This window comes from Hibiscus syriacus, unplaced genomic scaffold (genome assembly GCF_006381635.1).
Source record: "Hibiscus syriacus cultivar Baekdansim isolate YM2019G1 unplaced genomic scaffold, ASM638163v2 tig00005582_pilon, whole genome shotgun sequence".
Lineage (NCBI taxonomy): Eukaryota > Viridiplantae > Streptophyta > Magnoliopsida > Malvales > Malvaceae > Hibiscus > Hibiscus syriacus.
The window spans coordinates 21,236-93,324 of NW_024062062.1; the positions used below are offsets into that span (position 1 = coordinate 21,236).

At 33.5% G+C, this 72,089-nt stretch overlaps 2 protein-coding genes across 2 annotated transcripts; one reads left to right on the forward strand and one right to left on the reverse strand.

Moving 5' to 3' along the window:
* The first annotated feature begins 44,604 nt into the window (after positions 1 to 44,604).
* On the forward strand, positions 44,605 to 44,994 carry LOC120199833 (subtilisin inhibitor CLSI-I-like). Its single transcript, XM_039200826.1, has 2 exons — positions 44,605 to 44,668; positions 44,730 to 44,994. The coding sequence occupies exons 1-2, from the start codon at positions 44,605 to 44,607 to the stop codon at positions 44,969 to 44,971; spliced, it is 306 nt and encodes a 101-aa protein (XP_039056757.1). The 3' UTR covers positions 44,972 to 44,994.
* Positions 44,995 to 48,271: 3,277 nt separating this feature from the next.
* Positions 48,272 to 50,412, reverse strand: LOC120199832 (L-type lectin-domain containing receptor kinase S.4-like). The gene has a single exon (XM_039200825.1). The coding sequence runs from the start codon at positions 50,383 to 50,385 to the stop codon at positions 48,352 to 48,354; it is 2,034 nt and encodes a 677-aa protein (XP_039056756.1). The 5' UTR covers positions 50,386 to 50,412; the 3' UTR covers positions 48,272 to 48,351.
* Between the last annotated feature and the right edge of the window lie 21,677 nt (positions 50,413 to 72,089).

Here is a 72,089-nt window from a genome sequence, read left to right on the forward strand (position 1 = left end):
GAATATTTTATCTGATTTTTTATTTGAATTCTGATCTAATACTTGACATGGATTTTGATATGATATCTGACATGGATTCTGATCTGATACTTGACTTGGATTCTGATCTGTTACTTGACCTGATTTCTGATATGATACTTGACCTGATTTATGTTTTGATTTTTGATATATCCATTTACGAACGGAAAATGTTTTAATTGGGGGGTATTGTTGAAGGAAGAAGTTTCGCAGGTTCCTCGGCTTTGTGCTCAGGGCCTTATATGATGTGTTGGGTTGGGTGTATGGTTCTTGGGAACCTACACATTATGATGCGTTGGGATGGGGTATATATATATATATGTTTTAAAAAGATCTAAAAAGTTACATGGTTCTTGGGAACACACTAGATAACCTATTCTGATCTCCTGAACTCAGTCATCCGAAATATTTGTCTGAACTGAAAGCTCATTGTCCGTTACCATCTGAAATATCATTAGGATCTCTGCTCAATATAAAAATCTATAAATGTTCGGAAATAATAAGGATATGTATGTTTATCTGTATCTGCACGTTCTTCAACATCATCAAGTAGTTCTGTATTACTGAGCTTTTCGAAGCTCACTCTATTACTCACCTTTTCAGGTTAAAAGAATTGTACCAGTGCATCTATCGACTTCAATAAGGGAGTTCTTCCGGCGTTGTTGCATAGTATGGTACATGTGATTAGGGGGCATGTAATTGTATTTTATTTTATATACAAGTCCAAAAAAATGTTTTATTTATACATACTGATAAATCATTTTATAAGTTAAATGTTTTGTTAAAAGTTTTAAATTTTCCGCTATTTTTATAGTGGGTCACTCCGGTGGCCCTAATGTGACTTCCCGGATCGGGTTACCCGCATTGGTCTGGGGGTTACATATTTCATGCTGGTAGGCAAATGTAAAGGCCACATCATTGATGATGCTAAATCTTTTATTCCAATTAAGGTTAACCTTAGACTTGTTGCAGAGGAACTTATCAGGACTTCTATTTGGCATAAAATCATACACCAAAAGTAACTCATCCTTACCTCGATAATAGCCAAGAAGTGATATTAAATTGGGATGTCTTAGAGTTCCAATTGTATAAATTTATGTAAGAAATTCAATCATGCCTTGATTATATTTGTGGGAGATTTTCTTCACTGCAATCTAGTCTTTCAATATGGGAAATTCACCTTTGAAAACCTGGCCAAAAGAACTTTGTTCAATGAGCTCATTTTCACTGAAGCCTTTAGTTGTTAAAACAAGATCCTTGTAACAAAACCTATGATGTCTGAATCGAACCTCCAAATATTTTCGTACTTCATCAACAAAGGTACTTTTCTCGCATGCCAAGACTATAGAGAATATCAAGACCATCAAAATTATCCCAGCTAAAGACAACCTCATAGGCACAGCTAATGGTATTTCTTTTTCCCTCGACTCGTCATACTCGGGGTTGGTATCGATAGAAGTTTGGTTAGATCGTGATCTTTGGCTATTCAATCTTTCTGAAAGCTCCAACCTAAAACATAACTAGATGTTGCATATTGAACAGTGGAAGAGAAGAATCCTACATACATTTGATCCAAAATGGTTTGTGATAAATCAATATCCAAAGGCGATAGCGGTTTTGGCTTACTAATGTTAATTGGGGATAGTGTGACATTGAGTTATTGGAATATACATTCTGGAATATGCATTTACATTCTGGAATATGCATTTACATTCTAGAATATGTAGTGTTAACGTGTGCATGCACTGCTAATGTGTGCATCGAGTGTGTATTGAGTGAGTTTTACTTTGTGTGTGTGAGTTGTTATGGTTGTTAAGGATATGGACTTTTGGAATATGTTATGAATATTGTTATAGGTAGTTATAAGATAGAGTAAGATTGAAGTCATAGCTGCTATATAAACTGGTTGTGATGTAGTTGCAAGTTAAGCATAATAAATAAGATGTTATTCATTTCATCTTAATTTATCAACATGGTATCTTTCCCTGATGGTCTTGGGAAACTGTTGCGTTCTTTCGCTGCTTGAGAAGTCATTATGCTGAACAGTGATTGTTCTTCCTTACCGATAGAGGTTCTATCGAGGAGTGCTAAAATCTTATCTAATAAGAAGATAAATGTTGTCTTTGATGAAACTATATTTCTTTTATGGAAACAGCAAATACTACTAATGGTTCACAGTCATCGTTTGGAGTGGTTATTGATAGGATCATTGTATGTTCCACCGGTAAATAGTGTGACATTGAGTTATTGGATTATGCATTCTGGAATATGCATTTGTATTCTAGAATATGTAGTGTTAACGTGTGCATCAAGTATGTATTGAGTGAGTTTTACTCTGTATGTGTGAGTTGTTATAGTTGTTAAGGATAGGGACATTTGGAATCTGTTATGAATGTTGTTATAGGTAGTTATGAGATTGAGTAAGTTTGAAGTCATAGTTGTTATATAAGCTAGTTGTGATGTATTTGCAAGTTAAGCATAATAAATCAGATGTTATTCATTTCATCTTAATTTCTTAACATGGTATCTTTCGCTGATGGTCTTAGGAGATTTTTGTGCTCTTTCACTGCTTGAGAAGTCATTATGATGAATGGTGATGATTTTTCCTCGCCGATGGAGGTTCTATAAAGGAGTACTAAAGTCTTCTCTAATAAGAAGGTAAATGTTATCCTTGATGAAACTAATTTTCTTTTGTGGAAACAACAAATACTGCTAACGGTTCGCAATCATTGTTTGGAGCGATTATTGATGGGATCATTGTTAGTTCCGCCAGTGACAATGCTTGATGGATCAGGTGAGGCAGTACTGAATGAACTGTATGAGGACTTTGTGGCTCAGGATAGTGCACTTGCATCCTGGTTACTTTCGACGATCTTTCTACCGTTTATTCCTCAGTTTGTGGATGCTGAGACGACATATGCAATATGGAATACGGTGCTACAGTTCTTTGCCAATCGATCTACTACTGTTGTTATTAATTTTCATTATAAACTACAATCCTTTAATAATTGTGATTATTCAATGTAAGCTTACCTCACAAGAGTAAAGGAAGTATGTGATGCCTTAGCCTCTAGTGGGAGTATTGTGTCTCAAGCTGTGCATGTAGCTAGTATTCTTAAAGGGTTACCTCGTGAGTATCAGTCGTTTGTGGCTGTGATAACAACTATACGAGAATCAGTGACTCTTGATGCCATATACACTATGTTGATGGATGCTGAAACATAATTAGCAGGATTTGGTGAGTCACTAGAGCATTTTCCAATGAGTACTCATGTTGCTCAAGGGAAAGTGTCAGGAGGATATGATGATCAGTCTGGATCGAGGTCATTTTCTCGTCAGTCATATTCTAGTGGAAGGTCATCTGGTCGAGGACGGGGTCGAACTAGGCTGCAGTGTCAACTGTGTGGAAAAAATGAACATTTGGTAGATCGATGTTGGCATAGATTTGATGAAAACTTTCATGGTATTACTTCCAATAATAAATCATATTCAAATGATGAATCTAGAGTTGCTTATTATTCTGTGAGTGACAACAAGAGTACTGGATGTGAATGTTGTCTTGCTAAGAGAACTGGATCTAAGTCATTAGTCCACTCAAAACTGTCTTCTTCTCGTGAACAATGGGTCATGGATTCAGGTGCTACGCATCATGTTACTTCTAATGGTGTGAATATTAATTAATCGGTGGACCTTGATAATCCAGGTAAACTTATTGTTGGTAATGGAGTTGCTTTAGAAGTTGAATATGTTGGTTATGCATATTTGAATTCATCCTCTAGTCTTTTACAGCTAACTGATTTGTTGCATGTGCCACAGATAACCAAGAATCTGCTTTCGATGTCAAAGCTTGTTAGGGAAAATAATGTTTTTATCGAGTTTCATACTCATGAGTGATATGTTCGTGATGAGAAGTCTGGTGCAGTCTTACTTCGAGGAAGAGAAGATGGTGGTCTATTTTTTTGGTGTGAACTCTTCAGTTGGTAATTGTTCTAGGGAAGAAATTAATTCAACACAGTTATCTAAGAATGTGTATGATCTGTGGCATCAGCGGTTGGGTCATCCATCGTATGATAGCCTAGTTACAGTGTGTAAAGTGCTGAATGTAAACCTTTTTTCAAGAAATAATAATACAACCTGTGTTGCATTCCATATGGGAAAAAGTAATAAGTTACCTTTTTCCTGAATCTACATATGTGTATGACACTCCTTTTCAACTAATTTTTACAGATCTGTGGGGTCCCTCTCATGTTGTCTCGAATGGATATAAGTATTATGCAACGTTTGTTGATGCCTGCACAAGGCATTCTTGGTTATACTTGCTACATGATAAATCTCAAGCCATTGTTACATTTAAGATGTTTCAACAAATGATCAAGGTGCAATTCTATTTACCTATAAAATATCATAGTTTGTCGAGATATTTGCTTAATTTTGGCATTTCTCATCGTCTAACATGTCCACACACCTCCGAGAAAAATGGAGTAGTTGAACGCAAACATCATCATGTGATTGAACTTACTCTTGTGTTGCTTTCCCAAGCTTCTATGTCAATCAAGTTATGGGCTTATGCTGTTGTTACAGCTATGCATTTAATCAACATGCTTCCTACACGAGGTTTGAAAGGAGTGTCTCCCTTCGAAAAGTTGTTTTAGAAGAAACCTGATTATGGACAGTTGAGGGTATTGGGTGTTTGTGTTTCCCTCATTTGAGACCCTACCTGAAGCACAAGTTAGAGTTTTGATCAAAACCCTGTACTTTTTAGGGTAGAGTCCACAATATAAAGGCTTTCAATGCCTTGATGCTACTGGTCGAGTTTATATAACTAGACATGTGGTCTTTGATGAACTGCAATTTCCTTTTGCAAAATTGCATGAGAAGGTTTCTAATGATTCTAATGTGTATAGTTCACCTGACTCTTTACAGATAGTGGTTGGTGTTAGTAAATTTCAACATGAGTCTGTTGTGGAATCTGCACATGGTTCAATGGCTAGTAGCAGTCATACAATGTTACCTAGTGATGGTTCAAGTTCTAGTTTTTCAGGAGCAAGAAATAATAATCGGAATGTAGAACAAGAAGATATAGTTGTTATTTCAAGTAGTGCACATGATGATGTTGTAAATGAAGAAACCAATGTACCACAACCTGCTACTAGTTATGTTCTAAGTACAAGTGATGGTTCTGGTGTATCGATGAACACACATTCAATGATGACTAGGAGTAAATGTTGTGTGTTTAAACCAAAGGTTTATGTCAGTTCTCTTGTTGATGAAGTGTCACATGATGTTTATAGTGCTTTTAAGTCACCAAGGTGGAAAGAAGCTGTTCAAGCAGAATTTAATACACTACAGTCAAATAACACTTGGACTCTTGTTAAGTTGCCTGTATATCGTGAGTTTGTTGGCTGTAAGTGGCTGTTTCGAGTCAAAAAAATCCTGATAGTTTAATTCAAAGGTATAAACCCTGACTTGTTGCCAAAGGTTATTCCCAAGTTCCAAGCCAGTTCTCTATTGTTGTTGAAGGAATTGGTCTTTAGATGTGAATAATGCTTTTTTAAATGGTGATTTAGCTGAGGATGCCTTTATGCAACAACCACCTGGATTTGAGGAATATGATGTTGATGGAATTCCTTTTGTGTGTAAACTTAACAAGGCATTGTATGGCCTTAGACAAGCACCAAGAAATTGGCATGAGAAACTTAAAGCAAGTCTGATTCGACTGGGTTTTAATGAGTCCAGAGCTGATGTCTCATTGTTTGTTAAGAATGATGTAGGTTACCATATATATATATATATACTTGTGTGGATGATATCATTACTGACTCTCTTCATAATATTGATAGTGTTGTTCATGATTTGAGTCATGATTTTTCTTTGAAGGATCTAGGAGAATTGGCTTATTTTTAGGAATTGAGGTTAAACGTAGAGAGAATTCATTTATACTGTCTCAGCGTAAATACATACTTGAGCTTTTGGAGAAAACAAGTATGTTGAATGCTAAACCTACAGTTACCCCGATGGTTAGAGCTTCAAAAATATCTCAGAAGCTGGTGAGATGTTTCCTAATGCTCGAGAATATCACAATATTATTGGTGTCATTCTGTATGTATATCATACAAGACCGATTATAGCATTTAGTGTAAATAAAGCAACACGGTTCATGTATACTCACATGAATTACATTTGGTTGCTGTTAAGAGGATACTCTGATATTTGGCTGGTACACTAAACTATTGATTGACATTCTTCTGTAATGTTGTATAACAAGATGTTGTAGCTTTTGCTGATGCTGGCTGGGGTGGCAGTTTGGATGATATTAGGTCAGTTTTTGGTCATGCAGTGTTTCTTGGTCCATGCCTGTGATTTGGTGCTCTAGGAAGTAGAAAACAGTTTCAAGGTATACAATGGAGGCTGAGTACAAGAGTGTAGTTGATGCTGCTGCAGAAGTCACATAGATAAGTTCACTGCTACGTGATCTTAGTGTTGAATATCGAAGCATGCCTGTTGTGTGGTGTGACAACACAAGTACTGTTGCCTTAAGCACAAATCTGATTTATCATGTATAGTCTAAAAATGTTGATATGGATGTTCATTTTGTGCGTGAAAAAGTAGCAGCTAAGCATATTCAAGTCAATTATGTTCCTGCAATTCATCAAGTGGTAAATAGTCATACAAAACCATTGACAAAAGGAGAATTTGAGATGTTTCGAGAAAAGTTGTGTGTCCTACCTTGTTAGTGTGAAAGGAAAAAGATAACGAAGAGGGGAGAATATTAGAATATGCATTTGCATTCTAGAATATGTAGTGTTAACGTGTGCATGCACTGCTAATGTGTGCATCGAGTGTGTATTGAGTGAGATTTACTCTATGTATGTGAGTTGTTATGGTTATTAAGGATATGGACTTTTGGAATCTGTTATGAATGTTGTTATATGTAGTTATGAGATTGAGTAAGCTTGAAGTCATAGTTTTTATATAAGCTGGTTGTGATATAGTTGCAAGTTAATCATAATAAATCAGATGTTATTCATTTCATCTTAATTTCTCAACATGAGTTGATGCTTTGTACTATCATATTCCACCCAGAGTTGTCCACATTCTTCTCTAATAAAATCAATGCTAGAAAATTGATTGATTCCAGTGACATAATGTGTAGAAGAAGAACTTAATGACCTTAAGCCGTTGATATCAATACCAATATGGTTATCGTTAAGATCTCCTAACTCTAGGTCTTTGAATGTATCAAGCTCGATGGATACAATATGATTGAATGGATTTCCATTATTTGTGTTGTTGAACAGACCCATACAATATTATTTGTGCAGATGAAACTTCTTGGCCTGGTATAAAATCCTTGGAATGAGCAAGCAAAAAGGCCATATTGAGGCCTCGAGAATTCTCAGACCATAGTAAACTCGAAAGTTTTAAAATTGAGGAAGCCTTAGCACGTATCGAGCTCTTGAACTTATTTGAATGAGGATAGAAAGTGTGGCCAATCTCAAAAGACTCTCTATTTATAAGCAAAGACCATCGGTATTCACTTCTACAACACCACCCAATTCTAAGCTTTTATTCAACCCTAAATTGAAACCATTGAATATAAAGACTTCTTTGGTTGAAGCTACCATTTTGGTTATGAAAAACAACACCAAGTAATGCTTATAATGCATGATTGGAACTATGATTGGAATTTTCTGGTTTCTGACGACAAGTTTAAAGCTTTTCTCAGTATGTCAACTACTGGATAGAATAATGATCAATGTGTTGATAAAGTTGAACAAAAGTCAAGGAAAAAACCTTCCACTACATCTAATGCCTAATATTAATTGGGGCATCAAGTCCAAGTATAATATTCTCCTTTTAGGCTATCTTTTTTCTTTCATAGGAGTCACACTTGAACATTTGGCTCAATAGAGTGGTTAGCGTATTCTAGAAAGGGGTCATAATAAACTACTTGGAGTTTATTCCCCAACTAATATTAAGACTTTTTCTTTGATTTTCTATCCAAGTATGACTCAACTCTTGAATCACTCACATCGTGCATGATCTCAAAGAGATAATCCCAATTAGGTGGATGTGTTATAGGTGTCGAAATGAGTTCTTCATTTAGGATACTGAAAGCAATTTTACACTCATCATCAAAGTTAAAGGCTTTATCCTTTTGTAATAGATCGTAGAGCGGTTGTGTCACCTTAGAAAAATTCTTAATAAACCTATAGTAAAAACCTGGATGACCAAGAAAAAGTTGAATTTCCCTCACAGTCGAGGTTGTTAGACCTTCTAATGAGTCAAGCTCTAATACCAATTGTTAGGATATATGAAGCTCAATCGATTAACCGAAATATGCCAAGAAAGTATGAATTGGCTTTTTTAAATTTAGGGTGTAAGAAGTATAAAGATAGGAAAAATTTTCACAATTATTTATAGTTGTACTACTTTCTCAAAGAAGTCTAAATCCAATACCTAAGCTCTTCACTTAGGATTTTCCAACAATTCCACTAATTTGTTCTTTCTTTTTTAAGGATCAAGAGTAACATTTACAACTCCCTAGTTTTTCACTAGGCTAAACTAGAACCAAAACCCCTTTACAGAGGATAAGAAATGTGTAAACAAGAATACCTCTCTAAGTTGGTGTTTACAAAGATTTAGCTCACAAAAACAAAACCTAAGGATATACAATTAAGCTCAAAACACAAATATTTACAAGAGAAAGAAAATAAGGATTGAAAAACTTTTCTCTTGTGTGTGAATGCTTGGATAGGCTTTTGTAACCTTCTTCAAGTTTCCTCAACTTGTTTTTATATGTTGAAATGAGTTACTAGTCGTTTTCTACCTTTTGAGGATGATTTGGAGCCGTTGGGAGCTGAAAAATCTGTAATTCTGTGTAGGGGTTTCAAAACCTTTATTTAAAATTTTAACTATTGAATAGGGGTTTCAAAACCTTTGAGGGGGTTTTGAAACATGTAGGTCAGATTTGCATTCTGCCTTAGGGGTTTTGAAATCTCTTGAAAAAATTACTTGTTTCACTTTTTAAAAACTTAAAAACTTAGAATTATTTTTGCAATGTTTGAACAAATTAAATTTGGTCCAAAAACATTTTTGCCCCTATTTGTTATATCAAAATATTAGTTCTACACATTAGAAACAGAGTCATGCACATAAGAAACAACGTCGCCACCACTATTATTTAGATATACACTTTGATTGGGATTGGTTTCAGAATGAGTTTGAACAAATCGTTGTGAACTAGTCGACTTAACTTCGCTTTGCTGATGGATAATAACATGAGCTACAGAGTTCAGCTAATCAAAACTACTAGTGTGGAATGCTTCAGCATCAAGCAATATAATATGGACAGTCTTAACATCAGCAAATGAAGGGCTAGCAGTTATAACAATAATTATTGATTTATACTCATAAGATAATTCAAAATTGCAATAACATGTTCATGACAAGATATCACTTCCCACAACAAGCTTAACAATCACATATAGATTTAATTTTCATTAAGAACTCTCTCATATTTAAATCTCCCTTTTTCTAAGAGTATAAGAGTCTTCTGCAAGACATCAATCTCGATGTGGTTTTATTACTATAAAGTCTAATAAGAGTATTCCAAATTTCTACAGAAGTGTTATGCACAATTAAACGAGGCAGCACCTCCTCACTAATATTGGACAAGAGCCAGGATACTAGAGCGCCACCTTGCTCCTCATACAACTCAAATTCAAGGTTAATCCTAGTTTCACCATTCTAAGTAATGTATTGAACATGACAAATAACTATGTCATCAATAAAGCGATGCAACCTATTTGTCTTAATAATCAACAACACTTGTTGTTGCCATAACATAAAATTATAATAATTTAGAATGATGTTTATTTTTTTAGAAGAAAATGAAACTCTCTTAGTTATACTACTAAGAGAATTGTTACCGTTGTTACCACTCACATCCTCTTCACTTGAGTTAACCATGACGAACAACAGAAATTAACACCCGCAACAGAAGTAAAGAAACTAGAAACACAACTTTCACAAAGTCAGATCAAATATCACATTTGACAGATGAAGAGAGAAATAAACACGAAGGAGAATACAATCATAGAATATAATCACATAAACTTATCGCAAATATCACAATTAACTGAGTGATAAACCATAATTGAAGTATCGCAGGAAGAAGAGCAAAGAGGAAAACCAAAAACCTAATTGGATTCGATGAGGATAATAGCATAAACCGATGAACCAAATTATCAAATCGAAAGAGATGATTACCGTTGAACCTCCAACGACAAGTCGTTCGTGGCTCTGATACCATGTCAAAAGTTGAGCTATGATGAAAGAAATTACTACAATCGATCAAAGAAATGCACATGAGATAAAGACATTAAAATAATAAAGGCTCGTGGGAGAGATGAAAAGAGAAATGAATAAGATTTCATTTTCAGACTACATGTCAGAAAAACGCTCCTAGGCCCAAATATAACAAGCTTGACTATATATAGCCCAACATAGGCTTAACAAATCTGTAACAGACTTCTAACAACCCAAACAGTTGATTATAAGCAATACAAACTAGAATATTCTAATATTTCACATTAATAAAAATAATTTTTTGACCAATGAGGGAAGTATAACAAGAATAGTATAATAATAATAAATTAATAATATAAAACTCATAACATAATATTTTTTGTTATAAATTTTAAATCTATTTCTAATCTTATCTAGATGAGAAGGGGAGAAGACTCTAAGAGAAGAAAAGAAAGTACTCTTAGTGGTAAGCAGTTTGATCAACCGATCAAATATAGTTCATTTAATTTTTTAGAATAATTGTTGTCTTGTATTCCACGTTAAAATGCTAGGACATGTACCAAAGGATTGTTTTAAGTAGTAAGCAGCTTGATATTACTAAGTAAGATCTCGGGTTCGAGTATTTGTATATAAAAAAATCTTATTAGGAGATTCACCTACTAAAATTAGGTATGACTCAAGTCGATTCAGATTAATTAGGACAAATATTTTATACCAGGAGGGCAACAAAAAAAAGCGAGGACATGTAAGACCGGTATTCAATGCCAGTTTCATCACGAAAATCAGAAAGACATAAAATTAAGTCACTGACATGGACGACACCATGAAGACGAAGGGCTTTGGTCAATCCATGAGAGAAGGCTGTAGACTAGGTTTTCCCTTTTTTTTTCTTTTGGTTCTGTTTTCTGCGTTTAAAATGCTTCTTTTTCAACCAAAAAAAAAACAACATTTAAGAATAGTGGCAGTGTAAACTGTTTTTCTGTTAATTTAACTTTGTTTATTTATTTTTATTTTTTTTATAACTCAACTTTTAAATTTTACTCTTTTTATCATCAGACTGTTAAGTCTTAGACGTTGTTTAATTTTCTTTCTCTTAATACTAAAATAACTTTCTAAATTATACAAAAAATCTTGAATATGTATCTAAACTATTTTTTGACTCATTGAGGTGTCTGACGTTACAAACGTTACCACTTTAGGTACATTCATTGTAACGGCTGTTAAAAAACTCGTTAATTGACACATGTCACAATCTCGTAGTTTTTAAAATTTATTTTTAAAAAACTTAAAAATATTTTATTTTCAAAAAATCCCCATTTTTCTAAAATATCAAAAAAAATCTCAAACTCTTAAAATATTTTATTCTAGTCCCATTTACTCTAACCGTTGGTCATCTTCGGCCACCCATTCACCGACGACCTACCACCTATACGTCTCCAACAAATCAATGACCGATCACAACTCTTACTGTCATCTCAAAATTCTCAAATCCCTAAATTTAAATTTATAATCCCTAAAATCCCAAATACTCAATTATTTAAACTAAATCGTGATACTTGGTCGTTTCGCCAACCGTGACAGTCGGCCATTTGATCGGCCGTTTATCCTTTGATCGTTTGGCCATAGAAGTATGGAGCAAGGAGAGGGGAATAAGGGAGGAAAAAGGGGGGCTCGCGTGTGTTTTGCCGTTTTTTTAATAATATTTTTATTTTTGCTTAATACCAAAATAAGTGTTCAAACCATATCAAAATTTTTGGATAGTTGCCTAAACTATTTTTTGACCCATCCAGGTGCCTAACGTTAAGAAAAATAAAAATTCCAAAATTCTAATATTGTGGCATGTGTCACTTAACGGGGTTTTATAACAATCGTTATGGTCGAGGCACCTAAAGTGGTAAGGTTTGTAACGTTAGACGCCTAAAATGATAACATTTGTATTGTTAGGCACCTGAATGTGTCGAAAAATAATTTAGGCACATATTCGATATTTTTTTTATATAATTTTATCACTTATTTTAGTATTAAGCCATTTTCTTTAGATAAATTTATATAAAACACCTTTAAAATTTTCTTCTCATACATTTTCAAACTCTCTTTGATTTCATCAAGATTTATTTATTTTTCTTACAAATTCGAACGATGCAGAGATCGAAAAGAATGAGAAAAACAATATATCTCGATTACATGCTAATCAAACAATGAATGCTGCATATCAGATCAAAATAAGATTGAAAGTTGATTTGAGTTTTATTGATTTTAATAGAATTTGAGAGATATCAAACTAAGAGAAGAAAGAGGAAAGATGAAAATAAAATGATGTCAATATGTCCGTTTAAAAAATAAAAGGCCCCAAAATGCAACATTTTGGTACTAACATTAAACAGTTAACGACAAAAAAAACAACATTTAAAAGTTAATTGATGGAATTATAATTTTTAAAAATTTAATGATCTATCAAGAATACGAACAAAAGTAGAGGACTAAATAGTAGTTTACCTTTATAGCATGCAACGTAGGGAAAGTCATTTTCACATGTGAGAATGAAGCATCAGTTACGTCTCTTTATCACCATTCAATGTTGTAGAAGAAAAATGGTGGGACTTTTCATTTTTATTGACATTTCTCTTCAAATCGACTCTGATCTGATTGGTAAACGAATGATATGTTTTCTTCCCCTTTTGAGTTCAACTCAACGTGGGAAAAGATCCTTATTTTCTTTGGGTTGTTGTTCAATCAATAGAAACGTACCATCCAAGCAACTCCTACAATGAACGCTTGTATGATTCATAATTGTCTGATTTAGGATATCTTTGATAGACTGTAATTGATTTTTTAAAAAATAATTTACTTAAAATATATTACCTGAAAATTATTTTACATAAAATAAATTACAAAAAATTGTTTTACGTAAAATGAATTATCTAAAACTGTATTACACTTTCTAAAAAATAGTTTTCGAAAAATATTTTACGATGTTTTGATGATTTTATGTAAATCATTTTCACTAATTATTTTATACACTATAATTAATTTTATAGAAAATGATTTACACAAAATATTTAAAAAAATCGATTTGATTAACTACTAAAGAAAAAAGTTCAATTAATTTGGTTGATAATTCAATTAAATATTTGACCGAATTAAGCGTATGAACACTCTTAATTATAGTTATTAGTATTTTATTAATATAATACTAAATTATTAAACATTATATATTATTATAATATATTTTAGTAATATTAATATAATATTAAAAATATAATATTATTAAAATTATATTATAATAATATTAAATATTTAATAATTAATATTTTTATTAAAATGATACTAAAATATTAAATAAATAAAATAATAATTTTATGAGTGATTCTACTCTGAAGTGAAAAGTCAGGAAAATGTTTTACGAAAATCAAATGGGAAAACATTTTACAGAAAATACAAAGGAACTAAGAAAATAAATTACATTAGAAAAATCAATTACAACTATCAAACACTGGAAAATGTTTTATGTAAAATAAAGTACATCTATCAAACATCGGAAAATGTTTTTCACCTATCAAACACAACCATAATTTATTTTCGAATTCAAAAAAAACTTTAATCTTAATTTGCAGCTAGACCAAGTTGAGTGGTCAAATAAAAACAAAATTAATTCTAAATCTTTTTCATTGTCCTTGAGGACAATTAGGTGATCTTCCAAACTCAAACCATTTTCCAAATAACGAGAATATAGTCATTGTCTCGTAAGTAATTTGTTAGTTATACTTTTCATTAGGCATAGTTATTCTAATTTCAACCCTAAAAAATATTATTCTTCGACATATTTTATAATACTTGATTCTATTGATATAAAGAAATTTGAGATATGACTTTTCGATCCAAATGATATTTTTCTTTGAACGTTGAATGTCCAAGACAACGACATTTAACCAAACCTAAAAGAGTATATTCAAATCCATCCAGACGAGAATTACATATGTATTCAATTGTCATGACCAAAATTTGGTATTATAATCCAACAATGAAATAATAACTTCATAATGATTATTATTGTGATCCAATCAAATCATAATCTGATACTAATTTGTTCGAAATTTATAAGAAAAAAAATTAAAGCAAAATCAATAAGAAATAAATCACACATAATATAAAAATTTAAGGGTAAACGTGTATTTAGTACATAAACTATCAATTTGAGTCCGTCTTAATGCTTAAACTTTCAATTTTTTCAAAAACACGTTTAATATTTAGTTTTTATTTCATTTTAATACCTCACTATTAAAAAACTTCACACGTTTAATACTTAAACTATCAGTTTTTTCCGTTTTAATACCTAAACTTTCAATTTTTTTTTAAAAAAATTAATGTTAAATTTTGAAGAAAGGCCTAAAATGAAAAAAAAATATAAACTTTAGGTATGGTTTTGAAAAAATTTAAAATTTAGATACTGAAACGGACTAAAACTGATAGTTTAGATATTAAACACGTAATTTATCCAAAATTTAATGTGGTCAAACTCTACTGACCTAACAACTCTTCTTTCATTCTTACAAATCCCTCAAGCAAAGATCTCAAAAAAAAATTAAATCTCTCTGATAATTTTCTCTTTCATAATTTTAAAGGTTAAGACTATTCTATTTATATTCAAATAATCAGTTAACAAAAAAACCTTATTCTTAAATTCTTTTATCGAGGTAAATTAATCACCAAATAATTTTCGATCAATAGAATTATCTCGAATCTAACTCAATTATCAATTAAAATATAAATCGATACATAACAAATAATGGTTTTGAAAAGGTCGATAGGAAAGTTTGGTTGGTTGCTTTTTATACTTGACAACAACACGACCATATATTATGTTTTCAGTGAGTTTATTGTCCATGTTCATGCATTGCTGTTGTGTTGAAATGCATGCCTATGTATCGATGCATGTATGCATTTCTTAATTTATTGAATTATAGAAGTTATCTCTATCTGTGTGGGAAAAAAAACATGGGCAGTAACCTGTAACTCATCACTTTACAGATAAAAATTAGTGAATTCAGACGGTCACTGTCAGTCTGAACTACAAAATTATATCAACTTTAGAATGCATGAACTCAATCAGAAACTACTGAACTGAGACATACATTACAGTAACTTACATATAACATGTTTTTACTTGACAGACATGTCAGATTCAATGAAATCATCGACTTCCAGAAAGTACAAACTCTGCAACAGAAGATGAATGGGAGAATCCCTTGTGACTGGAAGACGTATCCCATATGGAAACCCATCGAAGCCTTCATGATGGGAAAATGTTAGGCCACATGAAGAGAGCCTAAATAATGTCATTTCCGGGAAATGCATATCTACTCCTACAATCTGAACAACATGGCGCATGGTTGGCCTTGCTTTAGGCTCCGAGTGGGAGCATATCAACCCAAGTTTTAAGACCAACTCAACTTCCTCAGCTACATAATCCGAACCCATGTTTCGATCCTTCGCCTCAAGTATATCACCTTTGCTCCAACAGGAATACACCCAGTCAACCAAAATGTCAGCTTCTGTTGGAGACTGTGATATTGGCCTTCTTCCACAGGCAACTTCAAGCAGAAATGCCCCGAAATCAAACACAAATAATTACTTTATTTAAATTAGAACGAATAAACCATCAAAAACTACTGCATCCATAATTTTCCTATTAATAATTACTTTATTTTTTTTATTTTGCGTTTGAAAATGGTGAATATTTGAGTGTGACAGCTCTTCCTCTTTTTGGGATATAATTCAACTTGATTAATCAAAGTAATCAATACAAATAAATCACCACAGAGGAGGAAACTGGCACACTTCACACCCACCAAATTCAACTTGCCAGTGACACCTTTGAAGACAAATCAACATAAAATAAAATGCACGAAACAGACCTAATGCCCACCACCAAACACCGTGCACGGTGACAGTTCAGACACGTTGAAGACGGTTCCCATGTATTAGAAGCAAAACAATTGTGAACTATACTTCTTTATTATTAATGGATCAAGAAAACTTAATCAGCCCAATACATTTGCGTTACTTTTATAGCCCAAGTTTTAACTATTTTAATTGTAAAGCCCAATTGATCTGACTAACTATCTAACAGTCAATTAAGCAACTAACAAATTGACTATCTCTTAACTAAACCAAGCATTATTGTTGACATTCACCCTGCTTAATTGTTCTTGAATGAAGAGGTTTCTTCTTCTAGTTTTACCACACAGCTTATGCCGAAAAACTTCAACCTTACACGAGGAAGGCACAGTGAAAATGGCTGCCCCTTTAGCGCCGGCTGCAACATAATTGACCTGAAGATCTTGTAACAAAATGCAAGTCTATGTTCATATGCTTAGTCTTGGCATGAAGACTGGATTTGCAGCCATAGCTTTAGTGCTTGTGCTATCACACCATACTATGGGAGCTTCTTTGTTAGTCCCATTTCAATCACAAGTGCCTTAATCCATATAACTTCACAAGTAGCATCAGCAAGACTTTGAGAAGCTACTTCTGTTGTAGACCTACTAAACACTACTTTTTAGAACTCCATGATAACAAGTGAGGGAGGTATACATCTGATTTGTCTAATGTCAAGTGTGGTATGTGATATGTCACAGGATCACAAAATTTAGGGGCTCCACATATGAATGTCATTTAATCCCGTCCATATACAACCCTTCTCCTTAATAACATTTTGGTTCGAAGGAAAACCAAACTTTTTTCTTTTGGTTCTCATGAAAATGATAGAAAAAGTTGTAAAAGATTTTGACAGTATTTTTAATTGATTTTCATGATGAATTTTAGTAAGAAAACCTCATAAATCTCTCATAGTTTTAAACTTAACAAATTAATTTTTATTATAAAATATTTTAGAGGTCTCATTCTAAAAAGTATGACAGAACCTACGCATCATTTGAGACAAGGTTTAATACGAAACTAACTCTGAACTGAAAGTATTATTTTATGAATCAAAACTCTGTGTATTACAAGCCTGAGCTAGGGTTATTTATACAACCTAAAGTACAAGAAAGAAAGACTTAGGTTGCAGAAGGAAGCAGTTACAACAGCTCCTAACTAACGTAACTGCACAACTAACACCAGCTAGATAAGCTAGGTTTACATACTATACTTAATATGCTTACTGCTTCATCCACTCTTAAACTCTTCAAACGACATTACCCCTAGCTTCTGTCGAAACATATGGAAGTAATCTTTAGAAAAAGCTTTGGTTAAACCATCTGTCACGGTTAGATGAAGGAACAAAGTTTATCCTTAGACAAAGTTTATCCTGTATTCTGCTTCAGTGGTAGACTTGAAGACTGTTTTCTGTTTCTTGGAGCTACACATCACCAAGCTACTTCCCAAGTAAATGCAATTGCTCGATATAGATCTTCTGTCATCCAAGCTTCCTCCCCAATCAGCATAAACTGATTGGTTCATGCATAAACTGAGCCAACTTATTCACACTAAATGCTATATCAGGTCTCGTATGGAAAACATAAAAGAGAGAGCCAACGTAACTACGATATTCCTTTGGATTGATCAGCACACTACCTATATTTTTTGACAGTTTGGGCGTTGAACTGGCATTGCTCATATGCACCTTCTCCAGCAGATCCATCACATATTTTTTCTGACTCAGGAAAATTGAGTCTTCCACACACTTAACTTCGATACCCAAGAAAAAGTTGATATGTCCCAGATCTTTAAGTACTAACTTTCTTCCAAGCAACTTGACCACTTCTTTTAAGTTCTACCTCGTCACTTGTACTCCCAGTAACTATTATATCATCTATGTTAGAGTTTGACTCAAATTCAAAGCGACAAATTAATTAATATATAAATATTGGGAAAGTAAGAAACATAGTTTAATTAAAAGTAGAAAATTTTATTAAATTAGATTTCTACTTTATTTAGTTTTCGTTTGTAATTAAGTATTTATCCATATAAATAGATACTAAGGTTCAGAGTTAGATATTAAGTTTATCTTTCACCAAAATCCTCTTGTATTTTCTTCCTTCATATTAGTGATTTTTTTCTCCTATTCCCTTGGTTTTTTTCCTTTTTATAGTTTTCCACATAAATTTTGATGTTCTTTGTTTTTCTTTTTTGATCGTGTTTATTTGTTTACTGATAATCATCGTTATGATATTATAACAAATTAGTATCAGAGCTTTGGGTTCAAGACTATGGCAACAAAGAAGTATGATATTCTATAGTTGGATCGAAACACTAGGTTCTTGCTATGACAGGTAAAGATTCGGGATGTTCTTGTACAGTTAGATCTTGACGATGCAATTGAAGGATTTGATGAGAAGCTAGTAACACAATGGACGAATGAAGAAAAGCGTAAGGATCGTAAAGCTCTTTCTCAGGTTCGTTTACACTTATCAAATCAAAATTTCCAGGATGTGTTAAAAGAAAAAACAGATGCTTCTATATTCTCTTAAGTTACACGTAAAGCAACGTCTTTATTCACTTAAGTTGGTGGAAGGTTCATCTTTTGAAGAGCAGCTGACCGTATTCAAAGAAATAGTCTCTAATATAGAGACTTTAGAAGTGAAGTATGATCAAGAAGACTTAGAACTGATCCTTCTATGTTCGCTGCCTCCTTCCTACTTATCTTTCAGAGATACAATCTTTTTCATTCACGAAACAGTCACTCTTGAAGAAGTTTACAATGGCTTGCACTCGTTTGACAAGATGAAACATCTTGTATCTGTTCCAAGCCCCAGACAGATGGTCTCGTGATGCATGAATCGACTAGCTCAAATAGTGGGAGATAAGGCAAACATTTTTCTGATAATATTGGAAGGGGTAGATTAAAATCTTCCAACCAAGGTAAAACTTGTCGCTATTGTAAAAAGAAAGGTCATGTTAAATCATAGTGTTACAAGTTGCAAAATAAAATAAAAAAAGAAGTTGAAGAGCAGAACTCTAGAAATCTGGTGAGGTCGGTATAGTAGAGGAGTACGATGATGGAGAACTCCTAGTTGCGACTGACGATGACTTAATAACAAGTGATGAGTGGATACTTGACTCTGGTAGTAGTTTTCATAAGATCCTAATCGTGACTGGTTTGTAACGTATGAAGTTGTATCTACAGTGATGTATTTTTGGGAAATAATGTCCATTGTAAAGTCGCAGGTATTGGCATATTCAAGATTAAGATGTTAGATGGGATTGTTCGAACACTTGGTAATGTGAGATTGTTCCAGATTTGAGTAGAAATCTAATTTTGTTAGGTACTCTAGATTCAAAATGGTAAAAATTCTCCAGTGAAGGTGGAGCTATGAAAATTTGCAAGGACTCTCTTGTTGTGTTGAAAGGGCAAAGAAAGAATACCAAGTTTTATGTTCTACAGGGTTCAACAGTTTTAGAAAATGCAGTTGGTGTTTCATCCACCATGTCAAATAACGTTGTTAAACAAAATAACCGTGGACAGAATGGTTATGTGAAGCAGAAAAGAGATCAACTTCGTGAACATAATGAATTTGAAGATAGAATTATCATTGATGATCGAGATTGTGATGTGCATGATATTGCTTGTGGTGAAAAATTTGTGAGCAAAGTTAGTACTTATGATAACCATGTCGATGTGAAAAGTAAATTCAAGCCTAGAAAAAGCTTGGATTTGACTAGTGTAATATTGAAGATTACCCCTTTGAGGGGAGTTATGGAAGAGGTGAAGAACTTGTTCGTTGAAGTGAAGAATTGTTTTTTATTGAGTTTGAGTGTCACATCGAATTTGGGTATTTTCTCTCGAAACATTTGCCCTTTCATAATTTGAGTCAAGGTGGAGATTTGTTAGAGTTTGACTCGAAATTAAAGTGGCACAAATTAATTAATATATAAATATTGGGAAAGTAAGAAACTCAGTTTGATTAAGAGTAAAAACTTTATTAAATTAGATTTCTATTTTATTTAGTTTTCCTTTATAATCAAGTATCTATCCCTAAAAAATAGTTACTAAGGGTCAGAGTTAGATATTAAGTTTTTTTTCACCAAAATCCCCTTGTATTTTATTCCTTCATATTAGTGAAATTCTTCTCATTTTCCCGTGGTTTTTCCCTTTTTTGGGTTTTCCACGTAAATCCTGATGTTCTTTGTTTTTTTTTTCGATAGTGTTTATTTATTTACGGATAATCATTGTTCTGATATTATAACAATCTAAATATACCAAAACATACAAAACACAACTTTCTGCATGCTTGATGAACAACAAATTGTTTGCCAATGAACTCTCAAATCCAAACTCCAGTAAATACTATTTCAGGTTTGCAAACCAATTGCGTGGAGCTTGTTTTAATTCGTACAATGTCTTGTTGAGTTGCACACCTGCATTCAGCTATCTGAAGCGGTCTTCTCAAAGCCATACAGTTGTTGCATGTAAACATCCTCATACAAGTCTCCATTCAAGAATGCATTGTTTACATCTACCTGTCTCATACACCACTTGTTATGCATAGCAACAACAAGTATTACATAGACACTGTTGACTTTACTACTGGACTAAATGTGTTTTGAAAATCTAGATCAAGCACTTGTTAAAAACCTTTTGCAACCAACCTTGCTTTATACCTTTGTAAGGAGCCATCAACATTTTTTCATTACTCTAAACAACCATTTGCATCCTACTGTAGTTCTATCATTTGGCAGCTTGGCCAGAGTCCATGTATTGTTTCTCTCAAGAGCATCAAACTCTTCTTGAACAGCCTCATTCCATTTGTCAGATTGCAACGACTCACATATAGACCTAGGCTCTTCTTCTATGTCTTCTTGTGAGACTAAGTACAGTTTAGGTTTAAATATACCCCATTGACTCCTAGTGACCATACGATGTTTGACTGTTGTACTCTCAGGAACACCAGTTGAAGTAGATTGAAGCCTCGTACTAGCTTTCTCAATACTGATCGTACCACCTTGTTCATCATTAATTGCATCCTCCACAACCTCAGGATGACTCAAATCTTGATTACCACTATTGTTATTTCCCTGGGAAGAAGTACATGCAACCTTCTACTCACATTCAACATTTGCGTTTAACTATTGACTGCTGTTGTGAACACTATCCTGAATATGTTCCATTACCTCCACATGATCCTGAACCTGTGCCAATACCGCCATGATTACCACATACCCTTTAAGAACCATCCATGAATGAAAGTTCATATGTCTCCCTTGTAAAATAGAAAACAAATTAACCCAAACTACTATACTATTTCCAAGTGATTTTGTATTTCTTTGAGTTGTATATAAAAGAAATCAACAAGGTCCTTTATATAGGCACTAGGTACTACTATACCAAAAACAAAAAATAAATCCTATTAAAAACTCATAAAAGATAATTAACTCCTATATCACCCTTTGGCCTTTCACTTACTAAAACTCATAGACCTTTTATTTTTCTATTAACTTCTAAATTTAAAGAAAAACATTAAAAATCACATTTAAGTTTATTCAACATCCCTGACTTTTAGTTGACCAGTATCATGAACCTCATTCTTGTTTCCTGTAAACAAAAAATAAATTTCATCAAAAAGCACATGCCTGGAAATATAAATTTTTCCATTCGGAGCTAGACATTGAAAGCCTATATGCTGGGCACTATAGCCAAGGAAAGTACACGGGTGAGAACGAAAATCAAGCTTATGATTTTGATAATCTCGAAGATGTGGAAAACATCTACAACCAAACACACGCATGAAATTATAATCTAGTGTCTTGTTGAATAAATCCTCAAATGATGACTTCTCACGTAATACCTGAGTAGGTAATCTATTAATGAGAAAAATTGTTGAACTCATAGCATATGCCCAGAAGTAAAAAGGAAGAGAAGCTTGTGCCAGCAATACAAGCGCCATTTCGATGATATGTCAATGTTTTCCCTCTACCATACTGTTCTTCTCAGAGGTGTGAGGACAGGACAATCGATAATGAACACCTAAACTAGTTAGCAGAGTACTCACCAGTCTATATTCTCCTCCCCAATCTGTTTGTAATTCTTTTTTTCAGTATTGAACTGTGTTTTGACCATGGCATGAAACATTTGAAAATCAAGCAATGACTGATATTTTGCCTTGAGAAAATAAATCCAACATTGTCTTATGCATGCATCAACAAACGAGATATAGTATCTATAACCATTTGATACTAGATGCGCAAGAACCCATAAGTCAGAGAACACTAACTGAAATGGTTTCTCATAAATAGTAGTAGATGCTTTAAAAGGAATTTTATGACTTTTTCCCATCCTACAGGCTATACAAACTTCGTTTTCATTTTTATTGACTTTGGAAAGAAATTCAATTCCAATCTGTTTACATGCTTGTGTTAGAGTATGCCCAAATACCAATCATATAATGATTGTAATAATACTTTTATTTACAGATTTTATTGAATAAAGGCATTGTCGCTATTATTTTCATATATATATATGTGTTTAACATAAACTGGAAGATAATAAAGTCCATATAATGACATAATTGTTATTGTTAAAAGATAGTCATTATGGGCATGGACAATAATAATACGCTTAAGACTAACATGCTATTGATTGATGAAAATGAGTTGTCATTGACATAGAGATATCAGAATTGATACATGATTATATTGTTAGAGAACAATGTATTGGATTGACCGACCATGAGCATATGTCTTGGATTATTATATGAAAGTCATAACATTGCTCATGGTGATGACTATATATATGATCCTCAGACTTGAGATCAATACTATTCAACATATATTGTTGTATGTTTTGATGCAACTAAACAAGCTCCGTAACTGGTTGCTCTATAAAGACTGTTATTGAATATATCTCAATATATGTAGTGGGTATGTATGATTAAGATATAATTTGTCCTTCCTACATAATAAGAAATATATCACAGGCCACTTGATTGAGTAAGACTAGAAACGCATGGCCATGCTCGAATAAGTTGTTATGAGATATCATAAACTATTCGTTAATTACAGTCTATTCTAGATATCAAGAAACAATAGATGGGCTATACAAGTGTGACTATTCCAAGACTTGTGCCTATTCTAGATATAAAGGACATAAGGATGTAATACATAAAAGAGTTAATCACCAAGATGATATGTCGAATCATATTTTCTTGTAACTTAGGTGACAATAATATATTGCTAGATGTCACTCATTGTATGTAATATTAGAATTGTTCTAATAATTACTGCTAACGTTACAAGAACCTACAAGGTCACACCCTAGGATTTAAACGAGCAAAGATATACAATTTGTTGTACGTTACTAAAATATATATATCTAGAGTTAATTAAATATATGTTTTAATAATCCCAAATATTTAATTTTAATTAATTAAATATAGATTTAATTAATTTGAAATAATAAAATCCCTAATATGATTAGGGTAACTTTGATATAAAAGGATTATTAAATTCCAATTAATTAAATATAGATTTAATTAATTTGAAATAATAAAACCCTAATATGATTAGGGTAACTTCACTATAAAAGGGTGTGTTAGGTCTAGCAACTGTTTTAGAACACACACACAAAACCTTCAACCGTTTTTCTCTCAAAATTGTTTTGGGGAAAAAATATTGCTCTCAATCGGGTGAACTGAGTAGAGGCCGAGATGTGATTTCGTGGAGGCTTACGATTCGAACCGATCTACACCATCAGTATTCACTGTTGTCCTTGCTATTTTTCAAGGAACTCGCTGTAAGTATTCGCATCCCTTCTTCCCGATTTCAGTTTTTCATACTTGGATTACTGGTGAGACCGTCAAGTTTTGTTTCCGCTGCGCCATGGGGTGCGTCGACGGTCCTAACAGTGGCATCAGAGCCACTTGTACGATCTGAATTTGGGTTAAATTTTTTATTGATGCGATATGTATGAGATGCATGTTTTAGTTTTATTGATTTCGGTAAATATGCTGATATTATTGTTCGAATCGATAACCGCAAAGATTTATATGTTAATTTGTTAATATGTTTTTCAATCGATTTGTTGCTGGATGATCTGTGGGAGTGCGATAGCAGATCACGTTTGGAAGTGGAACAATGGTTGTTCCGATGCAGAAAAACTTCGGGATTGAAAATCCCAAAAGCACGATTCTGTTGATAATTGTTATCAAAGCATGATAACATATCACCCCTTGACCCCTCATCAGCAGTACAAATTGAAGGTCCATATTAATATTTTTAACAAAGGCGTAACACCGTGTATATATATGATATGTTTGTTTTTCACGGTGTTTGATATGCATGGTTATAGCCCTTGTTCAATTTACAATGGTTTATTTTGAAATACGGTCTGCGAGCCGTGTCTTTCTATATCTCTGTTGTATTTCTCTTCTCATCTTACTCCCTCGTATGTAAAACGAGTTTCTTTTAAAATTGTAAACCTATGAAGATTCACAAGGAGCAGAAGAATGGCGAGAAAATGCCTAGAGAATAGTCTTAGGCTTTAGGGTTCTTGGTTCTCCCATTGGCTTGGGATGAGACACCTTAGTCATTGTTTTGGGCTATAACCATTGCATCTTATTTATTGCTATATTTGTTATGTATGCAATGCATCAAATGATAAAATAAGAATAAATATTGATGAGATCAATAAGGGCCTAATATTAAAACGAGCAATGATGAGATAATTATGCAAATCCCTCTTTATAATCTAAGTTAACATAACCGTCCAATATTTACCCTCGTTAAGGCTTTGATCGATATTGTGTGGGCTTTGCTAAAGTATTGGCACATAAATCTATCTTGGTTAAACGCGAAGAATAAGCAAGTGATATTCACCGATTGAAATATTAGTAATAACTTAGCTAGGTTATTCTAATAGGATTAGAAACCTAGAGGTTAAATATTTGGATAAGTCATGAGATGACTTGAACAAAAGTTGTTCACCAAAATGAGGAGTTACATGAGATGTAACTAGTAAAGTGTTACTTACATAAATAATCACTATCCTAAAAGAAAAGCCAAAGCTAATTTAGGAAATTGATGTATTATGGATCCTCACCCACTAGAAAAATTTTCTCTGATTTTTTCTGAAATTAAAAGAAAGAGGGTTTTTACTTTTGAATAAAATAGTGGGAGTAATTTGTAAATAAAGTCCTATTTATAAATTTTAATTCGGTAAATTTATTTACTTTAATATTTCCATTGTTGTAGATTTAATGGCAAACAACACTTTATCACTGCGATCACTCCTTGAGAAGGATAAACTTAATGGCATAAACTTCCTTGACTGTTTCGTAATTTGAGAATTGTTCTTAAACAGGAAAGGAAGGAATATGTCATTGAGGAACTCGTTCCTGATGAACCGGCAACTAATTCTTCAAAAATTGACAAAGATAAATCAAGAAACATATGGATGAAATGTTAGATGTTGGATGTCTAATGCTTGCCACCATGACTCCCGAGCTTCAGAAGCAACATGAGGACATGGTTACATATGAGATGATTCAAAATCTCAAAGAAATATATGAAGGGCAAGTATGTCAAGAGAGATATGAGACCTCTAAGTCTCTATTTCAATGCAAAATGGCAGAGGGAACTCCTGTAGGAGCTCATGTCATCAAGATGATGGGCTACATCCAAGCGTTGGAAAAGCTGGGATTTCCTCTCAAAGATGAATTAGCTACCGATGTTATCCTGCAATAGTTTCCAGATAGCTTTAGCTAATTTGTCCTTAATTTCAACATGAATGAAATTAATAAGACTTTTCCACAGTTACTTGGCATGTTACGAACTGCTGAAAGTAACATGAAAAAGGTTGGACCTAAGCCCATTCTGATGGTCCACAAGGATAAATGAAAGGGAAAGAAAAATGTAGTGACAAAGTCTAAGAGCAATGGTAAGACCAAACCAAAAGGGAAAAATGCATTGAAACCCAAATGGGGGGTTAGCAAAGAAGGAAAATGTTTCCATTGCAATAAGACCAGACACTGGAAGAGAAACTGCCCCTGTTTACCTTGAAGAGGTCAAGAAGGCAAAAGCAAACGAAACTTTTGTTTCAGGTATTTATGTTATTGATGTTAATTTGTCAACATCTACTTCTTGGGTATTAGATACCGGTTATGGTTCTCATATTTGTACTTATGTACAGGGACTGCAAAAGAGAAGGAATCTGGCTAAAGGAGACGTGGACCTACAAGTGTGAAATGGAGCAAGAGTTGCTGCATTATCTACAGGGACATATGTTTTATCTTTGCCTAGTGGAGACTTGATTTAAATTTAGAGGATTGTTATTATGTGCCTAGTTTGACTAAGAACATTATTTCTATTTCTTGTTTGGACAAGATTGGCTTTGAGATTATTATTAAGAATAATTGTTGTTCTTTAATATCTCGATAGTGTTTTTTATGGTTTGGCACAATTGGTTAATGGTCTCTATATTTTGGATCAAGATAACACTATTTATAACATAAATACTACGAGATCAAAAACAAATGACTCGAATCAAACTTATCTTTGGCATTGTCGTTTAGGCCATATAAGTGAGAAACACATATCAAAACTCCATAAAGATGGATTCTTAGATTCATTTGTTTTCGAACAATATGATGTATGCGAATCTTGCTTGTTGGGAAAAATGACTGAAGCTCCTTTTAATAGTAAAGGTGAGCGAGCAAGTGATTTATTGGGGTTAATACATAGTGATGTATGTGGACCAATGAATACACAAGCCAGAGGTGGATTCCGTTACTTCATTACTTTTACCGATGACTTCAATCGGTATGGGTATATTTATCTTATGCGCCATAAATCTGAAGCCCTTGAAAATTTTAAGGAATTTAAAAATGAAGTACAAAATCAACTAGGAAAGAGTATTAAGACACTTTGATCAGATCGAGGTAGAGAATACTTAAGCATAGAGTTTGATGAACTCATAAAAGAATGTGGGATTGTCTCATAGCTTACACCACCTGGTATACCACAGTGGAATGGAGTTTCTGAAAGAAGGAATCGAACACTGTTAGACATGGTTCGATCGATAATGAGTCATAGTGATCTTTCGACTTTTTTTTGGGGACATGCACTTGAAACAACCGCTTTCACACTAAATCGTGTTCCATCTAAATCAATTCAAAAGACACCATACGAGATATAGACTGGGAAACGTCCCAGTATGTCTTTTATAAAGATTTAGGGTTGTGAAGCTTATATAAAACATCAGATGTCTATAAAGCTCGAACCTAAATCTCATAAGTGTATATTTGTTGGATATCCTAAAGAAACTAAGAGATATTATTTCTTCAACCCTAACGAGAACAAAGTGTTTGTTGCTCGAACATGAGTTTTTCTCGAAAGAGAATTTCTCTCAAAGAAAGGGAATGGTAGAAATATTGAACTTGGAGAAGTTCAAGAGCAACAAATAAATAAACCTAAAGTTGAGCATGTTTCACAAGTTATTGAGGAGAATTTAACAGATTTAGAAACACAATCAGTGCGTAGATCCACAATAGAACATCGGGCACTTGAGAGATTTGGATTTCTCGTTACGACACATGGAGGTGTTCTTATTATGGATCAAAATAAACCCATGACTTATCAAGAGGCAATGTCTATCCCACACTCTGAGAAATGTCTTAAAGCCGTGAGATCTGAGATGGATTCCATGTCAGTAAACCAAGTATGGACTTAGGTTGAACAACCTGAAGTGGTCAAACCTATAGGGTATAAATGGGTTTTCAAGAAGAAAATCGACATAGATGGTAATGTACAAACATACAAGGGGTGATTAGTCGCTAAAGGTTTTCGACAAGTTCATGGTGTAGACTATGACGAAACATTCTCCCCTGTAGCTATGTTTAAGTCCATCCGGATCCTGCTCGTAATTGTTGCATTCCATGATTATGAAATCTGGCAAATGGATGTCAAAACCGCCTTCCTTAATGGAAAACTTGAAGAGGATGTGTATATGACACAACCAGAAGGTTTTGTTTTTCCAAGAAATATTAGAAAGGTTTGTAAGCTACAGAGGTATATTTATGGACTAAAGCAAGCTTCTCGAAGCTGGAATCTTCGTTTCAATGATGCAATCAAAGAGTTTGGTTTTATCAGAAATGAAGATGAGCCTTGTGTTTATAAGAAGGCTAGTGGGAGCATTGTTTCTTTCCTAATCTTCTATGTAGACGACATACTCATCATAGGAAATGATATACCTACTTTACAGTTTATTAAGACTTGGTGAAGTAGTTGTTTTTCTATGAAAGATTTGGGTGAGGCAGCGTATATCTTAGGAGTTAAGATCTATAGAGATAGATCAAGACGACTTCTAGGTCTGAGTCAAAGTACATATATAGACAAAGTGCTGAAAAGGTTTAGTATAGAAGAATCCAAGAAAGGATTTTTGCCTATGAGACATGACATTTCTCTTTCTAAGGAAATGTGTCCTTCAACTCCACTAGAAAGAGAACAGATGAATAAGATTCCATATGCTTCGGCTATTAGTTCTATAATGTATTCCATGATATGTACTCGACCAGATGTATCGTATGCTCTAAGCATGACGAGTCGGTATCAAGCAAACCCTGGTGAAAATCACTGGGTTGTGGTTAAAAATATCCTTAAGTACTTAAGAAGAACTAAGGATAAATTTCTTTTTGTTGAAAACATTTTGATATTTCGATATAAAAAATTAAGTTAAATGAATTTTAAGATTTTATAAATGATTTTCTAAGTATATTCGATTGAATCAATCGAATATCAAAATTATTACTCCAAGCCTTTCAAGATCAATTTTAATCCTTACTAAAAGTGTAAAATTGTGATTTGTACTTAAACTATTTTTGAAATAATTTTCACAAAATATTTTGAACCAAAATCAAGCCTTAAATCAATTTTTAGTGTGATGCACCAATCCATGCATCGATGCACCATGAATTAAATTGAACATCGAATGCATTTCATGCATCGATGCACATACCATGCACCGATGCATTGAGGATTTTATGAAAACATCGAATGCATTTGATGCATCGATACACCAACCATGCATCGATGCACTCTGACTATTTTGAAACATCGAATGCACTTGATGCATCGATGCACTCTTAGTGCACTGATGTACTAAGGGTCCAACTGTCAAAATATTTGAATTTTACACTGATGCACCGATGCACCATGGGTATGCATCGATGCACTGATGCTCCCAACTAATTTTATTAATTGTTTTCACACTTAAACGGCTCTATTGACTCCACTAGTCATCCCCAACGTTCAAAAATGATTCAAGGTGTATTTAAACAAGCTTAGAAGCCATTGATCAAAAACAAGACATCAAGCAACTAGAATCAAGAGAGAATCAAAGAGAAATCATCAAACCTCAAGTTTGAGCATTTCAAGCCTATCTTTCATTCAATATTCATTTTGCTTTTAAGAACACTTATTGTGCTCAATTGTATTCATTCTTGAGTGTTCTTTTCTTTGTTCTAGAATTGTGCAAACAATCTACCTTGTGAGGATTTCCTTGTAAGTTTGCAAATTTGTATTGTTCTCTTTGGGAGAGAGTGTTCTCAAGAATTTGGGGTATAATTCTTGAGGGTTTGTAAGGTTCCTCTTTGTCCTCAAAAGAAAGACAAATTAGTGAATTTGTGGAAAATCCTTAGTGTGTATAGCTAAGGTAGTGGACGTAGACTTTGGTTGAGAAAGTCGAACCACTCTAAATCGCTGTGCAAATTTCTTTCAATTTTCTGCAAAAGCTTCCACCAAAATTTTAATTGCCAATTCACCCCCCCTCTTGGCCATATTCGCCAATCGATTAACTCAACAATTGGTATCAGAGCCTAACTCATTTGAAGGTTTAATCGCCTCTTGAGTCGATTTGGGAAGAGTTACATCGATAATCAAAGTCATCAATGGCCTCTACTTCAAACTTCGACTCCGATCTTGATTCGATGCCCGTCAACAAGCCTCTTTTCTTCAATGGGGCTAACTATGCCTATTGAAAAAATAGAATGATGTACTTCATTCAAGCAAGTGACATGGGAGCATGGAATGTCGTAGAAGAATGATACTTCAAGCCTCTCACTCATCCAAGATTATGGAGTGAATGAGAGACAAAAATGTTCCAGCTCAACTCCAAAGCCATCCATATTATATTTTGTGCTCTTGGACCAGATGAATACGTAAGAGTTTCATCTTGTACAACCGCCAAAGAATTATGGGAAAAACTTCAAGTCACTCATGAAGGTACCGATGAGGTAAAGAAATCTAAAATTAGTATTCTAACGCATAGCTATGAAAATTTTAGGATGAAACCAAATGAAGATATCAAAGCTATGACGGATAGATTCTCAACGATTGTCAATGGTCTCAAATCATATGGAGAGATCATTTCAAATGAAAAGCTTCTGAGCAAGTTAGTTTACTCCCTTCCAAAATCGTGGCAATCAAAGAAGACGACAATCATCGAGTCTAAGGATCTAACGTCTTTAACTCTTGAAGAGCTAATCGATTCACTCCTCACTCATGAAATGATGCTTGAAGATGAGGTGGACCTCGATAAGATTGAAGAGACACCAAAGGAGAAGGAGAAGAAAAAAAATATTGGAGTTGCTCTCAAATCCACAAAAGATGAGAGTGATTCGGATAAAGATGATGATGATGAGGAAATGGCATTGTTTGCCAAACGGTTCAGAAAAATGATGAGACCTTACCGAGGGAGAAAATTCAAACGAAATGAAGGCCTCAAAAATGAACCAAAAGAGAAGGACCCGATCATTTTCTATGAATGCAAAAAGCCGGGGCATGTCAAATATGATTTCCCACAATTGAAGAGAAATGGTTAATCAAAGAATAAGCACAAGGCTCATGTGGCTACATGGAGCGATGAAGAAGAACAAGAAGTAGCAAACTTGTGCTTGATGGCATTCGGGGAAGATTCTAAGGTAACCTCTAACTCATCTGATTTTGATGATATATCCTATGATGAGCTATTAGAGGAATATAATGGGTTGGCTTCGGATTATGAGAAATTGTTTTTAAAATATAAAAATGATGTTTCAAAATTGAAAAATGAAAATAAACTCATATCCAAAACCAACAACGATCTTGAAAGTAAAATCAAAGATTTGCAAATCAAACTAGAAGAGTTTGAAAAGAAAAATTTGGATTTGCAAAAATTACTTTCAAAGGTCAATGATGATCATCAAAAGAAAATTGATGATCTTAAAGCTTCTTTTGATAAAGTTGGAACAAAACGTTTTGAAAATGGAGAAAATTAAAAAACCAACTTTGTTAGAAAAAGTTTTAAAAACTACAATCATAGAGGTCCCCAAAGAACCTCTAATGGAAAAATTGTTAGAAGTATATGGGTTCCTAAAGAGCTCATTACTACTAAAGATAAGGATATCCTACACAAATGGATACCTAAGGGGAATAGGATTTGGAAACTAATGAATATGGACCCAAAAGAATTTGGGTACCAAAAATTAGAAATTAATCTATGTTTGTAGGAAAAGGAGCATTGTTACAAGGCACGAGAAACAAATCCAAATTCATGGTACCTTGATAGTGGATGCTCAAGACACATGACTAGAGACAAAAGCCGTTTCTTTGAGCTTAACACCAAAAATGGAGGAGACGTGACTTTTGGTGATGATTCAAAAGGTCACATTGAAGGTATTGGTATTATTAGTAATACCTCTTCCATACAAATTAAGAATGTTTTATATGTGAATGGATTAAAGCATAATCTATTGAGTATTAGTCAATTTTATGATAAGGGATTCAATGTCATGTTTGATATTAATGGTTGTAAAGTCATTGACATTGCATCTAATCAGATTATGCTTGTTGGTCATAGAATAGGAAACATATACATAGTGCATTTAGATTCTATTGATATAACTAATTTGTTCCTAGTTGCTAAGGATGAACATGATAGTTGGTTATGGCATAGGAGACTAGGACATGCTAGTATGAGTGTTTTACAACGGCTAATTCAAGGTGATTTAGTTCGACGGTTGCCTAAGCTTAAATTTGATAATCATAAAATCTGTGATGCTTATGCTAAAGGAAAACAAAAGCGAGTTTCTTTTAAATCCATTAATGATGTGTCAACTAGTAGAGTATTACAATTGATCCATATGGATCTTTTTGAGCCAACTAGGACTACTAGCTTGGGTGGAAAACAATATGCATTTGTCTTGGTAGATGACTATTCTAGATATACTTGGGTTCTATTTTTAAGTACTAAAGATGAAGAATTAGAACATTTCATAACATTTTCAAAAATAATCCAAAATGAAAAAGGTTACTCTATAACTAGTGTTAGGAGTGATCATGGAACTGAATTTGAAAATCTTGGATTTATTGAGTTTTGTAATTCTAATGGTATTAGCCATAATTTTTCAGCACCTAGAACCCCTCAACAAAATGGAGTTATTGAGAGGAAAAATCAAACTTTAGAAGAAATGGTTAGAATCATGCTTTGTGAAAATAATTTGCCAAACCATTTTTGGGCGGAAGCCACAAATACCGCTTGTTATGTTATAAATCGAGTAATGATTAGGCCAATTTTAAAGAAAACTCCATATGAAATTTTCAAAAATAAAAAGCCTAACATTAGCTATTTTCATCCTTTTGGATGTAAATGTTTTGTTTTGAACAACGGTAAAGAAAACCTTGGCAAATTTGATGCTAAAAGTGATGAAGGAATTTTTCTGGGTTATTCCTTAAATTCTAAAGCTTATCGAGTATTTAATAAAAGAACTTTAGTTGTAGAAGAGTCTATACATGTTTTCGATGATAATCCCCTTCCGATGAAGGATTCTTGTGTGAATGATGAAGTAGGTGTTATAAATACAAATGACGTTAGACATGACGTTGGATAACCATCATCAAAGGAAGAAATGAAAAATGAGGAAACTCATGATCCTCTTGAGAATCCAACCATTGAAGAAAGGGAAGTATCTTATCCAAGAGAGTACAACTATGTCAAGGATGGTGAGATTATTGGTGATCCATCCAAAGGGGTAACAACTCGATATTCTCTTAGAAATATTTGTAATTATGTTGCATTTATCTCATGCATAGAGCCTAAGAATATTAAAGAAGCATTAAATGATGAACATTGGATTATGACTATGCAAGAAGAGTTAAATCAATTTGAGAGAAGTAAAGTATGGACATTAGTTGAAAGGCCTAGTAATAAATCTATTGTAGGTACTAGATGGGTATTTAGGAATAAGCTTGATGAGAGTGGTAATATAGTGAGAAATAAGGCTAGACTTGTTGCTCAAGGGTATACTCAAGAAGAGGACATAGACTATGATGAAACATATGCTCCCGTAGCTAGGATGGAAGCAATTAGAATGTTATTAGCATTTGCATGTTTTCATGAATTTAAATTATAACAAATGGATATTAAAAGTGCATTTTTAAATGGTTTTATAAAAGAAGTGTATGTGGAACAACCTCCAGGTTTTGAAGATTCAAAATTTCCAATCATGTTCTTAAATTGAGAAAAGCGCTTTATGGTTTAAAACAAGCTCCTAGAGCTTGGTATGAAAGATTGTCAAACTTTTTAATTGAAAAAGGTTTTTCAAAAGGGAAGGTTGACACTAAATTGTTTTTAAAGTATAAAGGTAAAGATTTTTAGTAGTTCAAATTTATGTTGATGATATAATATTTGGTTCTACTAATGATGTTCTTTGCCAAGAATTTTCTAAGCTAATGCAAAGCGAATTCGAAATGAGCATGATGGGGGAGCTCTCATTTTTCTTGGGACTCCAAATCAAGCAAAGAAAAGACGGCATCTTCATCAATCAAGCTAAGTACGTCAAAGATATGCTCAAGAAGTTTGGATTGGAAAATGGGAAACCTCATGACACTCCAATGAGCTCTTCTACAAAGCTTGACTTGCATGAAGGAGGTAAATGTATGGATGTTAAATTATATAGGTCAATGATTGGTTCTTTGCTCTATCTAACTGCAAGTAGACCAGACATTATGTTTAGTGTTTGCTTATGTGCTAGATTTTAATCATGTCCTAAGGAATCACATTTACTAGCTGTTAAGAGAATCTTTAGATACCTTAAAGACACTCATAGTTTAGGACTTTGGTATCCTAGAGACTCTAGCTTTAGCTTGCATGCTTTTTCTGATGCGGATTATGGAGGATGCAAATTAGATAGGAAAAGCACCTCCGGTACTTGCCAATTCCTTGGAAATATGTTGATTTCTTGGTTTTCAAAAAACAAAATTGTGTTACATTATCTACCACTGAAGCGGAATACATTTCAGCCGGTAGTTGTTGTGCACAAGTTTTATGGATGAAACAACAACTTTTTGATTATGGAATTGAAGTAGGTACTATTCCTATCAAGTGTGACAATACTAGTGCTATTTGTCTCACTAAAAATCCCATCCAACACTCTAGAACTAAGCACATTGAAATAAGACATCACTTCATTAGAGATCATGTCACTAAGGAGGATGTAGTTCTAGAATTTGTTGATACTTTGCACCAATTAGCGGATATCTTTACAAAACCTTAAACTAGGAAAGATTTTGGACACTTAGGAGAGAATTAGGTTTGACCAACCTATCTTCACTTAGTGTTTAAAATAATTTTAGCACTTTTAAGACTAAATGAAAAATGCTTAGAATAGTAATTTTTGATTGCATTCAATGCTATTAGTTAGGGGGAGTTTATGATTCTTGATGAAAATTAACTTTATGTTAAGATATAGTTTAAAGATTAATTTGATTGAACATGATTAATTTTCAATATATGAGTTGTCAATTCCACTAGAGCTAATTAATTTAGCATTTTGAGTTTTTAAACTAGATTTTTGGATATTTTTGTGCTTCATGCACCGATGCACTTAACAATGCATCGATGCATCCCTTTGAATGTGCATCGATTCATCATGTTGATGCATCGATGCACGCCTTGAATGTGCATCAATGCACGAGGTCTTGCATCGATGCATCCGTCGGGTTTTGGGTTAAAATGCCTCATTTTCTTCATTTTCTCAAAACCTAAAATCTATTCTCTCCAAGTCGTTCATCCCTCTCACTCTAAAATCTACATTCTTTCTCAAAATCAACGATTTTTTGTCGGAATCTTCAAGCTTTTAAACTTGCAAACCTGCTTCAATCATTAAATCGTGCAAAACAACTCCTCATCCCTCTCAATCCGAATTTTCAAGGTATTTTTCTAAAAACCTCTATTTTACAAATTTTTATTTTAGAACTAGTTTTAATTAGTTCTAGAATGTACATTATATCGGGCATTGATCAATTGTTGGTTCTAAACTAGATTTTACTAACAATTTCGTCAAAAACAAACAATTTTTCAAGATTCTTCTTTGAATTTTTAAAAAACAAATTATGACTTCGAAAATTAGTAATATTTCTGACTTAATTGTTTTGTTTTCATGAAAACTATATTATGATTATCATATATTAGTTTTAAATAGTTTTCAAAACATGCCCATTAGGATATGGTTTAGAGAACCTTGAATTATTGAGGACTCATTTGAGTTTTGGGATTGATTGTGCATACATGTGTTTCAAATTGCAGGTGATATTCCTTATTCCGATTTCCTTTAATCATGTCTAATCCCAAACACCCTAGAACTTCGTCTAGTCGTTCTCGTTCAAACCAACCTCCTAATCCTGTTCCTCCTCCACTTTCATCTCTATTAGGATCTTGTTTTAACATGCCTGAGCGTCGTAGAGACGAATTTACTCTAGGTGCAAAAATTCTTTCCAAACTTATAGAATTCGTGAAGAGCGTATTCCTTCGCTTCAAACCATGTTTGACATTGACTTCGAATACCTTCCGACTCTTAAAGCTTGGAAGTTTGATAAATTGTTTCAGCTTAAACCTATCTTCTATCAATAATTGGTTCGCATTTTCTATTCCAATGCGGTGTGTATTCAAAATAAAACTCAATATGGAACTATAGCCATTAGATCCTATCTTTTAGGCCAATATATTAATATTGACCCCGAGACTATAGCTTTCCGATTTGGGTTAGATGATAGTGGTGTATATAATGAGAATGAAAATGTGGAATATCCCTATGTTCCAAACTCCAATGTTAGTACTCTACGATCTCATCAAGATCGTTTTCTCCATTTGATTATCTCTTTGTGGTTTAGACCATCCGGAGGTATGTACTCCACACTTCGTGCTAGGGATTTATGGTGGATGTATTGTCTTAAAAATAAAATCAAAATAAATCTGCCCCACATTATATTCAGTCAACTAGTGGACATCATAAACATTGTTCCTTCAAAACATGTTGAAACATTGATTTATGGATGTATTCTTAGCAACCTCTTTATCAAACTTGGTCTAGACGTCTCTCTTGAAAATCCTATCCCACTTCAAAATCAAATCAATCTCACATCCTTGAAGAAAGTAGATTTTAAGCAAGACGAGGTAACCGATCAATGGGTTTTTAGACCAGGCAAGCAAACTCCGAGAGCTAGTTCCTCACGAACTGCTCCTAGCTCCTCTCGTGCTCCTCCTCCTTCGGCTCCGGCTGATGACAATGATCCTGAATTCCAACAGCTTATGCAAGATATAGATGATCACGTACCCGATGACGAGCCTGCACCGGAACCAGCTTCACAAGAGGATCAAATGCCTCCATATTTTCGATCGTTCTTGGAGACATTTGATCTACGGTATGCTTCCATCGAATCACACTTGACTGCTACTCATGAAGCAGTAAATCAACGTTTAGACACTTTAGAAGCTCGACAGATGGAGTTTCAAAGGGAGATGCTTGCACGCATAGATAATATCTCGCTTGAGATGCAAGCCAGTTTTCCTACGCCTCCTCCCAATCCTTCTATGGACGAGTAGATTTTATTTTGATTTTGGATCGTCTTGAACGTTTATTGTTAAAACATTTTGAATATTTTGGGGATTTTTGTTTGACTTGCTTGACTTTGTTTTGATATATGATTTGGATGTTTTATGGATTTTCACTCAATATATATTGGTTTGGTTTGAATTTTCATTTTGAGCTTAATGATTATTAATTTTTGCATCATCATCATATTAGTTGCATTATGACCAATTATCCATTTATGATTATGAATATTGATTATGAAAATAATGGCTAATCTCTCTTTTGATTGTGATCTTAGCAGCTTAAGATATATATATATAATATCAATTGGCTATGTTTTTCAATTACTTGTTTAAAACGTTTTAAAGCTTTTTTATTTAACAAAAAGGGGGAGAAATGTTAAGTAAATGTTAAGTGTTGAATGTTTTTAAAGGGGAGAAGTGTTATAGTAAGGGGGAGTAATTTTTCAAAATTGTTTTCAAATTTTAAATCTTAAAATAACACAAATGTTTTGTTATATCAAAAAGGGGAGATTGTTGAAAACATTTTGATATTTCGATATAACAAATTAAGTTAAATGAATTTTAATATTTTATAAATGATTTTCTAAGTATATTCGATTGAATCAATCGAATATAAAAATTATTACTCCAAGGCTTTCAAGATCAATTTTAATCCTTACTAAAAGTGTAAAATTGTGATTTGTACTTAAACTATTTTTGAAACAATTTTCACAAAATATTTTGAACCAAAATCAAGCCTTAAATCAATTTTTAGTGTGATGCACCAATGCACCAATCCATGTATCGATGCACCATGAATTAAATTGAACATCGAATGCATTTCATGCATCGATGCACATACCATGCACCGATGCATTGAGGATTTTATGAAAACATCAAATGCATTTGATGCATCGATGCACCAGCCATGCATCGATGCACTCTGACTATTTTGAAACATCAAATGCACTTGATGCATCGATGCACTCTTAGTGCACCGATGCACTAAGGGTCCAACGGTCAAAATATTTGAATTTTACACTGATGCACCGATGCACCATGGGTATGCATCGATGCACTGACGCTCCCAACTAATTTTATTAATTGTTTTCACACTTAAACGGCTCTATTGACTCCACTAGTCATCCCCAATGTTCAGAAATGATTCAAGGTGTATTTAAACAAGCTTAGAAGCCATTGATCAAAAACAAGAAAATATCAAGCAACTAGAATCAAGAGATAATCAAAGAGAAAGCATCAAACCTCAAGTTTGAGCATTTCAAGCCTATATTTCATTCAATATTCATTTTGCTTTCAAGAACACTTATTGTGCTCAATTGTATTCATTCTTGAGTGTTCTTTTCTTTGTTCTAGAATTGTACAAACAATCTACCTTGTGAGGATTTCCTTGTAAGTTTGCAAATTTGTATTGTTCTCTTTGGGAGAGAGTGTTCTCAAGAATTTGGGGTATAATTCTTGAGGGTTTGTAAGGTTACTCTTTGTCCTCAAAAGAAAGACAAATTAGTTAATTTGTGGAAAATCCTTAGTGTGGATAGCTAAGGTAGTGGACGTAGACTTTGGTTGAGAAAGTCGAACCACTCTAAATCGCTGTGCAAATTTCTTTCAATTTTCTGCAAAAGCTTCTACCAAAATTTTAATTGCCAATTCACCCCCCTCTTGGCCATATTCGTCAATCGATTTACTCAACACTTTTCTATAGAGGGGAGGAAGAGCTTAGTATAAAAGGTTATACTGATGCCAGCTTCCAAACTGACAAGGATGACTCACGATCACAATCGGGTTTTGTGTTTTGTCTTAATGGAGGTGCTGTGAGCTGGAAAAGTTCGAAGCAAGACATAGTAGTTGATTCTACAACAGAGGCTGAATACATTGCAGCCAGTGAAGCAGCAAAAGAGGTTGTTTGGATCAAGAAGTTCATATTGGAATTAGGGGTTGTTCCCAATATATCAGATGTTGTAGAACTCCGTTGTGACAATAATGGAGCCATTGCACAAGCAAAGGAACCCAGATCTCATCAACGATCCAAACATATTCTTAGGTGCTTTCATCTCATTCGAGAGATCATTGATCGAGGAGATGTGGAAATATGTAGAGTACACACGGATGACAACATTGTTGATCCCTAGATGAAACCTCTTACACAGCAGAGGCATGATCGTCACACTGAGTCACTCGGTATTAGATACATGAGTGATTGGACTTAGTGCTAGTGGGAGATTGTTAGAGTATGCCCAAAGACCAATCATATGATGTTTGTAATAATACTTTTATTTACCGATTTTATTGAATAAAGTCATTGCCGCTATTATTTTCATTTATATATATGTGTTTAATATAAACTGGAAGATAATAAAGTCCATATAATGACATAATTGTTATTATTAAAAGATCCCCAATTAAGTATTATTATGGGCATAGACAATAATAATACGCTTAAGACTAACACGTTATTGATTGATGACAACGAGTTGTCATTGACATAGAGATGTCAGAATTGATACATGATTATATTGTTAGAGAACAATGTATTGGATTGACCAGACCATGAGCATATGTCTTGGATTATTATGTGACAGTCATAATATTGCTCATGGTGATGACTATATGTATGATCCTCAGACTTGAGATCAATATTATCCCAACATATATTGTTGTATATTTTGATGCAGCTAAACAAGCTTCGTAACTGGTTGCTCTATAAAGACTGTTATTGAATATATCTCAATATATGTAGTGGGTGTGTATGATTAAGATAGAATTTGTCATTCCTACATAATATGAAATATATCACAGGCCACTTGATTGAGTAAGACTAGAAACGCATGGTCATGCTCGAATAAGTTGATATGAGATATCATAAACTATTCGTTAATTACAGTCTACTCTAGATATCAAGAAACAATATATGGGCTATACAAGTGTGACTATTCTAAGACTTGTTCCTATTCTAGATATAAAGGACATAAGGATGTAATACATAAAAGAGTTAATCACCAAGATGATATGTCGAATCATATTTTCTTGTAACTTAGGTGACAATGATATATTGCTAGATGTCACTCATTGTATGTAATATTAGAATTGTTCTAATAATTACTGCTAACGTTACAAGAACCTACAATGTCACACCCTAGGATTGAAACGAGCAAAGATGTACAATTTGTTGTACGTCACTAAAATATATATCTAGAGTTAATTAAATATATATTTTAATAATCCCGAATATTTAATTTCAATTAATTAAATATAGATTTAATTAATTTGAAATAATAAAATCCCTAATATGATTAGGGTAACTTGGATATAAAAGGATTATTAAATTTCAATTAATTAAATATAGATTTAATTAATTTGAAATAATAAAACTCTAATATGATTAGGGTAACTTGGCTATAAAAGGGTGTGTTAGGTCTAGCAGCCGTTTTAGAACACACACAAAACCTTTAGCTGTTTTTCTCTTAAAACTATTTTGGGGAAGAAAAATATTGCTCTCAATCGAGTGAACTGAGTAGAGGCCGAGACGTGATTTCGTGGAGGCTTACGATTCTAACCGATCTACACCACCAGTATTCACTATTGTCCTTGCTGTTTTTCAAGGAACCCGTTGTAAGTATTCGCATCCCTTCTCCCCGATTTCAGTTTTCGTACATGGATCGCTGGTGAGACCGTCGAGTTTTGTTTCCGTTACGCCATGGGATGCGCCGACAGTCCAAACAGCTTGCACCAAAGTGGCATGGGAAGGATGCCCAAGTCTTTCGTGCCACAAGTCATATAATTCACTACAAGTGATTATTGTTGACTGCTACTCTCCCGTTTTGCAGCAAACTGATATAACCCTCCGTTTTCTTGCCCTTGCAACAGCACACGAGCAGTCCCTTCATCTTTCACCAATCAATGCTTCGCATGAAACTTGAAAAACACAACATTTTCTCTAGAAAACTTCGAGACAGACAATAGATTTTTAGTAACAGAAGGTACAAGAAGTAAATCATTAAGAAACAATACCTGTGAATCAGTTGCAAGTTTAGAGCTACCAGTTGTACAAATGCTTAAACAACTTCCATTGCCCACAACTAACTTACCGGGTCCTGAATAGTCTGACCCATTTACCAGTTTAGTTGCATCTGGGGTAACATGATAAGTTGCCCCAGAATCTACAACCCAATTATCTGAGGTTGATGCAACAACATGAGCCTGAGAATGACCGCCACTACTGCAAGCATAGCATTCACCATCAAGAACAGCAGCTTGAGCACTAAGAACCTCATGCTTATTAGCCAACACCCCAGAAAACGTTTGGTAGAAGCGATACCAACAGCGATCCACTGAGTACCCAGTTTTCCCACAGAGCTGACATTGTAGCCTGGCACGCCCACGTCCTCGAGCACCGCCCGATCTTCCTCCATTGTACTACTGTTGATTATGATATTGAGTACCACGCCCAGTTCCTTGATTGTTATGCTGTATATGAGCCACATTAGCACTCATAGGAAGAGACAAGTGATTATTAAACCCTTTCAGCTGAGCTTCTGCATCTATCAACACAGACCGCACCCGATCCAGAGAAAAATTATTTGCTCGTACTAATAACTACCATTCACAAATTTCAAGATTGTTGTTTTTTGATCAATATCAGATATGGCACTCCCACATGCTTCCAAAGCATCACAAATTTCTTTAATCGAAGTAAGATATGACCTCAAGCTTTCTTCACTTTTTTTGATAGATCTTAACTTTCAGTAAAGCCCCAAAACACTCATTGTTGAGCGATTGGAAAAGAACTTCAAAACAGTGGCCCAGACCTCTTCTGCAGACTTGGCACCAACAATCTGAGGCAAGAGATGGTCACTCATGGTGGACAGTAATCAGGAAGCCAAAACTCTGTCTTGGGCGACAAAAATCTCAAAATCCTCGTTGAGAATGAGGTTGCCTTCATTATCAAGAACTCTTTCCGGTGGGATTGGAAGCTCTCCATTGAGTAACCACTCCAAAGGATGGCTTCCAACAGTGAGAAGCACATGTTGCTTCCACAGGAGGAAATTAGCTTCATCAAGCACAAGATTAATTCTCTTATTGGTAAACATCCTGTTTCTTGGATGCCTCAGAAAAATCAAGACTCTAACCAGCCATTAAAAAGCCAAACCATAAGAACAAAAGAAGAAAAAAGGTTCCAAGATCAACCAGCGATTGATACCATAATAAGAAACTAACTCTGAACTGAAAGTATTATTTTATGAATCAAAACTTTGTGTATTACAAGCCTGAGCTAGGGTTATTTATACAACCTAAATTACAAGAAATCAAGCCTTAGGTTGCAGAAGGAAGCGTTACAACAACTCCTAACTAACGTAACTGCACAACTAACACCAGCTAGATAAGCTAGGTTTCCATATTATACTTAATAAGGTTGACATACACTACCATGAGATTGACCTTATGTCATCAAGATCACTACCCTACTCTGCATTAGAGAATCCAATGACAGTCATCTTTGCAGTCTGTTGAGGAGAAAATCGAAGAACCTAATCCAAAGTGTTTGTCAAATATCGAATATTCTTTTAAAGACAAGTCAATGGCATGTTGAGGCTGTTGCATGTACTGGGCAACTTTATTGACTAAGAAAGCAATATATGGATGAGTATAACAAATATATTGTAGAGTACCTACAATGCTTCTATACTGATAAAAATCCTTTAAATCCTCCTCTTGACCATGACAAAGTTTAGGAACCACAACAATTGGAGTGTACACAGCCTTACAGTCAGCAATGTGAGCTTTATGAAGTAATTCTTTTAAATAGGTTTTTTGAGACAAGATGGCATCACGTGGTCTATTTGCATACAATACAGTCCTGAAGAAGTGAAAAGCAAATGCAAACGTGGCGGATATAGAGGTCAAATGGTTGGGCCAAGACCATGTGATGATTAAATAAGCATATGGTAAATTAAACAAGTTTGTCACCTTGAAATCTTTTCCTCCCACAAAATTAAATAATAAAATTATTTTCTTACTAATTGTATAATATTTTTATTATCCTGAAATCTCTTTGTTTGTTAAATTAAATGATTTTGTCATCCTAAAATCTTTCTCCGGATATCTTTCATCCATAAATCTCTCCATTTAATTAAAATCTCTATCCTGAGATCTATATATAGTAAAATCAGTCTGAGGAGATTACATTCAAATTGAGTTCCATTTCTTAAGTGGGCAAAAGTATCATCAAAGAAGATGTCTCCCCAAAAATATTACTTTGTGATTGCTTAGTAGCCAATAGACGACCATGTTGAATTCGTAGATTCAACATCAGTTTTACCTGGTAAGTTGTTTGCTTCCATCTATTTATCACCCGTTATCAAAATAATTGTTTTCTTAACATTGGGGTGTAGGATTTGAATAAATTTCAAAATTAAACAATTTTTCATACTATAATTTGATGGTTAATGGTAGATGAATTCATGGGTGTTAGATGCAGGAACTTACATGAATTTATCCATTTTAAACAAATTTCCAATCATGGAATGGCCTGAGTTAGTAGGTTTCACCTCAGCTGAAGCAGAGAGAAAGATTAAGAAAGTTATGTATGGAGTCCAGATTCAAATGATCCCACCTCGTACCTATCTTTTCAATGATTTTAATCAAAGAAGGGTTCGATTATTTATTAACCAGTTAGGGGTTGATTCCAAGAACCGGCTGAAACCAACTTTTTGGGTTCTAAAATAAATGTTACAAGCAGGTCCTAGATGCTCTTACTCAAGTACATGAAAATTGTTCTTCGGCTGTCAAGTTTCTTCGATTATTGTTTTTTCTTTGTGTAGTTATATCAATGGACTTTCATGATGGAGCTTGACAGTTTTGATTAAAAAAAATTGGTTGCATTATATTTGAGTTTGGGCGTGTGTTTATCGTTTTTTTTTTCTTCTATTAGTTACTTATTTTAATGATAATCTATATTGAAATTTTATTTGTGTCTATCATATTCAAGAAATTTATGTTACTAATACATGTATACTCGTCATCAGATATTTTTGGATCAACCATGTTATGGTATCATTTTCATCACTAAAATCATTCAATGAATTTACGGACATGATTATTAAGTAAGACTTGGTAGAATGAACATCATAACATTCTTGTTAAAGTTCATATTTTTGGGCCATTAACCAGTAATCTCAGCACTTGAGGCCTAATGAACTATCGATCTCTTAAGAGAATCAACATTTACAAGCAGACCTAACACGAAAGGGACGTTCTTGTTGTGCATTGCATAGTAATTATCAAATCCCATGCCACGAGTTATTGGAAAACTCTCCATTTGGCAGAACCAAAGATTGAAACTTTAATAAAGTCAATAAAAGAAAGATGAGATTCAAACTAAGTTCCACTTTATAAGGCACCAAAACCACCATTGTTTTACCATGGCTGACAACCAGCAAACCGAATCCTCTGATAAACAGCCTGTTGATGCACCAATTTTACCAAGTAAGTTGTTTGCTCCTCATAAAATTATATACATGATCACCGTTAGTCAACTAAATTACAGGGTTAAATGCAGGAACTTACGGGATTTTGCCTGGATCAAGCACTGCACCAAAAATGGAATGGCCGGAATTAATAGGCCACACTCCTGAAGAAGCAGAGAAAAAGATCAAGGAAGACATGCCGAGGGTTCAAATTCAGGTGGTCCAAGCTAATTCTTTTGTTACCATGGATTTTAACCGGGGAAGGGTTCGATTATATCTTGACCCTTCAGGAAAAGTTGAGAGGCCTCCAAGAATTGGCTAAAATCCAGCTTGATCTGCCTTCTAGAATAATATTGCTGGCAGGTCATTGATGTTTTTGTTTATGTACTTGTAAACAAGTTCTCAATTATCTTTTCCGTCTTTGTACTGTTATATAAATGAACTTTCATGATGGAGCTCATTTGTTTAAACTAATACAACTGGTTTGCATTATCTTGTCCCAATTTTGGATGGATGAAACCGTTTTGTAAAATTTAGATTTTTTTACATGAGTTGATAACAAATTCCAAGATTTGAGTCTTGTTCCCATTTTTGTATAATTTCGTTTACATGAATATTAGTAGTTAGTGATTTTATGAGCCTATGGAGATGAGAGATACGAAAAAATTCGGAGACAATTCGAGAGACATCTCATGTTAAATCTTATATAATAATTTATATACATCATTTTTATTGTTGGGGTCGGGTCTAAGATGATAATTGATATTTATAGGTTGACATACTTTAATAAATGTCAAGATTTGAGTCTTATACACCTTTTCGTTTGGGTGGAGAGTCACAACCGATGATTTTACAGGGTAATCGAGATTAGAGATATGAGAGAAAATCTCATAGAGAGTTCAAAAGAGATCTCATGTTGAGCTTTGCATGGTGATTTATATACAACCTTTAGTATTGGTATTAAGTTGGTGTGGGCTTAGAGTAATAATTGATTTATGAACGATTTTTGGAATATGAACGATTCTATTAATACTACTTGGAGCTTTCGACGCTTACTTAGAATGAGACTCCAAGCTGTCCATGTGCTAACATCTGGTGTGCAGAAAATTAAGGATATTTGGCTACTGATTCGAAACAAAGGGGTAAAAGTGGCGTGGCACAAACCGATCTGGTTCCCTCTCCATATTCCTAAGTTTAGTATTATTGCATGGATGGCCTTATTAGACAGACTCCCAACTAAAGACAGACTGAAACGTTTTGGGTTTGATATCGATGACAAATGTGTGCTTTGTAATGACTCGATGGAAACTAGAGATCATTTATTCATTCAATGTCCTCTGGCTATTTCTCTATGGGATGCGGTTATCATTCTCAATGGCATGCGAAGGACATCACGTACATGGGGAAATCACTTAGCTTGGGCTTGTGATGCTTGGAAAGGTAGATCCTTGCTCACGACAATTTTGAAATTAGCTTGGACAACATTTATTTACACTGTTTGGGAGGAGAGGAACAAGAGGCTATTCCAGGGATGCTCAAGGAATTTTGAAGCATTACTCTATGCTGTAAAACACATTGTTGCTATCCAACTAAGGGGTAGAAGTATTAATAGGAATGATAGTGTTAATACTATGCTTTGCAATCATTGGGGTATTGAATAGCTGAATTCTGTTCTGCTGTAAGTAGATACTGTTTGTATTCTTGAACAAGCTGTTTTTATACAGATATTTGGGTAATAAAATCGAATTATCCAAAAAATAATAATAATTAATTTATGTAAGTCAACAAGTTAAATAGATTTGATTGTTAGGTATCAGATTATATATCATGTGAGTCCGCAAGAAATTACATAAAAAAATATGTAATTATGTATAGGACATGAAATTTTAAAAATTTAAAAGAACTTCGAAGAATATGGAACTTTAGAGGCTTTGATTTTCGAGACCTTGACATTCGACAGACAGAGGAAAGAAAGTAGAAGTGTAGCCTCCAAACAAGATTTGAAAGAGATACAAGTCTTGCTTATAGTGGTAGTCTTTTCTATGGTTTGTGATATGCATGACCCTAGACCGGTAGCCTTTCCTGACCTAAATTTTAAAATGGATTGTCTTGTTGTAGGTGACATGGAAAAATGAAAGTTTATATGGGGGAGGAAAGTCAGAAATTTCTGCAGAATGGTCTTAGAAGACAAGATGCGAGTGGTCCCTTGAGATATTGTTTTAGTATCCCACATCAATGCAGCCAAGTACTGAAAGAATGGTCAAAAAGCCTAGATGATGTTTCTGGGCAGCAGTCTTCTTTCTCTTTTCTGCATATTTTAGCCATAATTCTAGCGTCGGTTCATTTGGTTAGTCTTAGTTTTGGACTGATATTTGTGGTGAACTCTGAGTCTTTGTTCTTTGCCTACTTATTTGCCTTTTAAAATGTCAAGAACTCCCACAGTGCCACTAGGCCACTACCAAAGGATTCCATTCCTGCTTTGGATCATATCTAGAGATGGTAATGAATCGGATTGAATTTGGTTTTTTAATTAATTCGATTAAACTTGAGGAGTATATATATTTGATTCGAATATGATTTGATCTGAAAAACATATACTCCCTTCATTCAACTCGAGAAGCATATTCTCTCTACCTATCCGGTCAAACTTAAGTTCTAAGATAAAAATTTATATCCAATTCCAACCAACAAATATATAAAATATTATTTTAATTGGTAAAATATAAATTTAATTAAAAAAATAGAGAGAATCAATATTATAATAATTATCCCTAAATTTATATATATATATATATATATATATATATATATTGTTACCTCATATAAGATTAGAGATCTTTCATCCTAAACTTGAACCCGATTCAACGTAATTTTTTATAAACTTTGACTCATAACTAATTTCTTTAAAAAAATATATTATCATACTAAATTGAATCAAATCTATTGGATTATATTATCACCCTTAACCATATGAAGACCACCAAACTATACTCAAATTATAAAAATCTAAAATACAACTTGTTAATATAAGATTAAAACACATAAATAAGTTGTAAACTAAATTTTATCTAGAATGTAACTTTTTAAGTTGAGCAAAGATAATATTTTAATTTGAAATAAAAAAATATTACATTATTCGTAATATTTTATGTTGCAACTGAAATTATTATAAATTATATAACCTTGTCGATTGTAGACTCTCGCCGTAATATAATATTTTTTTATTACAACTAAAAATATTATACATTATATAATTTTATAGATTAAATAGAATAATATTTTAGACCTTAAATTAAATTTAAATTATTGTACATCAAAACTACCCTACTAAAATTACCTATAAATTTTGGTTGTTTGGGTCAATATGCAGCCCAATTTCCAACTATGAATCCCAACATTCTTTCTAAAAACAAGAGAAGGAATAGAGATCTGTATTAATGGTGATTACGACATTAAGTCGACTAATTTGGAATTAAGGACAATAATGTCTGTAAAGTATACGAGGACATAAGAGCTAGAAGGGGAAAAAATCATTAACGCCATCACATTTTCCCAATCATTATCAGAAGGAGAATGTTTTTTGCAACAAACATGTGAAACAACAGTGTCCATGTCCCTTTGGTTGAATGTTCCCATAGTTTACAAGCTCAGCCCTTGGAAAATATATATAAAAAAAGAAGAAAAAGGATTAATAAACACTATCTAGTCTCTAAGAAGGGGATGTGGCGAGGTGGAAAGCGAGGCAAAACTAGTAGCAGCATTACCAGTTTCCATGAATGAATTTGAACTCATTTTATCACACGATGAGGACGCAAATGAATTCACAAAAGCATCGAACCCGTCTCCGAAACCTTTGCCGCCATCAAAGGCCATCGGTGGCCGCAAATTTTCCGGTAATTCGGCCTCTCCGTCGAGATACTTCACTACATAACTCATGGTAGGCCGTGCCACGAGCATGTCATTTGAACAAATTAGGCCTAATTTAAGAACCATCAGCATTTCCCCTTCATCATATTTGCCATTCAGCCTAGAGTCTGCCACATCAAGTAGTCTCCCTTGTATGAACTTCTCCCACACCCAATCAACCAACACTAATTCCTCAGGCAATGCCTTGGGCTCAATTGGCCTTCTCCCACATGCAACTTCAAGCAACAATGCACCAAAGGCATAGACATCGGAGCTCGCTGTCGCCTTTCCGGTTTTGGGTAGCTCCGGTGCTAGATATCCCAATGTGCCAACTACCCGAGTTGTCCCCGGATTCGAACCGTGTTCGTACAATCTTGCAAGGCCGAAGTCTCCTAATCTCCCATTCAATTCATCATCTAATAACACATTACTCGCCTTAACATCTCTATGAATCACAATTTGTTCATAGCCTTCATGTAAATAAAGAAGACCCGAAGCAACACCTTTTATAATCCTAAATCTCTGCTCCCAATTCAATATTGTTTTAGGCTCATCAAACAAAAACCGATCCAAGCTGCCATTAGCCATGAAATCATAAACAAGAAGAAGATCACCTCTTCTCCTGCACCATCCTAGTAACTGAACCAAATTCCGATGTCGAAGCCTTCCGATACTCGCGATTTCGGATACGAATTCGCGCAAACCCTGCTTCGATTCATGAGAAACTCGCTTCACAGCAACATCAGTCTTTGAATGTCGAAATTTTCCTTTGTAAACCTTACCAAAACCGCCTTGTCCAAGCAAGTTCTTGTCACTGAAACCATTCGTTGCTTTCTTGAGTTTTTCATAAGGGTATCTTTGTGGTCCAATCTCAAGCTCCCAATCCTCAATCACATCAGCGTTTTTAATCTTGAAGATGCTATAAACGATGACGGATGCAGCAATAATTACGAGAACGACAGATGAAACCGAGACACCGACAGTTAAAGCTGTATGTTTCTTTGGTGGTCCGGGGAGTTTAGGCAGAGAAGACAGATCAAGAGCTTGGGGTTGTCCATTGATTTTAAAGCTCCAACCCAGAACATAATGCGAACTAGCAAGTAGACCAGTAGAAGCTGAGAAACCAACATACATAAACTCCTCAACAAAAGGTGAAAGATCTACATGAAAAGACAAGATCGGCAATCTGGGTCTACTGGAATTCGGTGCCACGGTCACATTGATGACTTTTTCAACCGAATCGTAATCAATCCAAGCTTGGATTGGCTTCCCACTTTTGAGAGTGAGATTCTGCTTTGTGCTACCGTCGGTGAAATAAGCTGCAGGAGCCGAAGCATTCGAGACCAAGCTGTTGAGGTCGATGCCGATGTGGTTGTCGTTGATGTCCTGGAACTCAAAATCCTGAACTGTGTCGAACTCAACCGCAACCAGATGGTTACCGAAGTTCCCATTATCAGTCGCGTTGAGGATCCCAAGATACTGACTCGGGAGCGCTTCGAGATATTTAGAAACACCGATTGTGAAAGCAAGCCCGTGCCCACCGAGCTTTAAATACTCAGGAACCGAAACGAAAACGAAAGAAGTTGAAAAGGAAAAAGCTTGGCCATTAGGGGAGTTCTTGAATCTAAACGGGGAGCTGTAAAAAGCATGACCCTGTAAACGACTGGTGTCATTCGTCAATCGAAGAATGCTATGTTTATCAACCTCTGCAACTCCAGTAAGTGTTAAGTTGTTGGGATTTAAGTCTTTGAATCCAGGGAAGAAGAGCTCAGTGGGTTGTGAAGAAGAAACTGAGATCAAGAGAAAGAAAAGTGGGAGCAAACAAGCCATGTGAGAAGGGAGCTTAAGCTCTGTTGAAGAAACTATAAAATTGAGATCTCATGGTAGTGATGAATGATGATAAGAGATTAAAAGGAACAGTGATGGGTTTACAAGCAGAAAGGATGAAACTTTAGGCATCAACTTGGCTAAATAAGACATGAATTGGCCAAACCAAAGAGACAGAGATGTGGAGGGGAGGAGAAAGAGAGGGTGACGCGTGGGTGTGGTAGTGGTTTTAGGTCAGGTTTTGGCGCAGACCACGCGAGCCAGAGTCTGAAATGTTGACGCTAAAATTAGAAGAAAAAGGGGTTAGCCACGTCAGTTGAAAGGAATTCGTTTGACTCGGATGTTGATTTGAAAGAAACTCCGAGATTTGGAGGTTCGATTTTAGTGCTAATCTTCCATTTTTGAATTGATTTTCCTGCTGAAAATTAGAAATAAAATATTCTTCTTGATATTTGCTTGATGCATCCAACACTGGATGAAAGCTTTATTATTATTATTATTCAAATTCAAGTCTTTAAGGAAGATGACAATGTTTCCGATTAATTTTATATTTTATTTTTATAATATTAATTTTTGTGAGTATACTTTATCTTATAAATATCAAATGTTTGTTAATTTTTGTTCAATTTTATATTTATTTTCCATCTAACAACTATAAAATAAAATAGTACTTCAATTTTTTATATTTATATATATAAATATTTCTTTTTTAAGAAAATTTTAAAAAATTATAAATGTAGATAAGTACATAATTATAGTATTTTATTAATTATATTTTTATTTTAGAATTTTAATAAATTAATTAATAAAAATTATGCATGTAAAAAACTATTTTACTTTTTTACATAACTGTTAGGTAAATAATTATAAAAATAGTAAGAAATATAATAATATTTTAAATTTAAAATTATGCATGCTCTAAATAGGGTGTATAAAAATCTGATCCAAAATTTGAATATTTAATTTATATTTTTTATTTTTACTTAATTTAAATTATATTTTAAAAAAATAAATAACTACATCAGATACATATCATCTACATTTTAATTTTAGATTATCTAAAAATCTAATAAAAATTAGATCTGTAGAGTTTAGACAATCTTTAATCCAGTAATTGAATAACTCATCGACTTACTAAAATTCTAGCCTAACAAAAATTAGAAGTCAATCTCAGTTATCTATTTTCACTCATTCAACAATCCTAAATCCGTACAAAACTAAAGAATTTATATTGTATAATTGAACTTAACTCATATATATATATATATAGAAGATGTTATATTAATATAATTACTAATCATATTTTGTCATAACGATGTTACTATTAATATAATTATATTTATTATTAAAACATAGAATATGCAATACTAATATTTCTTGTTTTTTAAAATAAATAAATAAATAAAAACACTTATATTTCTTTTTTATATGTATATGTTTTACTCTTTTATATTTACCAAAATATTTAAAATATTTAAAAATGAGTGAATTTCTTTTTAAAATATTTAATTTAATAAAAGTAATTTAATTCACTCTGTTTTATTTAAGAAGGATGTTCTTTTACTACGAGAAATAACAGAAATTGAAATACAGTTATGTTGGACATAATTTCGTTAACCCACGACGCAAGACGATATTACCTTTGAATATTTAAAAACACGAAAATAAGTGCATGGTTTATGACTGTCACAAATATTAAATGAAATATATGGGATGAATGAAATATCCACATGAAATAAAACTAAACAAAGATAAATGATGATTTATCCTGGAGATCAACGTTACAAACGTTATCATTTTATGTGCTCAAACTGTCAACGATGCTAATTTCATCAATTAAGCGACGTGTTACAATATGAAAATTTTGAAAATTTTATTTTAAAAAAACTTTAAAATATATTAGTTTATAAAAAAACCCAAAATTTCTATAATCTTAAAAACCTCCCCAAACTTTAAAACGTTAAATCTTGTCCCTATAACCGTGGCCGCCACTGTCGGCTGCCGCCCTCATCGTCGACCACCGTTTCCGTCATCGGCCATCCACCCTTAGCCAACCTCCTTTGATATCTGCCATCTCACTTTTATTTGAATTGCAATAATCCATCCCAAAAAGCCAAAAATCATGGGGCCACTCAACCCCTCACCCTCGTTCACGCCGTTCTTCAATGGCTATTTTGTACATTATTGGTGCAAGTTGACACACCATTTAAAAAGAAGAAAATTATTGAAGCAAACTCCCAACCTTCCCTTGAGATTACTTAAACATTTAAAAACAAGGAAATTGGTAAAGGAGACTCTTCTGCAACTTTCTTCTGCAACATTTAAAATAGGGGGCTGGAGAGGACAGTAAGGGGAAGGTCGACAGTAAGGTCCAATGACAGAGGGTGAGTATTCGACAGTGGCAGGAATAACGGCAAGCAGTGACCGCGGCAACGGCAGTAATCGACCTTGAGATAGGGATTTTAGGGACTTTATTGAGATTTTAGATAAATTTTAGGGGTTTAAAATAATAATAATAATTTAAGTGGATTAGGGGCTGGAATTAGGATTTTCAGAGTTTTGGGTATTTTAAAAAAATTCAAAATTTTTGGGTTTTCTTCATTTTAAGTATAATATTAATTTTTAATTTTTAAATATTTTTTTTTAAAATTATCAAATTGTGACATATGTCACTTAACGGAAGAAATTAATGTCGTTGACGGTACTCGGACACCTAAAATAATAATATTTGTAACGTTCGGTACCGTGATGAGTCAAAAAATACTTTAATCATCCATTTATGACAATTGGTATAGTTTAGGTACTTATTTTGGTATTAAGCCTTAAAATTATTTTTTGGAGTTATAGTCTCGGAATAGTATCCGAGCAACAGAGCAGGCTGCCACCGTCATCGACCGTGGCTATTATGCCACTGTTTGTTCCTCGTCGATCGGTCTGAATCCTGTATGTACGCGACTGGTGTTTCCTATCTCGATTTATTGTTGGAACAGGCATGAACTTATGGGAAAACCACTTGCAATACCCTTGGAATGCTCTTGTGTACATCCGAACCTTAAAGCTCCTAAGCAATTCCACGAGAGAATTGGCTATTCAGAAGTTAAGTGAAAAAGCAATATTATACTGTTATTGTTGGAAATAATCATGGTATTTACAGTGGCGAATGTATATATATGCTTGAGGGTGGGCATTGACCCACCCTGAAAATTGTATAAATATTTTAAAAAAAAAAACTAACATATAATTAGAGTGTATCATAAAAAAATTGTATAAAAGGGGTGCCTTTTTTATTTTCCGACGTCTCTACCTGATGTCGGTGACATTGGACGGTGTTAGTGATTAGTGAACAACGGACTTCATGGTTGATGATTTGATCTCTGGTTGCATGTATAGCCAGTCACGATCAAAATTTTAAGAGCTTTTAGGAATTAGGAGTAAAAGACTGACTGAAAACTTGAAATGTTAAAAATACAAATTACATCGAAGGTTAAACGATTGTGTTTCTGTTCCATTCCCTATTTACTGCTTTATTGTTTTTTATGGCCTTATGGGACATTATTTTTCTCTATGGCTCATGGGACTTTATTACTTATTGTTTCCTATGGAAACTTATTGCTTTGTTTGTCTCAATGAATTGCTTTGTTGTTTTCCAAGTGTTATTATTCCTTTATTTTGTATCTGGAAACCTACCAAATGTCAACTTAGTTTATTTGTTATTTTTATTTCTTTAAAGTTTAATAATAACACTATTGTATTTTTTTGTTAAAAATTTCAACATGATAATTCAAGAACTTTTTATGAATTTGAAGACATTGCACACAAGACATTTTTTTCTTTTTATATTCTACGTGCTTTTTTATTGTCACAATTGAATTAGTTCTATTTCTTTTTTATTTAGGTACGGAAAAATATTTTAAAAGGAAGACAACAACAGATGATTCATGTTCGAAAAAAAAGGATTTTTGCAAGTTGATTTAAAAAATCTTCAAGGAGATACAGGAAAAAGACCAAAGATTATAGAATATCATCCTAATGATCACGAAAAAATTCGAAGGGCTTATTTGTTGAAAGGTCCTTGCCAACTAAAAGAACACAAGTTCCCTAAGAAGTATAATGATAAGTTACGAAGTTTCAATCCTAAGTCGTTCAAAGAACATAAAAGTTGGTTAGAATATAGTGTGTCCAAATATGCAATATTTTGTTTACATTGTTATCTCATGAGACCTTAATCTAAAGGAGAGCAAGGGGGAGGTGATACATTTGTTGTTGATGGATTTAAAAATTGGAAAGAAAATAGCAAATTGCAACTTCATGTTGGAGGTCCTAATAGTGTTCATAATGTAGCTTGGAGAAAATGTGAAGCTCTAATGAATCAAAAGCAATATGTTGAAATTGTTATCACGAAGCAATCTATCTAGCCAAACAAGAATATCGAACTCATCTTACGGCTATGGTTGATCGTGTTCGATTCCTTTTGCGACAAGGGTTGGCTTTTGGTGGACATGATGAATCTTATGATTCTTGTAATCAAGGCACCTTTCTAGAGCTTTTACAATTTCTTGCTACTCATAATGAAACTATTAACAAAGTTTTAAAAAAATGCTCGTGGCAATCTTAGACTTGTAGAACCGACCATATAAAAAGATAATGTTAACGCAACTACTAATGAGACTACTTGTGCAATTATTGATAATCTTGGAAATGATTTTTTTGCTATTTTAGTTAATGAATCTCGTGACATATTTGTTAAAGAGCAAATGTCTATCGTTCTATGCTATGTAGATGATAAAGGGAGAGTTTTTGAACAATTTTTGTGTCTTGTCATGTTTCTAGTATTGCAGTTGCTTCATTTATGAATGTTCTTGAAAATGTGTTTGCAACTCATGAGTTATGTTTTTCAAGAATAAGAGGACAAGGTAATGATGGGGCAAGTAATATGCAAGGAGAATGTAATGAGCTTAAAAGTTTGATTCTAAGAGATAATAAGTATGTTTTTTATGTTCCTTGCTTTGCACATCAGCTTCAATTAGCACTTGTTGTCGTTGTTAAAAAACAAGCTGAGGTTGCATTTCTTTTTAATTTGGTTGCTAGTGTGGTTAATGTGGTTGGTGCTTCATGTAAGAGAAAAGAAATCCTTCAATCTAGTCAAATGATTAAGGTAAGAGAAACATTACAAAGTGGTGAAATCTTTAGTGGACGTGGATTAAATAAAGAAACTATTATAAAGAGAGCTGGAGACACTCGTTGGGGTTCACATCATAAAAATGTTGTTAACTTGATTGCCATGTTTTCTTCTGTGATGGATGTGCTTGAAATTATTGAGGAATATGGAATACACTCAGAACAAAGAGTTGAAGCTTGTATGTTGTTAAGCTTTTTACAGTCTTTCAAGTTTGTGTTTAATTTGCACTTGATGAAAAATATATTAGGAGTTACTAATGAACTATCTTAAGCATTGAAGCGAAGTGATCAAGATATTGTGAATGCTATGCAACTAGTTAATGTGTCCAAGCAACAATTACAAAAGATGAGAGACGTGGGATGAAAATGTTTACTTGAAGAAGTTTCTTTGTTTTGTGATAAAAATAACAATGAGGTTCCAAAGATAGAAGATGTATTTGTTGTTCCAGGGAGATCTAGGAGAAAAGTTTGTGAAGTTTCAAATTTACATCATTTCCAGGTTGAATTATTTTATCAGGTAATTGATAGACAACTTCAAGAGCTTAAAAATTGTTTTTCTGAGACAAGTACAAAGTTACTTCTTTGTCTTGCTAGCTTGAATCCAAGAGACTTGTTTCTTTCTTTTGATACGAAAAAATTGATTCGTCTTGCCCAGTTTTATCCTTATAAATTTTCTACAGAATATCTTATGATGCTCAATTTTCAGCTTGAGAATTATGTTGTTGATGTTCGTTTAGTTTTTTGATCTAAAAGACTTTATGAGTTACCAAAAAAGATGGTTGAGACAATGAAGCATGTTGTGTACCCACTTGTGTACTTACTTTTGAAGCTAGCTTTGATTTTACCGGTTGCAACTGCAACAGTGGAAATAACATTCTTTTGCGATGCACTTTATAAAGAATCGACTACACAATCGTATGGGAGATGAATGGTTCAATTACTGCTTAGTTACTTTTATTGAGAAAGATATATTTGATAATGTAGATAATGAAAAGATTATACAACGATATCAAAAAATGAGGTCGATAAGGGAACAATTGTAAAATTTATTTTTAGTTGAACTTTTCTGTAAACTTTTTATTATAATTAAAATATTATGACTATTTTTATCTTTAAAATTTTGTGTTATTAATATATGAGTGCCCACCTTGAATTTATTTTTGGATCCGCCACTGGGTATTTGTATATTTTTGTTTCAAGTTATGAGATTGATTAAGGAGACACTAATGCGAGAAATAAATTTTGCAGTGTTCCATCAAGTGGGGTCGAATATTGAATCGAATTACGAGTAAAGCGTCATATGATAATTTGGTAAATTTTAGGGGGGAAAAGAAGACATTAACTTAGAAACAGATTTGTCGCCCACTCTGTTGTTACGACCCGTTAATTTTGAACAAACTCGAATAATAAAAACTGATCGATCTGATTCGGATTGATCCACTGCTCGATCTGATCATGGGAAACCCTAGAAACACTATGACTATCATTATTTATTTTTTCAAGGCATGTCTCTGTTCAGTGCTATATTATTTTGTTTGGTTGCTTATTTGTTGTTTGGTTGTAATTGATTGAAAGCACATTTGACTCTGAGACTAAATGTGATATATATAAAAATGTCATGCGATACATGTAAAACTGTTGGAATCAGAATATTGTTGTGCATTCGTAATATGTGAGTATGTTGAATTATTGGAATCAAAATATATGCTTTGAAATATTTGCTATAAAATATTGTTATTCGGATCAGACACCGTATATGTATGTCATTTGCATGTCATATTGGGTCAGATTTTGATAAAGGAAGTTCAGTGCATTCACTTGACAGGGTTAATGTCACTTTCGGATTTTGTGACCCCTGCCTTTGTGATGGACCTCACTTTATATGGTGTGATTTGATTGTAGATAGTGTGGTTCTTGGGAACCCACTCTTCACATGGTGTGATACGAGTGGGTGCATAAGAATTTGCATAACATTCAAATTTATTATTATTATTGTTTGTTTCAGACTATGATTATTATTTATTGATTCGAATTATGTTATGCTTGTGTGTTTTTTTTTTTTTGCATTTTAGAGACACACTAAGCTTTATAGCTTACACCCCCATAGTTTTTATTTTAGATACTCAGAATTAGGTGAATCGATACTTGGATGGTTTTGTCATTTATTTTTAGATAAAAACATTATTTCAGTATGAATCTTTATTTGACTTTTATTTATCTATTTTTTACTTATATCATTTTGGGATTATTTAATTTGTAAAATTTGGACTTTGGACATTATAGTACTTCAGACTGTTTTGCATGATTTGTAAAAGATTATTGTTTATTTTGGATTTTCTTCAAATAATATATTTTAATAAATTGTGAATTATTGAACTTGAAAATTATTACTTTATTATAATGTAAATTTTTAAGTTTGAATCAATCATGGTTTTCTTGAGAGAAAAAGATTTTAATTAAATTATCTAGATTCGACCTAATTTCTTCTAGGTCGGATTTAGAGGGTTACAATGAATATGTAGCAATATTTGCTTTAAGGAACTCTCTTGGAAGCAAAGAAGTTAGCACTAGGTTTGTACTCTACACTTGACATCATCCACAAATCCAAAGCTTTTCTTTCCAAAAAGAAAAACACATACAAACATATAAAGATTCAATAAAATGAGGGTAAACTATGCAAATAGTTACTAATGTTTGAGTAATGTTATCGTTTGTTATAAATTGATCAATCAACATTAACAACCATTATTGTGGGTGACAAAAAACTAACATGGCATGTTAACTGCTGATTTGGCATCATTTAACCATTATTTTGACCTACCATTCTCCTCCATCTACACTTTTTCATCTCCAGACTTCTTTTTAACTCAAAACCCACCATTTTTATTAGTCTTTCTTCTTCAATATTTATCTTCACGATATGTTCTTAGAAGAAAAACAAAAAAGCTCAAATTTAAAATATAGGGTAATCGACTCATGGCTCGGCTCTCTTTTTTGTTTTTTAAAAAATATTTCTCCAATAGAGTCGTGAAGTTGTGGCAACCGAACTCTTGTAGTGAAGCTGACTTGATTAGTTACGATGTTGATGGTTTTCGAAAAGGTTTTGATAAAAATATTTGAGTCATTACAAATCATTTTAAAGGTGAGTTTGAAACACCTAAAACCATGTAATTTAATAAAACATTTTATTTTATAAAAATATCAATGTTTTGATCTGGGAAATCAGAAGATGTGTTTAGAAGTCAATTACGCGTTGGGAAGGATTAGCAACCCTACAAAGCCAAAAATTTGGTACCTAGTCAATAACCATATGTTTTAAAATTGTAATTGTGTTTGAAGTTTTATTTAATTTAAAATTCATTACGTATGTGAAATTAAAGAAGGGTATCAATTTATTAGGACCAATAATGAATATCCCAAAGAATAAATAGAAGGTTAGTTATTAATACAATAAATTGACATTGCATTAATAATTTAGAAATCATGATGCAAGGTTTTGAAAATGATATTGGTTTACTTCATAAATCAACAGTGGTCACCCACGGGCATAATGAAGAAGATACACTATTAATTCCATAATAAATGAACATTGCCTTATTTTTAAATCAAATTATGTAGTCAGGCAATCAATTATTGAACCTAATTATACTAGGTGAATTAATTAAGGTTTTCCTCTAACTAAAGTGTCAAATTATCATTTTTAGAGGACCTAAAGGATCAAATCTAAAAATATAGGTGTTAATATTAACCCTAACTAATTTTAACCAATTATTGATTTGAATAACTTAAATGAAACCTCAAGCATAAATACAATGACCAAATCAGAAACTCTTCTAAAGTAAGGGACTAAAGTGAAATCAAACCTAAAATAAAGACTTTAGTATTAAACCTAATCAATTTATCAAATTAATGGTTTGAATAATTAATATGGAATCTCGAGCATATATCGAGGTCTAGATCAGAAATTCACCTAAGTTAAAAAGTTTATGGACTAAATTATAAAAACCCTAAATTTAAGGATCAAACCTAAAATGTAAGAAATTAAGCTAGGCTAAATTAAAAATAATAAAATATTCAACAAGAATTGAAAGTGATTAAAAGATATGAGGAATAAACTGCAACAATTTTAAAAATATAATGCTGAAATTAAGATGCAGCACATAAAGTACTAAAATGAAAAAAATAGAATATAAGGCTTAAAGTACAAAAAATACAGAAAATGAAATACTAGAATTTAAAGGGAAAATTTAAAATGCTCGAAATTAAAGGGCATAATTAAAAAAAATACTAAAATTTAAAAGCACAAATATAAATAATTGAAATTATAAATCCAATAAACTTAAAGGTTAGAGTTTGATTTTAAATTTTTACCCATACAAGAAATAAAGCGAGTCATACTCTGAGACGGGCCGTCGTGAGCTAGATCGAATGCAAAAATAAAAAATAGTGGTTAATAGTTAAAAATTAGAATTAAATTTTACCTAAACCATATAACGTGGGTCATGCCCTGGGACGGTCACCGTGAGGTCATATCAAATGTTGTTACATATAAAGAAGTTAGTAACTAGTAAAAATGAAAAATAATGAGATTAGTACATTGAATTTCAAATAATAAAAATAAAAAGCAAATAGTGATCAATTTGTAAATAAACGAAAAAGATAAGGGGACCTAAGTGCTAATAACCCTAAAAGTCTTAGTATATAACCCATCTTTCTTTTTTTAGCCATTTGGAAGGCCTAATCTAAAAAAAACAAATACGCCTTTTGTACATTTCCTTTCAAGCTCATATTTCCCCTCTATTTTTCTCACAATTGCCGCATCCCAAAGAAACCAAGAAAAGTCTAGCCACCGTTTATCGGTGGTGGTTCTATACCCAACCTTCGTTCAAGATAATCAAATGAGTCTATATGAACCCTAAATTATAAACCAAACATTTCAATTCCCATTCTAGCCTCTTTCCTCCATTCGATTATGACCCTTGAGAAGCCAATCCAATGTTAATCGACCTTAAACCATACTCCGACCACCACCGATGATAGTCAAGCAAGCCTAGATATAGGATCGACCTCCCTTATACACTAAAATGGACAAAAGGGCCTTCAACCTTTCTTTATAATGATGACTCTCAGAATCTGATGATTTGTCTTCAACCACGGGGAGCAGATCGTGAAGTCTTCTCTTTGGAAACTCAAAAAGAAATAAAAAACTAACTTAAGCTTGATTTTTGCTTTGAATATCCCTTTTTGTTTTTTTCCTATGAAAGAAAATAGTTCTGGAAAATAAGAAAACAAGACTAAAATACCTTTAAAAGAAAAAAAGATTTATATTTCTTTTTTTTATTTGATTCCCTAAGGAGCTAGTTGTTTTGGGTTTACCTGAGAGACATGTAGACCTTGTGGAGTTCATAATTAAAGTCGTTGGGCCAAGTGTGGGTTTAATTGGATGTGAATTGAGCCCAATTAATATTCAAAAGGGTTTTTTTTCATAAAAGGTAAAATGAGAGTGACCTAAAGTGTAATTGGATCGTTAAAGGAAATAAGATGATATCTTAGGCTTTTAATGGTGGTTTGGGTATAGGGGTTATCCTAATTTGTCTTCTCTTCCTTATTTATTCTCTTTTAACTGCATCATTCTCTTCCATAGAAAATGCTTAGTTTAAGCTAAGTGTTTGGGGTTTCTTCCATACTCCCCTAAGCTTTAAAATATGTCAATAACCTTTCTCATTTTCATCTTGTGTTAAAAAATCATTTTTTTCCAGGCCTAGCTCAAGAGAAAAGGGTGGAGAAGTAACTAAATCCTAGATGAAATGTGTGTGGTAAAGAAATGAGCTTCATTTCGAGATTTTAGCATCAAGTTTGTGTATTTCTATTACTTTGTGGTGTTAAGGCTTTTATAAGCATGAAGATTTGTTTATATTTGAGTATTTAAGCATTTTAGGGTTTATGTTTGATTTCATGATTATATGGCATTTTTTGTGCAAAACATGCGTTTTTTATGGTACTTTATTACTCCAAGTAGATTTTCTAAGGTTTAGAACATGGTTTGGGACCAAACATATACTTTTAGAATGATTTTTGGGTGTTTTTTGAGCTTAAACAAGGTAGTTCAAGGTTAGAGTATCGATATTGGATGAACAATATTAATATAGGATGAACATTATCGATACTAGATGATCTGGGAAGATTTATGGGCATTTTATAAGGGGAATATCGATACTCTAAGTAGTAGTATCGAATTCTATATCCTTGGTAATGATACTAAGGGTAACATTATCGAAATTGAAAGGATTTTTGGTACATAAAAGTTGTTTTTGATACTAATACTTATAGAGGTATCGATATTACATGTAGAGTACCGATGCTACTCATTTGGAATGGTCAAATTCAACTTTGTTAATGCCCATAAGACTTAGAGATGACTCGTAATGGTAGGACTTGGTTCGCAAGGGATATAAATGACAAAATATGCCTAAAAATACTCATAGGAGTAGGTCACGATTGAAGTAACCATATTAGGCGTAATACATCCACGTTTCTTCAATGGAGAACATATCGAGTAACTAAGAATGAATGATCAATATAAATGATGTACTGATAAGCAGTATAATAAACCAATCAGATTATATAATAGAGGAATTATGTACTTTGAGAACATTAGTGAGTTGGGGACGCACTAGTTATTCCTTTAGCTTAAGGGTGAACAGAAGGGAAGTGTAGTAAGAACGACTAGCGTGTCGTTACCATTTAGTGAACTCTAGTCAAGTATCAGGCTAGCAAATAATATAGGAAGTGAATAACAGAAATAATATTCATTATAAATTCATAAAACGCCTATAAACCTTAGAGATAGAAATGACTAAAATGCCCTTTAGCATTAAATGATCATAATAAAGCAACTTAATATATTAACAGAAGTAGCTTACTAATAAACCCTATCATAGCATTCTAGATGAAAGAACAAGTGAGATAACAACTAGTAAGGGGATGACCTCACTTTAGTGTGTTGAGCTATGCTAGTGTGAAGCTAGGCTACCTTAGTTTCCCTAATGGGGCATGTTTGGTGATGTATGGCCTTTGGGCCCTCAAATATGCATGTATAGTTTCTTCTACACTAGTTATCCATTAGCTTGGCTTGATGCTATGTGATATTGGGTTCCCCCCTCTATGATCTATCTGATGTTATGTGATGTTGAGTAAAATGCTATAGCAATAACGCAAGTGCACGTGTCACTAATCAAGTAATAAAAGAGGGTAACGATTAAGTTACGAGTATTGATCCCACAAAGAGTAGATGGTTTTCAATAGAGTTTAAAAATACAGAAATGTTGATTGATTGCTTTACGGTGAGAAAATAAAATCAATATATAAAACATCAGTTCATGCTACAACATTACATAGAACGATAAGTCAGTTATTGAATAGAAATTGAAAGTATAAAGGGATTCGAGTTTCAAACAAGCAATGAATACTATTTTTATGCTATCAACAATGATTAAAACATTTTGAATTACTTTAACCACTCTCATAAATTGAAGATCCAACATTTTAACAAAACTAATATTAGGTTGCCTACTTTTCAGTATGCATAATGCTACTTAGCATCAACCATGCTATCAAAACTAGATGGCAAGTAAAACAAATATAATTCTAAAAACATTTAAAATAACCATTCATTGATTACAAATATTTCTACTTATAATCTAATCATCAAAGCTCATAGAAACAGAATCATAGTATCATAAAACCATAAACCCAAAACATCATCCAATACAAATTTAAATGTATTCAAACACTCCCTTCTCTTAATGTAATGCTCGAACAGTGATCTGTTATCGACTGATACTGCTCAGCAAGCTCTCTTTCTACTGTAGCAATCCCTGTAGAAGGTTTAGGCTTCCATCGGGTAAAGAAAATGGTGGCAGAGGTATATATTTTTCTCTTGAAATTTCGTTTGTATTCGATGTATGTAAATGAGCTCCCATGTTTTGCTCATGTTTTGAATAGGAAATATGATCCTATAATGGTTTGCTGCCATGTTTTGAATAGGATCTAGCGCTTTGGAAGCTCCCAGGACAGTTGTCCCACTCTAGAGAATTCCATAACTTCCAGTTGAGTCATCGGATGCTTCACAACATTGGGATGCTTCATAGCTTTGGAATTCCACAACATCATCAGTAGCTTCACTCGGATGCTACACAACATTTTATGTAATGTTATAGTGTCAGTGCACATTTTCAGCATTAAAATTCAGTTTTATCCCAAAGCAACCCATAGAATATAAACATAAATAATCATAAGAACAAATTAAAACTAATCCTAAAATGACCCTAAAAAACTTAAGATCAAACTAAACTTAGGCTAAAAGTGCTCTTAAAGATTACTCTTTTGGAGAGTTATCACCCCCAAACCTGAGTCTTTACTTGCCTTCAAGAAAAACATGCATGAATTATCTAATCCTACAACAATGCTAAATAATAAATTCCAGAAATTAATACAGCATGTAAGTTTCTTTTTCAACCCTCAACTAATACTCTACAACATAATTATAATCTCAAATAAGGAAAATATGATTTTCTCTTTTCAAAATAAGAATCCTCATAGTGTGTAGTGTGTGAAATATAGACGTATCTAATCAATAGTTATCTAAATTAGAAAAGTTCGCACCTACTCTGTTATAGATGTTCAAGGTTACAACAATGTTTCCTCACCAGTGCTGGAAATCCAACATCTTGCTCTCACTATGTTGGAGCTATTACCAGCATTACCCAACTTTATTACCTAGGACTCTCATTCTCATTTTTATTTTCTTATATGTTGGAGTTATTACTAACATTACCCAACTTTATTGCCATATATATATATATATATATTTAAACAATGATGTAACATCTAATAAAGATAAGAGTTTTACAACTTGAAGTTTTATAAATTCTCTGAGTATTGGAAAATACTCCTAAGTCTAAATAAAAGTTCTAAGGATCTAATTTCGAAATAAATACCAAAGCATTCCCTATAGAATATCATACCAAGTCATAATCATCATCATGTATCATTAAAATTTCTTTAGCAACTTTATTAGTTTCTAAAAAAATTATCATAAGGCATTACTAATGCAACTCTATATGTAACAATACTTCCTAGATGCGCAATGCAACATAACCTAAATGCAATATTCATATGACAACACACCCTCAAACCTAAGGGAATTGCATTCAATGTAAACTGGAAGAAATGGAAGTAATACTCCCTAAGTGGGCTTGCATGGGCTAATCATATCTGTGTGTAGATGGTTGAAAGTGGTTTTAGCCTTCATCGAACTCTTCCACTTCTGACTAGCCGATGCTGTAACATCCTTAGCAGCATCAGAGGTTGGATGTTTTGATGTTGTAGAATCCATGCAACGACGAAACGCCATATACAGTGAAAATTTGGGTAAAGTTGTACAGCAATTACCAAATACCAGAGAGTGAATAAAAATAAAACATGTACAAAGAAAATGAAAGAGAGGAATTTAAACATCTAAAAACATATATTGTCAACAAAATCGCCTTATTTAAAATTGAAAAAATATTAAGGAATAAAAGGATCGCTTAGTGTAATTGAAGCAATATAAGGGTTGTGTAGTTGGGAGTTATCTTTAAGCGACACTCATTGACTTTAAATGTGCTTACATCCACTATGTTCTTCAGCAAAATAGATCCATGAGGGAATACTTCAAGAATTTCAAAGAGGCCTGACCAGCGTGATCATAGCTTTCCATGGAATAATTTCAATCGTGAGTTGAATAACAAGACTTGTTGTCCAGCGTGGAATTCGCATAGTAGAATATGTCGATCATTCCACTTTTTACTCTTGTCCTTGTAAATACATGAGCTCTCATAAGAATTATTGTAAATCTCCTATAATTCATTAATTCCAACATTCGTCGCTGCACTGTAACATCGAGATCAAAGTTTAGCTGCTTTAACGCCCACATTGCCTTATGCTCCAACTCTACGGGTATATCGAAATCTTTCCCATAGACATAAAGATAAGGAGACATCCCTAGTGGAGTCTTGTATGCAGTTCTATAAGCCCATAAAGATTTTTTTTAAGGCTTTGAAACCAATCTTTTCTAGAAGGATTCAAAACCTTATCAAGAATTTGTTTGATCTCTTGGTTAGATACATCGGCTTGGCCATTGGATTGTGGATGGTATGATGTAGCGATCTTATGCTTCACACCATATCTTTTCAATGCTCTAGCAACTTGATGACCAATAAATTGAGATCCTTAATCACTTATAAAAGCCAAGGGTGTCCCAAAACGAGTGAATATATTATTATGTAAAATTTTCAAAATAGCTTTGGCAGTGTTATTCGACAATGGTACAACTTCCACCCGTTTGGAAATATAGTCTACAACAACTAGAATGAAAATGTTAGCATATGAAGATGGGTATGAACCTATGAAATCTAATCCCCACACATCAAAAAGTTCAATATCCAAGATAGGTTGCATAGGCATTTAATTTCGTCAAGATATGCTACTTGTTCGCTGGTAGTGATCACAATGTTTCACAAAGTTATTGGCATTGTTGAATAGCGATGGCCAATAATATCCACATTGAAGTACCTTTGTTACTATTTGCATACCACCAAAATGTCCTCCATATGTGTACTGTGGCAATACTGCGGAATGTTGTGATGTTCACACTTAGGAATACATTACTGCATTAGTTGATCATTGCATTGTTTTATAGAAACTACTCTTCCCAATGTGTTTCACATCTCTTAGAAATTTCTTTCGGCCTTGATAATTAAGATCTGGCGGCATCATTCCACTAACTAAATACTTCACAAAATTACCATACCATGGTAATGTTGTACCAAAAAACATTCGTTCATCAGGGAAGGTGTCCGGAATCGCTACGTGATATCCATCATCGCTACCAGATTCTAATCTAGACAAGTGATCATCCACTTTAGTTTTAGATCCCTTATTATCCCGAATCTCAATATCAAAATCTTGTAGTAGTAATACCCAATGAATCAACCTAGGCTTTGTATCATTTTCGCAAATAGATGCTTTAGAGTGGAGTGGTCAGTGTAAACAATTAACTTTGTTCCCACTAGATATAAGTGAAATTTGTCAAATGCAAACACCACAATGAGCAACTATTTTTCATTTATGGTGTAATTAATCTGGGCGTTGTTTAATGTTCGACTCGCATAATGTATACTATGGAACATTTTATTCTTTCATTGCTCAAGCATTGCTCCTACAACGAAGTTACTAGCATTGCACATCAATTCAAAGGGCATTTTCCAGTTTGGTGCTATTATAACAAGGACATTGACCAATTTCTTCTTGATTGTATCAAATGATTGAAGCGCATCAGCATCAATGAAAAACTTTCAGTTTTGCTCCAACAATGAACATAAAGGCTTAGCAATTTGTGAGAAATATTTAATAAACCTTATATAAAAGCTCGTATGACCAAGTAAGCTTCGTATAACCTTCACATTTAATGTGGGGGTAATTTCTCAATAAGCTCCACTTTGGCCTTATCTACTTCAATGCTACGAAAAGAGATTCGATGCCCTAGCACTATCTTTTCCTTTACCATAAAATGACATTTTCCCCAATTCAAAAATAAATTGGTTTCCTCATACCTTTGTAAAAAAATAGCCAAGTTGTTCAAGCAACTCTCAAAATCTTGTCCAAAAACTGAAAAGACATCCATTAAAACTTCTAAATAGTCCTCAATCATATCAGAAAAGATAGTCATCATGCAACACTGAAATATTGTTAGAGCATTGCACAGGCCGAACGACATCTGTCTAAAAGAAAATGTGTCATAAGGTCATGTGAACATTGTCTTCTCCTGATCCTCTGGTGAAATAGCAATATGATTGTATCCACTATGCCCATCCAAGAAATAGTGGAAAGAATTACCAGCAAGGCAATCTAGCATTTGATCTATGAATGACAATTGAAGTGATCTTTCCTTGTAGAATTATTGAGCTTTCTAGAATCCATACATATCCTTGAGCCAATAGTGGTTCTTGTATGCACTAACTCATTATTTTTATTGGTCACCGCAGTAATCTCACCCTCTTTTGGGACACACTGCACAGGGCTGACCCACTTGCTATCCAAAATTGGATAAATGATTCCAATATCCTACCATTTAATGATCTCCTTTCGAACTACCTCCTTCATTATTGGATTTAATTGGCACTGATGTTCAATTGAACTACTAGCAGGGTCTTTTAACAAAATCTTATGCATATAAATTGAAGGGCTAATACCCTTTATGTTAGCAATGCTCTAAGCGATGGCTTTCTTATATTCCTATAGCAGTTCAATCAATTGTTCCTTTTGTGCTACTGTTAGATGCGTAGTAACAATAACCGGAAGAATCTTATTATCTCTAAGATAGGCATACTCCAAATGCTCTTGAAATGGTTTCAATTCCATCTTTGTAGGCTATTCGATAGATGGCTTTGGTGCACTTGGAGCACACTCAGGCATAGCCAGAGATTTGTACTTCTGTAGATAATTACTGATGCTTTCATTGTCTATAGTCTCCACAATTTCTACAACATCATCAATAGCTTCTTCAGTGCTGTAGCATTCGTCAAGTTGCTCATGGGCAAAAATATCATTCACATCAAGTAAAAAATAGTCAGCATTATTACTTAAGTAAGATACATTATTTAACACATTAAAGGCAATATTCTCATCATTTAAATGCATAGTTAATTCTCCCTCTTCAACATCGATTAAGGCTCACCCTGTTATAAGGAATGAATGTCCAAGAATGATGGGAACTTTCTTATCTGCTTTACAATACAAAATGATGAAGTCAGTGGGAAAAATAAACTTATCTATTCGCACAAACATATTTTCCACAATGTCACTCAGCTGCACAATGGAGCGATCAACAAGTTGTAGTATGTCAATAGTTGGCCTTACTTCACCGTTCCCAAATTTCCTAAAAATGGATAAAGCTATTAGATTTATGCTAGCACCTAAATCACATAAATTTTTCCTACAAATGTATCACCAATATTGTAGGGAATAGTAAAACTCCCCGGATCTTTAAGTTTCAATGGCAATTAACTTATAGCCATGGCACTGCAACCTTCAGTTAGAGCGATAGTTTCAAATTCACTTAGTCCCTATTTCTTCGATAGCACTTTTTTCATAAATTTGATGTAGTTAGAGTTTTTCTCTAATGCCTCGATCAATGAAATATTGATGGTACGTTTACGAAGTACATCAATAAAGGCTTTGTACTTTTGTTCCTCTTTTTTCTTTTTAAAGCATTATGGAAAAAGGTGGATGTAATTTCTGTTGTTATGGCTGCAACATTGAAATTGGTGGATCATCTGACTTAGTAGGTGTCGCTATCAACAATGGCTCTGAATTACTACATTGGCATATATCTAATATTGTAGAGCGACCAGTAGGTGGCTCCGGCTAAACGAATTTTCTTTTTCCTTTACTGTGCTTTGAAACATGCTCATATTTTTTTATAGGATCTCCCACTGGCTCTTCAATCCGTATTCCACTTCTGGTGGTGATGTCTTTGTAGTGTTCTTTCCCATTGTGCTTTGGATTTTTAGTGTCGCTGGGCAGCGTTCGTTGATGTTTATTACTCAAGGCATTTGCTAGCTGACCAACTTGATTTTCTAAAGTTCCTAATGAAGAAGATTGACTACCTATATATTCTTTCATTAAAGCTTCAAGATATGAAAAATAAGAAGTTTGAGTTGAAGATTGACCTTGATAAATTTAACTTTGTTATGGATGAGCTACAAGATGTTCTTGTTGCTGTGGCATCAGGTTCTGCTGATTATAAGGCTGATACTCCTGATGTTGTTGATATTTATGTTACTATAAATGTTGTGGGTTATCAACATTATGGTTTTTCAAAGGAATATTTGGATTATTTCTGAAATTTGTATTGCGCGTGTTGCCAAAAGCATTGTCATTTCTTTGATAATTCATCACGTACTAGCCAGATTCTGGATTTTGAGGACATTCATCTATGTTGTGATCTTCACCATAATAGACACAAGTAATGAGATACATAGCTTTAACTTCATGTATTCCTCTTGGTTGATGTAGCTTCTTTACCATTTCTGTCAAGGTTGAGATATGTGATGCCATAGAGCTGAAAGCTTCATAATCGATTGCTGCAATATTACGAAGGCCAAACATATTTCTCGTATTTAGATATTGGCAATCATTAGTTGAGATCCTTATAGTATTTCATATGCTTCATTGTATGATTTATCTAGCAAAGCTCCATTTGCTGAAGCATAGACAACCATACGAGTGTGTATGTTTAAACTATTGTAAAACATCTCCATTTGAGTCCATTACGAAAATCCATGCATAGGACATTTTCTCAGCAATTCTTTGAATCTTTCACAAGCCTCATAAAAACTTTCATCCTCCATTTTCTTAAATGAATTCAAATCATTTCACAGCTTAGCCTTCATGTTCGATGGATTGAAATGCAACAAGAGTTTCTGGGCTAATTCATTCCAGGATGCTATAGCCCCTGGAGACAGTAAACTCAATCAACCTCATGCTTTGTCATGCAGCGAGTAGGGAAATAATTTCAGCTTCAAAAACTCCTCTGGAAATCCTTTTTGGATAAACGAATCACAAACCTCCATAAAAGCTCCTAAATTGGCTCTAGGATCTTCAGCAACCATTCCTCCATACTGTCCCATAGATTGTAACATCCGAAACATGACATGCTTTAATTCAAAGTTAGCAGTATTGATCACTGGCTTTGTAATACCCAGATGCAAATAGTCCAAAGTTGGTACCACATACTCGCGAATCGAGTGATTTCGGTCATCAACATATTGATTTGGTTACTTACCTAGCAAATATTCATTATCCCCATGTGGCATCAGAGTTAAAGCATTGTTCCCAATATTCATGTTTGCTCAATTCAGTGCAGATTCTCTTTGACGTTGATGAAAAAATACGTTCTATCTCTGGATCAAAGTGCTCTAGCTCGTAATCACTTCTGGATATAAAATAATAACTGAAAACATACAAGTACCTAAAAAAACAAAAGAAAAATAAAATTAAACTCTAAATCAAACTAATGCTCCCCGGTAACGGCATAAAAAACTTGATGCTATATAAATGCTATAGCAATAATGCACGTGCACGTGTCACAAATCAAGTAATAAAAGTGGTAACAGTTAAGTTACGAGTATCGATCCCACATAGAGAATATGGTTTTCAATAAAGTTTAAAAATAGAAAATGTTGATTGATTGATTTATAAAAATAAATAAAATCAATATATAAAATACCAGTTCATGCTACAACATTACAAAGAGCGACAATTCAACTATAGAATGGAAATTGGAAGTATTAAGGGATTCGATTTTGAAGCAAACAATATATACTATTTATATGCTATCAACAATGATTAAAATATTTTGAATTACTTTAACCACTCTCATAAATCAAAGATCTAACATTTTAACAAAGCTAATACTAGGATGCCTACTTTTTCAGTATGCACAATGCTACTTGGCATCAACTGGGCTATCAAAAGAAGATGGCAAGTTCAACAAATCTATTTCTAGAAATATTTAAAATAACAATTCATTGATTACAAATATTTCTACTCATAATCTAATCATTCAAGCTCATAGAAACATAATCATAGTAGCAGAAAACCATAAATCCAAAATATCATCCAATACAAATTCGAATATATTCAAACAATCCATTTTCTTAATGAAATGCTCGAACATTGATTTGTTGATGACCGATGCTACTCAGCAAGCTCTCTTTTTGCTGCAGCAATCCCTGGCAGAAGGCATAGGCTTCTATCAGATGAAGAAAATGGTGGCAGAGGTACGAATTTAGTGTGTATTCGGTGTGTGTAAATGAGTAGGTAAGTGTCCTATTTATAGGTAAAGAATAAATCTAATCCTCCAATGGTTTGCTTCCATGTTTCGAATGAGATCTAGCCCTTTGAAATCTTCCTAGGACATCTATTCCATTCTAGCGAATTCCATAACTTCTAGTTGAGTCATCGAATACTCCACAACATTGGAATAAAACAACATCATCAGTAGCTTCAATCGGATGCTACACAACATTTCCTGTAATGCTATAGTGTCAGTGCACATTTTCAGTATTAAAATTTAGTTTTAGCCCTAATCAACCCACAAAATATAAACATGAAGAATCATAAGAACTAATTAAAACTAATCTTAAAATGCTCTTAAAAATTCTTAAGATCAAACTAAATATAGGCTAAATATATTGATATAGATCTTTTGGAGAGTTATCACTATGCGATACCATGAGATCATTCAATAGTCTAGTATCTGATGTTATATGATATCAGATGCTAGCAATATGTCATGTGTTTTATTTAGATAATGCACAACAACTTAGTAGAATTTTATCGATGCTTTGTGATTTTGGGATTCCCTCAACAAACTAGTATCTTATGCTATGTAAGACTATATACTAGTAGCATGTCATACATTG

What these genes read in the sequence shown, in the direction of transcription:
- LOC120199833 (XM_039200826.1), top strand. Translation starts at nt 44,605, where the DNA reads ATGGCTGACAACCAGCAAACCGAATCCTCTGATAAACAGCCTGTTGAT. An exon ending in TGATGCACCAATTTTACCAA is followed by an intron (nt 44,669 to 44,729) that starts GTAAGTTGTTTG and finishes ACTAAATTACAG; the next exon opens with GGTTAAATGCAGGAACTTAC.
- LOC120199832 (XM_039200825.1), bottom strand. Translation starts at nt 50,385, where the DNA reads ATGGCTTGTTTGCTCCCACTTTTCTTTCTCTTGATCTCAGTTTCTTCT.